General features: G+C 43.7%; 1 protein-coding gene and 1 long non-coding RNA gene across 8 annotated transcripts; one reads left to right on the top strand and one right to left on the bottom strand.

Moving 5' to 3' along the window:
• The first annotated feature begins 14658 nt into the window (after positions 1–14658).
• Positions 14659–46833, top strand: LOC114231697 (uncharacterized). 5 transcript variants are annotated; one of them, XR_008558292.1, is made up of 3 exons: positions 14659–14749; positions 34175–34288; positions 46621–46833. It is a non-coding gene; the product is annotated as an uncharacterized LOC114231697 (long non-coding RNA). The 5 variants fall into 5 exon arrangements; XR_008558290.1 differs by lacking the exon at positions 14659–14749 and adding an exon at positions 14765–14973; XR_008558291.1 differs by lacking the exon at positions 14659–14749 and adding an exon at positions 14765–14945.
• Positions 27884–34161, bottom strand: SPATA31F3 (SPATA31 subfamily F member 3). 3 transcript variants are annotated; one of them, XM_028146161.2, is made up of 5 exons: positions 34003–34161; positions 33230–33275; positions 33031–33091; positions 31551–32035; positions 27884–28412 (listed from the first exon to the last, which is right to left on the bottom strand). In XM_028146161.2, exons 1-5 carry the CDS (start codon positions 34144–34146, stop codon positions 28231–28233), a joined length of 918 nt encoding a protein of 305 aa, XP_028001962.2. In that variant the 5' UTR covers positions 34147–34161; the 3' UTR covers positions 27884–28230. The 3 variants fall into 3 exon arrangements, with proteins under 3 accessions (XP_028001962.2, XP_028001963.2, XP_028001964.2); XM_028146162.2 differs by lacking the exon at positions 34003–34161 and adding an exon at positions 33869–33973; XM_028146163.2 differs by having other exon boundaries at positions 28228–28308.
• Positions 46834–72089: the final 25256 nt, after the last annotated feature.

A 72089-nucleotide genomic window follows, 5' to 3' on the forward strand; every position in this document is an offset into this window, starting at 1 on the left:
AGCACAAGCGATGGGGCAGAAATGTCAAAGCAGCGTTTAGAGGAAAGACACACAGTCCTGGTCTGAGGTGGTGAGGAGGCTTTATGGAGGAGAGTGGCTTTGAGGGGTGGGTTTGCACTGCATTTGTGTATGTGGGTCTGCAACATGGGTGTATCTGTGTGCATGTGTGCAAGGCTGTCTTTGCGTCTGCACGTGTGCCTGTGCCCGTGCCTGTGCGAGCGTGTGGAACTCAGGCAGATCCCCAGTCTGGGTAGCTGTGTTTCCTGGACATGTCTCTTGTAACTCTGCACTAATTTCCGTGTGACATTGTTCAAGTGTGTCTTTCTGTTTTTGTGGCCGGTGTCTGTGTCTGTGTGTCTTTGGCTGTGTGTGTGCTTCTGCCTGGCCTCTCACTTTACCCTGGCCCTCTCCCCTGATGCACGCCAGCTGCTAGCACTATTCACACAGCAATGCTTCCCTTTCCTTCCCGCTGCCATCTGGATTCCCATGGGCCTAGCTGCCTGCCCCAGGGCCTTGCCCCTACTGCCCCTACTGCAGGCTTGACCTTGTCAGTGATACACTGTGGAAAGCCCCAATATGCTTCTTGTTTGGCCATGAACCCAGAGAAATTACAGTGCAGGAGAGGGGAAGGCGGGAAAGGGGGCCAATTGGCAATACCCACCCCTCCTTCTGGAAACTGAGATCTGGCCCCTTCCCAGGCCCCCTATTTTTCCCCCCATGCTCTTATCCAGACCAAGTATTTGGGGTCCTGGCCTCCTTGTCTCTGGAGATGAGAATGGACAGTCCTCCACAAGCCCAGCCAGACCTGTTAGGGCTCTGGCGCTCTCTGTTCCCCAGCATCTTACATGCCTGCAGTGGGCTCATTCCTCATATCCCCACCTGTACTCAGTGTTGTCCTCCCTTCTTTTCTCTCCCTGCAGTGAACACAGGAACCATTCTTGTCCTTTGTTCTCTGGCAGCCCTGGCCTATGCCATGGGCCCCTGAGCCCAGGTGGAACACTGGGCTTTGGGTGGTTGGTAAAGAGCAGAGGGCCTGTCCCCTCTCACATGGTGCAGGAAGCAGTGTCTCCAGGGGGTTTATGCCTGAGCTCATCCTGGGCTTGTTGTCCTCCCTGTGTGGGCTGCGGTGAACAGGTACAAAAATGGAGCAGACGTGGTCCCTATGTTCTAGGGCTCAGTGTTGAACAGAAGAAGTAAGTCAGTGGAGAAGGCACTATCCTCCATGGTACGTGGTCAGTTGCCTGAGATTCCCTCCCTAGAATTTTGTAGTGCCCTCTGCAGAGATCAAGGGAAGGGCTTCAGAAGGCCAGAGCCGCTCACCATGGCATGATGATACATACCTCAGAGGACCAGAGGTGAACTCTAGTGTTTCTAAACAAGCATTGATACATTTCTAGCACCTACCACCAATTCTGCAGTAGTAGATTCTTGAGTTTTTGCCCTACATCAGGTTTTTGTTCTCTTCTAAATTTCTCTCTCTTGAGCCTAGGGGGTGCTAGTGAATAGTGGTTGTGCTAGAGTTATGGGATGGGATGATCAAGGCTTCATCCCTCAAGACCCTATATGAGTCATTCTGATCCTGTCTTTTCTCAGCTCTTGACTTTAATGAGAATTAAGAATCCTGAAGGTCTTGATTCTAGCTCATCTTTCTGCTCCTATCCCCTTGTTACTGGATTTGGCAGCATTACCAGTGCTGGCATGTGGCAGGTAGGTTTCATGGGAAGGCTCTGTTCTACTCTAAAGCAGGATGTGTGCACATTAACCTCTGTCTCCCACCTGATGCTGCTGTGACTTTTCTGGGTCATTCCCTTCATTCTGGGCCTCATGTCTCCTTGCTCTGTGGCACTCTGCCCAATTCCCACCAGGCAGGGAGGATGTGCCTGTCACAAGACCCCTGATGTTCTTTGGGGATGCTTTAGGAAAACACCTGAGGGTGTTGGCTCAGCAGGCCTGGGTATTGTGCCTTCTTGTCCTAGAGGCCACATTAGGAGCGAGGCCTTATCCTTTAGGCACAGAATCACCATTCAGAGGAGGGACACATTTGTGCTTTTTCCCATCCTGGCTTCTCTGCTCGTAAGTGCTGGGTCTTACCAGAGGAAGGGAGTCCTGCCACCACCTTCTCTTCATTTGATGGAATGTTGAGTCGTCCTGGGTTTCCTTAGGAATCAGTGAGGCAGGGGCATCCCACAGCACCCCCTAACACATCATCATGAAGTGACGGCACTTCCTATGCTTCCTCCAGTTCTTGGCTGTTCTGCTGTAGGTCAGAAGGTGGGAATGCAGAGGTGCCACCTCCTGGGAGATAAGAGGTGTCCACATCAGAGGTCCATCCTATTCACTCAGGGCAGCCTCTTTGTCTTTCTTCTTTCTAGTTCTCTCCTCCCTACTCCCAGACTCTATTGCCCCTTGCTGAACACTAAATGCCACACCTGCCCTCTTTCTGGGCTCCATGCATCTAGAACTTCTCTGCAATCTCTCCTGCTGCTTCAGTCTTCTAAGAGCACCTGCTTCACACACATGATCAGCAACTTCAACCATAGTATTTTAATTTTATTAAAAAATATATATTTTTTATTGATTTCAGAGAGGAAGGGAGAGGGAGAGAGAGAGAGAGAACATCAATGATGAGAGAGAATCATTGATCAGTTGCCTCCTGCAGGCCCCACACTGGGGATTGAGCCAGCAACCCGGGCATGTGCCCTGACCAGGAATCAAATCATGACCCCCTGGTTCAAACCATCTTTTTATGCCCACCTGGACTCTCAATTTGACACACACTCCTTAAGCTCTAATAGTCACCATGGTAACTTCCAGAATCCATCTTTGCCTCTGGCTTTTGGGTTTTGTTCTTCCCTTCCTCCACCCACAGCCATGGTCCCTTCCAGCTCTTCTCTCACCCTTTTTGGTTTCTGTACAAACTCTCTTACAAGTGAGAGAAACCTTTATTCTAAGCTAAAAAAGTCTTTCCTCATTTGTGCTACCTTCTTTCTACTTAGAAGCAGCAAAGTGTCCATGCTTTTAGCTAAGGCCATCTCCTGGATTCGGCCTTCACTTCTATCACTTACCTTTACACCACATTGCTCTAGCAGTTCTTGCCTTGCTCTCCTGCATTATCAGTTTATTCCTCCCGACTGCATCAGTTCCAGCAACATTCAGCATACTATGTCTCTCACCTTAAGAAACAAACAAACACAAAACCCTCTCTGGTTCACACTTCCTCCTACAGCTGTTTCCTCATTTCTCTGTTCCTCTGTGGAACCAACCTCCTTGAAAGAATTGATTATATTGTCTATCACCAATCATTCTCTTTCCATTCTCTTTTGAATTTACTCCAGTCACATCTACACCTCACCTGAGCCAGTTCTTTTCAATGCCATGAATGATCTCTATGTTTCTAAACCTAATGGTCAAATCTGAGTCCTCATCTTATTTGGCCAATTCATAACTTTTCACGCATTCTCCTTGCAATACTTTCCTGTTTTGGCTTCCAGTATTACATAGTCTTCTAGTTTTTCTCCCTTCCTGGCTTCTCAGTCTCCTCTGCTTGCTTCCCTCTTCCAAATTTCTTAACTTTGGAATGTTTCAGAGCCCAGTCCTTAGATCTCTCCTTCGTTTACACTCATCCCCTAGCTGTTCTTATCTGGTCTCTTGGTTTTATATACATCGGTCAATCAATCAAACAATCAACTAATCATCTATAGTCTCAGGAAGAAGCAGGGAGATTAGTTATTGCAATAATTGCAGCAGTAGAGGAAGAAGTGGAAATGTTCTGAATTCATTTTGAAGGTAAGATGACAAGATTTTCTGATGAATTAGATGTGGACTGTTAAAAGATAATGCATTAAAGATGACGCCAATGTTTTTGGCCTTAACAACTGTCAAGAGACAGGTGCCATTAGCAGATGTGTGAAATACAATGGGAGCAGGTTTGGTGTTCGTGATTGGGTGGTGGTGGGGAGGTACAGGGAATCAGTAGTTCACTTTTGAGATAAATATTGGACATCCAAGTGTATATGTTAATTAGATAATGGGCATGTGAGACTATCTACCCTATAAATAATTATCTCCATGGAAGCAAGGCCTGTATTTTGGTGACTGTTGGGTCTGGCATCATCCATGGCACATAGTAAGAACTTAAATTTTTTTTTTTACTTAAATATTTTAATTATTGAATACAAGATGCCTCTAAAGGTCATTTTTACTGTTACCTTGTTATGTGACCCCTAGGGTTCTCTTCATCAGTTGAGTACTTCCTCCTATGGCAGGATCCCACACACCACAGCACTCACACACATGGATGTAATAATTTATCTACCTCCTCAGTCCAGACTTTGTACTCTATTACTAATAAGGTATTACTATATGCAACCCTATCCTAAACCCTGGGTATACAAGACACTATAGTAATTACTCAGAAAAGAAAGGATAAAAAAAATGAACTATAAGTAGAGGCAGTAAAAATAGAGGAAAGGGGACAACTTAAGAGACACCAAAATTGGAACCCAGTGACTGATTTGATGTATGGGGAAAAATGGATGTGTAGTGATACTATTCCCTGACATTGGAAAATAATTTGATGGGGTGGAAGGCATTTGGAAATTTTGAATTAATTTACATTGTCTTAGGAACAAGACGGGGCTCCTGCCCAGTTATTGACTCTATAGTTGGGACTCAGAGGACAGACTAGCATAGAGAAGTGGCTTTGGGAATCACCAGTACATTAATAGTAATTGAAGTTTGGGGTATGGATGTCCAGTTGTCCCTCTTTCCAAGATGAAGAAAGTGGAGCAGAATCCCAGGTGTAGGTGATGTAGAAATGAGACAGCAGGAGGGCCATAGGCAAGCAGATTGAAGCTCAGTAATGTTAAATAACTTATCAAATGTCAGAGTTAGGATTCTAACTCTTACGGTTTTTTTCCACATTCCATCTTGTAATTTTGACCTTAAAATCTGCATCCTCTCCAAGGGTCACACATTTGGGCTGAAAATCATGAAAACACATGCTCGAGAATTTGGTAATGTTTTCCTAGTGTTGTAGTTTTGCTGCCCTTTGTTCATGTTTATCATCTGTCTCTGAAATCATTCTCTGTCCACTTCAGCCAGAAGTCACCTTCTAAAGATGACCCAAATATTTTACTGAAACTTAAGCTTACATTGAGTAGAACAAGCACAGCCTTGAGCTATGCTGTTCTGCCAGAGCCTCCTTAAGGGTCCAGGGTCTCAGTATTCCTTCCAGGGAGACCAATACCTGCTCCATCCCAGTTAACAAGAGAAGGTAGGACAGGATCCACTTTGTCCACTTCACACCTCTTCAGGAGGTCTAGGGAACATGAGTATGATGGCCACTGCTAAGAGATCCATTCCACGGCAGGACTAGAGGCTACTGGTGGTGGTGGGTTACCTATTTGGTGATGGTTCTGGGGGTTAGAGGTGAAAGTGTAGATCAACTGAACAGAAAGCAGGAAAGAGCTCTATATGTCTCAGTGTGACAAGTTATTTGGGATGTCTCCTAAAACAGGTCTACATGAGGAACTTCACTGAGTCTCTGTGTGAGGGAGTGAGTGGACAAAATATAGTTTTTTTTTGTGGGGAGAGGGGGTGCGGGCTTACATTTCTTAAAAGCTGCTTACAGATCTCAGTGTGCCTCTCAGCCTTTCTCTTGGGTTTCACCATTTTATATCAAGGATTTCAGAGAATTTCACGTTATATTTCCATTAATGATAAAGTTATTTCTCTGAAATAGGAAATTTGGACAGTCTCAGAGAGGGCAGTTCCACTTTTGTTCTGAGCAGCTATTTTGTTGCCAGAGACTCATGTGTATACCATTAAATTATAGATTCTGGCCACTTTCTGTGTCTGGTTAATGGCACAGGTTACTTTCCAAAAGCCCTTAAAGCCTTTAAACTTTGACAGTCAAGGTGAATAGTTCTGGTGCTTTATGAAATGCGATGGGACATTAATATACGGGAAAGTTTGACAGGAATCAGGCTTGAGATATTAGATGAAATCGTTTCCACAGTATATAAACCTCAAGGCAAAAGGCAAAGAGCTGGCAGGCTTATATGATGCAGTCTTTCATTGGGGAAAGGACAGGAGTCATCATCTGGGAAAGTCACCAAAGGAGGCACGAGGTAGATCCTGAGAAGGGGATATAGCTAAGTTCAACACCATGTAATATACATGAAATACATTAAAGTCTATCTATCTATGGTTGACGTTTTCCCCCCAGGGAGGCAAGGCTGGTGAAAAAGAAGAAAGTGGGGCAGAATCCCAGGTGTAGGTGATGTAGAAATGAGACAGCGGTAGGGCCAAGTACAAGCTGCTGGTGGTAACTTGACAGGCCCAGACCGTTAGAAAACCCCTTCAGTTTGTGGTTCTTTTCCAGAACTCACTTCCCTCTATACCACCATAGGCAAACAGATGGAAGCTCAGATTTAATTAATTCCCGGCAAAGCACTTGGGCCTTGGTTGGCTTCCTGGCTCTAGGTTCCTGTGAGTACAAATCAAATTGGCTTTGTTCCCTTACATGGCCTGGTCCGAACATGTCAGTTTCTATCCCAAATACTCAGATCTCTGTTGTCTATATGCTCCCCTCCCTGCCTTCCCTGTACCTGCCCTTGAGGATGGGAAACAAGGCCCTCTCCATATCCTACTGGGATCTTCATTGCAGGACTCACTCCATGCAGATGACAGGCAGTGGAGGTGGGATATAGGCAAGAGAGCTACAGCAGCCTCCCAGATGAGTTCTCCAGAAAGATCTAACCAATAACCAAGAGGGACCAGAGAGGGGGAGTTTCTATCTTTGCTTTGAACAGTCCACCACATTACCTATGTGCTTTTGATAAACACAAAGCCCCTCCTCGAGGTTGGATCACTGTGACACTTCCCTACAAAGCTCCTCTCCAGATATGGCCATATATAGCAGTCATCAGTGAATTTTGCCTGTGGGATTCCTCGACACTTCTTCTTGTCAGTACTATCCTCATGTCCACATTGCTCCTCCGGGCCTAAGGAAACCATGGGAAGCCATGCTAGAATTTAAGTCTGACCTTTACCTTCAATGCACCTTAAATGAGTGTCTTCCTTTTCTGCTCAAGTCCCTTTACCCACTGTCCAGGGTGGGGCTTGGAGGAGTTGTATAGAATGCTGACCCCACATAAATGTGGATTAAATCCCTTTCCCTAGATAGAAAGGACATTTTAGCTTCCCTCATGCCTTCCCTTAACACGCCACAGTGGAGGGAAGGAACAGACAGACAACTCTTTGCTTAAAGATATAGACTGTATTTTGGGTGGTGCGGTGCCCCACCTACATATTAATGACAAAGAAAATAGCTATCCCTTCAAGGGATACAGACCTGGAGGAGCCTACAAAGTCCTTTGACTGTGTTGGATCTTCCTTGAGCAGGCCAACATTCCCCTCTGAGGAGAGAGTTGAGAACTGGGGTGGGATTCTGGTTGGGTGGCACAAGCCACTTGAGGACAGTGCCGAGGACAATGAAGGGGGTGGCCTAAGCCTGAGGCAGACTGGAGTTGATGGGAGCAGGAGCGGTGCCTGAGCTGACTGTTTGGGGAATGGGAGCCTTGCAAGGAGGCCAGGCCCACCTGCTTCTCAGTCAGGGGAGATTGGGCTGTGGGGTCCCCTCTTATCTTCTTCTCTGTCTTAGTTTGCTCCATGGGACTTTTGGCTGGAGCCAGCCTCTTTGCTCCATTTTCTTTTCTGGTGTTGGCCACTTTCACAGTTGTCACAAACATGGATTCCTTGTGCTCTTTGCCTTTTGCCTTGAGGTTTATATACTGCAGAAAGGATTTCATCTTATATCTCAAGCCTGATTCCGGAAGGCTGGGCCTCCTGTGAGTATGGGCTGGCATCACCTGCCCCTGCAATACCTGACCTTGCAAAGTTTGGCCCTGTAATGGCTTATGCTGAATGAGTTGGGCCAGGACAGGCTGGCCCTGTGATGCCTGGGGCCCAACAGGCTGGGCATTCTTAGGAATCCTTGCTCCCTTGAGGCTGACATTGAGCCTGGTTATATTGTCTTGCAGGTCATTCGTCTTAGATTCCTTCCGACCAGGGACTCCTGGAAGGAGGTCTGGGGGCTTAAGCTGAGGGCGATGCTGGAAACTGTGCTGACAGAGAGCATCAAGGTGAAAGCCATGTCTCTGTAGCCAAGGTCTTTGTGGTGCCCTGTTCAGAAGCATCCTTTCTAGCCAGTGGGCTCCAACAGGGTGGCTTTTTTCTCTTGTTGAGGAGAGTACAAACCCTGCATCTCCTTCTCCACGTTTTCTTAATGAATTGGGTTTCCTTGGGTCCTCTTTCTTTTCAGTCAGCATGGGGACTGGGGCTGAGTACTTGCTCTTGCCAGGGCTTTGGGACTCAGGGATCTGGGACTCCTCCAGGCTGGGCTGGTTCACACTGGCCTCCAGCTGCACACAAAGCACTGGGCTCTCTGTCATGTCTCTATAGGGGTGAGTCATCTTGGAGGGCCCATGGGCAGAACCATGGAGTGCTGCTCTGGAACTAGGTTGCTTCTGGTTCTGCTGCACTGCCTTTAACTCAGTGGACAACTGTTCCTTCAGGTAGAGCCGCTTTGGGTGTGGGGCACAGGGAATGTCTGGTGAGATGGGCAGCTCCTGGAGGCATGTTTTCCCTTGGTTGTTTAGACTCCTAAGAGACTCCTGTGTGGATGTGTTCTCTGGGATTTCTACAGTTTGCTCCCTGGACTCCCTTGCCTTTGTGGGAATTCCCCATTGTATCTCTAAAATCTTCCTTCTCAGGTGGAAATTTAGTTTGGCCAAGATGCGCTTCTTGAGTAAGTGGAGCTGAGCAGACTCTGTCTGCCTCTCTAGAGGCTCCATCTCAATCATTCCTTCCACTTGCACTTCAGACTGAAAATCACCTGCAATTTCTGCACAAGTCTCATTGGTACCTTGAAAAAATGGTTTACGACTTACACACTGCTCTTCAAGTGAGATCATCTGAGTCAGAGGTTCTGTTAAGATTTTGACAGCCTCAGGTACCACCTCTGTGCTGGCAGCATGAGGAGTGATTGCTGGGGCCGTGGCCTTGGAGGGAGCCACGTAATAAAGAGGATTCAGCCCTGACAAGAAGGCCAGATACTTGTGCCGTAAAATCACCTCCAGTTTCTCAAGGACTTCCTTGGACAGGGCTTGAGTTAGCTTACGAGGCTCAGTGACAGCATCTGGGGAGATCTGTTGCTGCTGATCAAGGACTGTTGGCATCCAGGACCTAACTTTCTGTTGTAGGTCAGGATCGGTTGCTGCCTGTAGTTCTAAGAGCTTGCTTTCTGGGATGCAAGTGAAGGGAGCCACTTTGAGGCCCCCAGGAATTAGGCCCTCACAAGACCTATACACATGGGCAGGGACCTTACCCTCATGAATCTGTCCACATTTGGAGTTGATGTGGCTCTGCAGTATTGCCTTGACCTGGTCAAATAAGTGTGGCATGAGGACTGACACTGGGTCCTTAAAGGGTGAGAAAGGGTCATCAGCACCAGTAGCCTCTAGGGCTGAATGTTGGGAAAAACTCCCCTTGGCTAGGGTTGTGCTGCTCCAGGATGGAGTCTGCTGGTGAGTGGGGGCCAGCAGCAACTGGAAGGACTGCTGGATCATCTGGGGCAGGCCCCAGCGATGGTGAATCAGCTGCCTCTGGAGGTGGAAGTCCAGCAGCCTCCGGGCATGCTCTGACCAGAACAGCTCCCTTGTGAGGACAGAAATGGGCTTTCCTGGCCAGGAAGTTTTCACAGTCCGAGGAGACTGGGCTCTGCCACAAGACTTATATTGCACGGGGTTCTGGGTGTGCTGAGCTCTCTGGAGAACAGCTGGCAAACCCCACTGACGCTGGAGCTGCCTCTGCAGCAGGTGCAACTCTAAGGCTTCACACTCAGCCAGAGTCAGAAACGGGATATTGATCCGAGCTTGTTGATGGCCAGATGGCATGACCCAATTTGAGGAACTTGGGGAAGAGGGTGGGGCTGAGTGAGGTGGAGTTTTAGGCAGCAGAGGGAGGAAGGAGAGTTCCTCAAAGAGAAAAGGATCATTCCAGGAGAGCTTGGACATGCTCCCATGTGTGGAGTGATCTTGAGAGCCTAAGGAGGTGTCAGCCAGAGACTCACTGTGCAGAGAAGGTAAGCCACAGAATAGTTGGATGTATTTCTGCTGTAAGTGGCCCACTGAGTCATTAGCCCGTTGCCCAGTAAGTGGGTAGAGGCTACTTACATCTCTAACAGCTGGAGACGGCAAGGCTAGAGTCACCACATGGTTTTGGTTTTGCTGGTAGTGGTGTCTTTGTATTGGGTTTATAATGGACCATTCAGAAACCCAGAATGCCTGGGTAGCCTGGCCAGCCATATATGAACCCCAGGTCTGATAAGAAATGGTCGCAAATTTCTCTACAGAGAACTTAGCAATATCATTTTGGATGAAAGAAACTGGTTGGTTGTTTACAAGTTGGTGAAACAAGGGCTGGTTTGGCATAAGCTGCCTCAGAGACTTCTCTACACGTCTGGGCAGCCCCCACCTCTGGAAATGCATCCATTTTTTTACATGTACCTCAAGAAGCCTCAGGACTTCCGGACTGGAGAATGGCAGGTAGGAAGGGAGGATAGTGACCATAGGCAAGGCCGTAGAATGTGTCAGGGTAGTGATTTCTTGGTTCAGGATCAGCAGAGGGACCTGGGGATGCAAGGGCAGGTGACCTTGGTTCCCATACACAAGGTTGCGATTGCTCTTCAATATATTCTGCTGGTTCACTGTATTCCTAGGTTCCTCAAACCTTGAAGAAACTATAGTCTCTGAATCCACTGGAATTTCTTGCACTTGAAATGCCTGCTGTAGCTGGGAGTGTTCAGACTCACAATCTTTGATGCTATCTGAACTAACTGACTGTGCAGCTGACAAGGTTAAGGATTTTTGATCCATAAATTGTGACACTGAAGGGGCTGCAGAAGGAAATGAAAGCTCTTCTGGGTACATGGAATGATGCTCTAGACTCTGCTCAAAAGACAAATTGGACTTGGACAAAATCTCTAGGCAAGAGGAACCCTCTGATGGTCCTGGTGAAGTGGCAGAGACTGGGCTGTTCTCACCCACAAGCAACCGCTGGATCTCCAGGGCCATGGCATTGCAGATTTGGCAGTAGGTATCGGCACAGAGGAGGCTCCGCACACTTCCCTCCTGAGGAAGCCAGCTGTGGCTGGAAGAGAAAACATGGTTACTGTTAATGATGGAGTGACATCTTCCACTTTGGAAGTTGTGGCCCGGAGATTGGTCCTATCCTTCCTAGTCCTGTACACCCTGGGGCCTCTCCCTGACTCTAGTGCGTACTCCTATACTTTTCTTTGTAGGAAAATGCCATTTGGCAGGTTATAGTGTGCTGGACTGAGCGTGTGGGGCCTGTAGGGCAAGGTCTCAGGCCATTCATGAGAACACAGGGCCATGAACAACTGGGAAGTGGGGTGAGTTCTTGGCTGACCCATATGGGGAAGTTGACCAGGAGAAGGAAATATGGCAGATGGGGGAGCCAATGCTTAGCTGATGGGGTATCACCTAGAACATCACCAAGTAGAACCTGGAGTCAGTCTCATTTGGGTTAAAAAGGCCACAGACTGGTATTCAATATTTCCAAACTCTGGAAAATAAGGTACTTGTGGAAACTCTGCATTCTAGGGACTCTGATGAGTTGCTGTATCTATAAATAACATCTCTTGGGAGCCAATCCCTTTCTCTAGGGGTTTTAAGAAGAATATGAGATAATTGGTTCCTGGCTGGGGGCTGTCTCAGAAACTGGGCTCCCTGAAGACAGAACCAGAGGAGATAATGTCAGCAGGGCCCAGGGGTCTACCCTTGAAAGGGTGGAGCTGTAAGAAGAATATGACAGTGATGACTTATGTATGCATTTATTTATACATTCTCTTAGCTGAAAAACTGTCTTTTTTTTTTTTTTTTTTTTGATTTTTTACAGAGAGGAAGGGAGAGGGATAGAGAGCTAGAAACATCGATGAGAGAGAATCATCGACCAGCTGCCTCCTGCACACCCCCCACCAGGGATGTGCCCGCAGCCAATGTACATGCCCTTGACCGGAATCGAACCCGGGACCTTTCAGTCCGCAGACCGACGCTCTATCCATTGAGCCAAACCGGTTTTGGCTGAAAAACTGTCTTGTACCTGAGTGCAGATCCAGGTAGAGCCTTTTATGAATTAAGTACAAATCAAATTCTGAATTCCAGGAGCACTGTGAGCTTAGCCCAGAGCAGAAGTAGGAGACTCCTCTCTCCTGAGATGTCTGAGCCTTCCTCGTCCTGGCAACCCCCTCAACCAATGCTCCAGCCTCCACTGTATCTGACTCTTTCCCAGTCATCAGCCCTCTTTTCATCCCTGTCCCAGGCCCAGTATAGAAATCATCACAGTTCAGGCTGGAGTTGGAAGACTACAAAGAGCAAGTGATCACCTTTTCATGACAGAGAGCAGCTCCCATGGCTTCTCATCTTCTTTGCAGGAATGTTTTCTAGCTGAGAAACCAGGAGACAAAAAATAAACAATAAAAATAAACCAGGAGACAGTGTTACATGGAATGGGAAAGGATTGAGAGGCATCCTTTAGGGGAGTGGTTGGCAAACTGTGGCTCTCAAGCCACAAGCGGCTCTTTGGCCCCTTGGAGTGTGGCTCTTCCACAAAATACCACGCATGGGCGCGCACGTACAGTGCGATTGAAACTTTGTGGCCCATGCGCAGAAGTCGGTTTTTGGCTCTCAAAAGAAATTTCAGTTGTACTGTTGATATTTGGCTCTGTTGACTAATGAGTTTGCAGACCACTGCTATAGGGCAGCCAAATGAAGGCCTGTAAATAAGGGAAGATTGGAAATCCCAACAGTTAATTCTCTAAGGTATGTCTGCATACAACTTAACAAATTACAATGGGTTGTCCAAGACCTAATCTCATTGGAGCTTCACAATCACACTGTAAGTGAGGCAGGATCTTCAAGTACCTATTTAATGAATAAAAGACTGAGAGATGAAGGGACTTCCATTGGTTCATAAAAGTAGTAAATTACTCAGGTAAACACTTCTGCCCCACTTCCTCGTTCTTCATTCCTTGGGGTAAGATGGAGGATTTTGGAACATTCCCAGGCTCTGATTTCCCACCCAAGAAGGTTATCTAGGAGAATTTGTTGACTCGGAGAATTGGAACCTTTAGTGGTTAGAGTACATGTCCCTGGTACCAGAGATCAAAGAAGGACAAAATCCATGAGAACCTTGCCCACAGTGGAGGGAAGTCAGAGAAGAGACTAGAACTTTACCTCTTGATGCTGCATCTCTAGCCCTTTGCCTGAGTTTTCGGTGACGCTTAAAGACAAAAAAGTTAAAGCGTGAAACTGGGACATTTTTATGTCCAAAATGAGACAAATCTGTTTACTATTCCCTTTCTATTTATATGTCTATATTTTTATTTACTTTCATTTCTGTCTCCATCCTTTTCACCCCAACATTTCCCTTCTCTGCTTGCTTTTGATTCATTTCAAGACTCTTCCATACTCAAAGCATGGGACAGTGTGTGGAATCTCAAAGAGAAGGCAGGTGAGGGTGGGTAGGCGGGGAGAGTGGGTAAGTGGGGGAGAGTAGGTGGGTGGGAGGTAATCAACCAAAGACCTTGTATGTATATATGCACAACCCATGGACACAGATAATAGGGTGCTGAAGGCTTGGGGGAGAGGAGGAAGGAGGAGAAGGCTGGCGGGGGTGAATGGGGGAAAAAGAGGACATATGTAATACTTTCAACAATAATTATTTTTTTAATGATATATGCATACAAGCTGGTGGCTTCACCAGGATTTCTGTGAAAACACATAGACTTTCATCTAATATTGCCTTTATGTGTTAGCATGAAAAAAAAAGACTCCATACTCTTTATCTCCCTTTCATTTTCAAGGGAAGTTCTATGTGAGGTTTATGATGGAATGAGAAAAAGTGGAACAAACTAAAGGGTGTGTAGATCTAATAGCCAAAGGACCTTTGCTAACAAGTACCTTAATGGACCACTAATGGAAAGAATCCTTCATATTGGGGAGTTTTCTAAGATCTAGTGATATAGATTTCATTTAATCTAGGTCTCCATCCAAGGTTAATAGAAAGGTTCTTGATTTTTCCATTAGAATACATTGCCGGGATAGTATGGTAAGGAATTACTCTAGTTTCTGAGAAGTACCATATTAAAGTAAATAAATGTATGGTATAAAAATGGGTGGGGAAGATAAAAGGAGAGACTCTGAGGTCTTAAAAGCTTCTTATCTGAGGCTTAATTAGTTTAATCATTATATTTCCCTACCTGACAGCAGCTCCTTCTAGGTTCTAACCTTAATCCATGGTAACTCCTTTTCACTTGCCAGATAATTAGTACAATAATAAAGATGGAGCCATAGGTATATAAGGGATACATTAAATCCCATAGGATAAAAGTAGGATTCAACATGGTCTAAAACTCATAAGTACGAGGAGATGACCCTTCCCTATATCTAGGTCATTAGTACCTAATGACCCCCAATGCCATGCCTTGTCATTTCCACCTCACAGAGGATAGAACCATGTCACCCGACTGCATCACAAAGTCTTTCTGTTTCACAAGACAGAAAGTGTCAAAGACTTTTATGCCTTAGGGAAGTTTGTGTGGTGATTCAGTCTGTCGATGAGTGTGTCTGGTTGTCTGTAAAGGTTACAGAGCCAGAGACTAAAGGTACCCACGCATAGGCAGTGTCTTTGTGCCCGCTTTGTCTTCACTTTCCACACTCTACACCAGCCTGATGACTTGGTTCTCTCAGTCATGACAGTTTTCTGGTCACCTGTCCCCAGAAAACTGAGTGTCTAGGGACACACGACACCTCTTGAGAAAGAGGTACAGAAGGATCTTCACCCCCATCTATACTGGAAATGTATGTAAGAAGCATACACAAACTTAGGGTGGGTAGAATCTGGTTATGGCTTGGAAATGGAGAGCTTTGATATTATAAGCAATGTGTGATGGGAAATCAGAGGTGCATAAAGGGGACCATGGCTAATATGGCAGGGCAAGTATCTCTGAAAACTCCTCAGTATGGCCAAGGTGGTAGTATCTCCAATTGCTGTGTGGCCTTAAGCTTGCAGACGACTGGGAAGAGATTGTAAACACTGTATTCCATGGAGATACTCTAATGAGACTCATGTATGGAATACTTTTAACAGTTGATTTTCTAGAGCTGGTTGTTTGTTCGTTACCATGTTATAGAACTCTATCTGCTCGTGGAGATGACTACCTGCAGAGATGGGTTAGTGGCCACTTCTAGTTTAAGGTCACAAACTAGTTGCTGACCTGGTTAAATGTACTCATCTACACTGGATGTCTGCTATTTGCTTGAAGAAATATATATATATATATATTTAATTTTTTTTACCTGGGTATTTAAAACCATCAAGGAGGCTTCTTGTTTCTTAATTCATCCTCAAGGTCCATCACTCCTATACTCTTTCCATTTATGTTACCTTCCCTACCTCAGTGGATACTGTCATATTTCTCTAACACTCCAGAATTTCTGAATTTCCTTGAGAGAGTCTTGCCCTAGATGACTTGGTCTCACAGCCAAAAATCCTTGAGCTCAAAATATATGCAGAGGCTAATTGGTCCTTTCCCCAGTATTCAATCCTCCACCCAACTGGTATTGTGAACCCCCAATCTGTATTCATCCCTAAGCTGGGTAGCGTCAAGTGTACAAAGACATTCCAGTGGAGTTGCTTTCCTGCTCTCAAGATATTTAATGTAGTTTCCAAGATAAGACTAAAGAAGAAAGAGCCAACAATCTAAACATAATTTTATATTCTTTTTTTTTGTTTGGGATCTTTTTTTTAAAAAAATTGAATTTATAGGGGTGACATTGGTTAATAAAATTATATAGGTTTTAGGAATACAATTCTACAATACATCACTGAGTAGTGTATTGTGTTTTTACCACCCCAAGTCAAGTCTCTTTCCCATCACCATTTTGCCCTCTCTCCCTTCTTCCTTCCCCACCCCGCTTCCCTGTGGCAATCACCACACTATTGTCTCTTCTCACCCATCCCCCAAACCCCTCCTCTCTGACAGCTGTCAGTCTGTTCTCTATATCCACGAGTCTGTCTCCACTTTGTTTGTTGGTTTATTTTGTTCATTAGATTCCACGTACAGTATTTGTCTTTCTCTGTCTGGCTTATTTCACTTAGCATAATACTCTTCAGGTCCATCTTTGCTGTCACAAAAGGTAAGATTCCCTTCTTTTTTTAACAGCTGAGTAGTATTCCATTGTGTAAATGTACCACAGTTTTTTTTATCCACTCATCTACTGATGGTCCACACTAAGACACATCATGATTAAAATGGTAAAAGTTAAAGACAAAGAAAGAATCTTTAAAATGACAAGAGAAAAGCAGTTAGTTACCTACAAGGGAGCTCCCATAAGACTGTCAGCTGATTTTTCAACAGAAAAAATTCAGGCCAGAAGGGATTGGCATAAAACATTCAAAGTGATGAAAAGCAAGGACCTAAAACCAAGACTACTTTACCCAGCAAGGCTATCACTTAAAATTGAAGGATGAATATAGAGTTCCCCAGACAAGAAAAATCTAAGTGAGTTTGTTACCCTTAAACCAGTATTACAAGAAATGTTAAAGGGCCTGCTTTAAGAAGTAGAAGAAAAAGAAAAACACGGAAGAGCATAGTTAAAAGAATAAAATGTCAATAAATACATACTTATCAATAATCACTTTATTTTTAATATGATTTTTAAATTGATTTTAAAAAGAGAGGAAGGGAGAGGGTGAGGAGAGAGAGGGTGAGGAGAGGGTGAGGAGAGGGTAAAAAGAGAGAAACACCGATTGGCTGCCTCCTGCACGCCACCTATCAGGGATCCAGCATGCAATCTGAGCATGTGCCCTGACTGGGAATTGAACCAACAACCTCTCAGTGCATGGAATGATCGATACTCAACTACAGAGCCACACGAGCAGGGCTGCATTGTTCCTCTTGGTGTGGTGTGCCTATGCCTATTCCTCTCACAGCATGTTGAGAACTTGCTTTCCCACCTAACCATAGAGTACAGCTGTGCTTGTGAGCCATGTGGGCAGTGTCCAGGGACTATAGGTTCACCTCTCACTTTTAGAAACTTCTAGACGAGCACTGGCTGGTGTTATCCAGTAGTTAGAGCATCGTCCCATATACTAAAGGTTTGTTGGCTTGATTCTCAGCCAGGGCACCTACACAGACTGTGGGTTCCATCCCCGGTTGGGGCACATGCATGAGGCAACCCATCAAATGTTTCTCTCTCACATAGAAGTTTCTCTCTCTCTCCCTCTCCTTTCCTTTCTCTATAAAATCAATGCAAAACATATCCTCAGGTTAGAATTAAAAAAAAAGAAAGAAAAGAAACTTCTAGGTGGATAGCCTTTAAAAAGTTTACACACACACACACACACACACACACACACACACACACACACAACTTCTCTGCCCCAATTAGGCCCATTAAAAGAATTTTTTTTAAAGCATGAGCATTCTAGATGTTTATGACAGAAAGGGAACTCTGACTCTCTAATGCTCACGGATAGAGAAAATGGAATTCAGAGCAGTAAATCTGTTTTCTGGGTCACAGAGTGTTATATATAAAACTTAAAAAAGCCACTATGTTGCCAACCCAGGTTATTTTGTTACCTAACAAAAAATTAAATTGCAATGTAAGAAAATTAAAAGTACAGATTAATGAAAAGATAAAAAATACAGTCATACATAGATTTTTTCTTTCAAGAATGAGATTATGAGAAAATATATATTGGGTCTAGTGATGACTCTTTAGATATATAACCAAAAGCACAATCCATGAAAAAAATTGTTATGTTTGACTTCATTAAAGTTAAAATCATCTGTTCTCCAAAAGACATTGTTAAGAGAAAATGAAAAGACAATCCACATTGAGAGAGAATCTTTGCAAAACACCTATTTAATAAAGGACTGGTACCCAAAATATACAACAAACTCTTAAAATTCGATAATAAGAAAATGAACAACCCAATTTAGAAATGGACAAAAGACCTGAACACCTTACCAAATATGTACAAATAGCAAGTAAGCATATCAAAAGATGTTCAACATCATATATCATTAGAGAATTGAAAATTAAAGCAACTATGAGATACCACTACACACTTATTAAAATGGCCAAAATCTAGAACACTGACACCACCAAATGCTGGTAAGGATGTGGAGCAACAAGAACTCTCATTCACTACTTGTGGGAATGCACAATAGTACTACTCCTTTGAAAACAGTTTGACAGTTTCTTACAAAACTAAAGTACTCTTACCATATGGATCCAGCAATTGTGTTCTTTCTTATTACCCAAATTTACTGAAAATGTATGTGCACACACAAAAAACCCCTGCACTTAAATGTTTATAACAGCGTTTTTCATATTTGCTAGACTTTAGAAGCAACCAATACATCCTTCAATAGGTGAATGAATAATCAAACCATAGTAAATCTATACAATGGAATATTATTCAACATTAAGAAGAAATGAGCTAGCAATCCATTTAAGACATGGAGGAAATATATTTCGCTAAGTGAAAGAAGTCAAACTGAAAAGACTACATACTATATGATTCCAACTCTGAACCATACTGGAAAAGGCAAATCTATAAAGACAATAAAAAAAAATTGGTGGTCAACAACCAAAACACACACAAAAACCCCCAAACCAATTTAAAAATGGACATTGGACTTAAACATTTCTCCAAATAAGATACACATAGCCAATAAACACATGAAAAGATGCTCAACATAATTAGTCATTAAAGAAATGCAAATAAGGGCAGGATTGAATTGGGAGAAACCAACTTGGCGCCATAGGTAAACACCTAAACTGCTGCCTTACACAACAATTTCAAAACTACAACTAAAAGACAAAACGAACATCATCCAGAACCACAGGAAGGCTGGCTGAGTGGAAATTCTACAACTAGAAGAAAAGAGAAAAGCACACTGAGACCCAGAGGAGCTGCAGGAGGCAGAGGTACTGAGATGTGCATGCGGAGAGGACTGGCAACTGGATGTGCAGCTGGCTTTCTCAAGCGGAAGGGAGACAAAAGCTCCCGACTGCGCTGAACTCCAGTTCCGGGGGAGACTCTGGGGACCCAGACTCATTTGGGGAGAAACTGAACTGTCTGGCAGTGGGCGGAACTCGAGGACGGCTTTTTCTCAGAGGTGCTTGCAGTGATTACCATGGGACACTGAGACCCAGGGGCCTCTTAGGGTAGGGCTGATGGAAAACCAATGCTATCTGCTCCACCCTGAGACTCCACCCCATCCAAGCTGAGCACAGAGGCTTTTGCAAGCCTTGTCTCATAAGGGTGTCTCCAGCACAAAAGTTCTCCCAGTGTAACACAGCTGATCCTCATAGCCAATTGGCCTGGAGGTCAATTCCTCCCAGTGATACCAACAACAATCAAGGCTTAGCTACAACAAGACTGTGCACACAGCCCACAAAGGGGTGCACCAAGAGTGTCCACCTCAGGTAACTGGGGAGGCTAAGACACTGGGCCCTATAGGACACCTCACACACAAAGCCACTCTACCAACTCAGGGAAGCAGCCAAAATGTGGAGACAAAGAAACAGGTCACAAATGAAAGAAATGGAGGAAAGTAAAAGACTGGATATAGATTTCAAAACCACGGTTATAAGGTTTTTTAAGAATTTCCTAGAAAAGGCCGATAAATTTAACGAGACCTTCGAGGACATGAAAAAGGATTAACTAGAAATTAAGCATACACTGACTGAAATAAAAAATATTATACAGAGACCTAAAAGCAGATTAGAGGATTGCAAGAACCAAGTCAAAGATTAGGAATACAAAGAAGCAAAAAACACTCAACCGGAAAAGCAAAAAGAAAAAAGAATCCAAAAAGTTGAAGATAGTGTAAGGAGCCTCTGGGACAACTTCAAGCTTACCAACATCCAAATTATGGGGGTGCCAGAAGAAGAGAGAGAGCAAGATACTGAAAACCTATTTGAAGAAATAATGACAGAAATCTTCCCCACCTGGTGAAAGAAATAGACTTACAAGTCCAGGAAGTGCACAGAACCCCAAACAAAAGGAATCCAAAGAGGACTACACCAAGACACATCATAATTAAAATGCCAATAGCAAAAGACAAAGAGAATATTAAAAGCAGCAAGAGAAAAACAGTTAGTTACCTACAAGGGAGCACCCAGGACTGTCAGCTGATTTCTCAACAGAAACTATACTGGCCAGATGGGAATGGCAAGAAATATTCAAAGTGATGAATAGCAAGAAACTACAACCAAGATTACTCTACCCAGCAAAGTTCTCATTCAGAATTGAAGGTCAGATAAAGAGCTGATAAGAAAAAGCTAAAGGAGTTCATCACCACCAAACCAGAATTATATGAAATGCTGAAAGGTATTCTTTAAGAAGAGGAAGAAGAAAAAGATAAAGATAAAAATTATGAACAACAAATACGTATCTATCAACAAATGAATCTAAAAACCAAGGAATAAAAAATCTGATGAACAGTATTAACTGGTGAATATAATAGAATCATGGGCATAGAAAGGGAGTGGACTGACAATTCTTGGGGGAAAAAGGGAGTGGGAGGTGCGGGAAGAGACTGGACAAAAAGCGTACACCTATGGATGAGGACAGTGGGGGGAAGGTAAGGGCAGAGGGTGGGGTGGGGACCTGGTGGAGGGGAGCTATGGGGGAAAAAAGAGGAACAATTATAATAATCTGAACAATAAAGATTTATTAAATTTAAAAAATAAATAAAATTACCATATGATCCAGCAATTCCACTCCTAGGTATATATCCAAAAGAACTGAAAGTAGGAACTCAAAAACATACTTGCACACCATGTTCATAGAAGCATTTTTCATGATTGTCAAATGATTGAAACAACCCAAATGTCCATCAACAGATGAATGGATAAATTAAAGGTGCTATCCTATATAATAAAAGCCTAATAAGCTAACTGTCCGGTCATCCAGGGACCAGTCAACTGTTCAATCAATCAAAGCGTAATATGATAATGATATGCTAAGGCTGCTCAACCGCTTGCTATGACATGCACTGGCCACCAGGGGCAGACACTCCGACTGGTAGGTTAGCTTGCTGATGGGGTTTGGAGGATCAGGACTGAGCGAGTTGGGCCAGACATACCCTGGAGCCCTCCTGCAGTCCCTCTCTGGCCCCAATCATGCACCAGTGGGGTCCCTTGGCCTGGTCTGCGCCCTCTCACAATCCAGGACCCCTCGGGGGATGTCAAAGAGCCGGTTTTGGCCAGATCCTGCAGGCCACTCCCCTCGGGAGGGTGCCAGACACAGGGTTCACAGCTGGTGAGCGCTGCTGAGGGCAGCATTAGCCTCTCCTGATTGGGACTGATTGGGTGTGAGCCCACAGCAGGTGCAGTGGGGTCAGGATGAGTGGGAGCAGCAGGTAGGAGCTGTAGGCAGCATTGGATTGCGGGTTTTGGCTCGATCCCCACAGGCCACCCAAAGGGACCCCACTTGTACATGAATTTGTGCACTGGGCCTCTAGTATACATATAATTGAAAATTATTTAGCCATAAAAAGAAATTAAATTTGCATACATGATGCTTCAACATGGATGAAACTTGAATACACTGTGCTATGCAAAATAAGCCAGACACAAAAGGACAAATATTGTATGATTCCACTTATATGAAGTACCTACAAGAGGGAAATTGATAGAGACAAAAAGTAGAGTAGAAGTTAACAGGTACTGGGGGTAGGGTGGGGGAAATGGGGAGTTGTTTAGTGGGTACAGAGTTTCTGTTTGGGTTGATGAAAAGTTTTGGAAGTCAGTAGTGGTGATGGTTACACAACATTGGTAATTTTATTAACCAATGTTAGCCCAATAAAATCAATAAAAATGGTGAAAATGTTATGTATATCTTACCACAATTTTTTAAAAAAGATCAATGGTTTCCAGGGGTTAAAAAAAAAAAGGAAAAAGGGATGAAGAGATGGAACACAGTATTTTTAGGGCAGTGAAATATTCTATATGACATTGTAATGGTGGATACATGTCACTATACATTGGCCAAAACCCAAAAGTGAACCCTACTGTAAACTATTAACTTTAGCAATAATATATTGGTATTGGCTCATCAATTGTAACAAATACCCCACAGTAAGTGCAAGATGTTACGGGAAACTGTATGTGACTAAGGGTGGGAAGTGGACATATGAGAACTCTGTACTTGCTGTTCAATATTTCTGCAAACCTAAAGCTCTAAAAATAGTTTCAATAATTAAAAAATTATACTATAATAGGCATATTTTTCTAACTTGCTTTTTTCACTGTTCATACATTATCAACATCTTCCTAGGGGTTCAGCCTACACAGGCAGAGGCAAATATAGGATGACAATGGGAAGGTTAGCCAAAATAAAGATGAAGCTGTGGAAGGAGGATGAGATTCAGAGGATGTGGGGATATAGGGGTGGGGGATGTTGTACTCAAAGTCCCACAGAGGAGAAGAACTAGAATTTGAGTGGACAGGTAGAGCTAACAGAGCCCTCGAGTCTGAGCGTTCCAACAGGCTGGGAATTCCCGCAGCACAGGGACTTTCAGTTTATACTTAGAGAACCTGGCCCCCTGCTGGCAAGAGGCTGGCATGACAGGATTGAGCTGTGCTCAGCATATTTCTGACTTCCCGGCAAGGGTGGAGTGAGCAGGTAAAAAGGCAATTGTGATGGTCAGGTGCCTGAAATTCCATAATAGAAATCTGCTGGGGCAGGTAAAAGCCTATGGGGGACCATGGGAAGGACCTGCTCCACCTAAAACAGGATGTGTGCACATTAACCTTGGCTTCCCATCTGATGCTGTTGCGACCCCTCTGAGTCACTTTCCATCTCCCAGGCATCCCTTCACATGACTCTCTGCCCAAATCCCACCAGGCAGGCAGGATGTGCCTGTCACAAGACCTCCTATTATCTCTGGGGATGCTTTAGGAAAACACCTGCAGGGTGTTGGCTCAGCAGGTCTGGGTCTTGTGCCTTCTTGTTCTAGAGGCCACACTAGGGGCCCCCATCCCTTAGGCACAAAATCACCATTCAGAGGAGGGACACATCCTTGCTTCTTCCCATCCTGGCTCTTCTGCATCCTGTTAGCAATGAACACATCATGCTAAGTGCTAGGGTCCCACCAGAGGTGGGGTATCCTGCCACCACCTCCTCCTCATTTGATAGAATGTTGTTGAGTCATCCTGGATTTCCTTAGAAATTAGAGAGGAAGGGACATCCCACAGTCCCCCTTACCACGTCATAAGGAAACAACAGCCCTTCTGATGCTTCTCTCCTTCATTTATACTTATTCCCTTTGTGACCACCTGGTCTCATGGTTTTATATACATCAGTCAGTCAGTCAATCAACCAACCAACCAATCATCTGTAGCCAGGACCTTCCCTGGGGACCATCAGGATTCTGTGTTGAGGATAGACCGTTGGAGGTATTGTGTCAAGAAGAAGCTGAGAGATTAGTTATGACACTATTTGCAGTAATCGTAGCAGCAGAGGAGGTGAGAAGTGGTCATGTTCTGCATTTGTTTTGAAGGTAGAGACAAAAGGATTTACTGATGGATTGGAAGCGGACTGTTAGAAACAAAAGTCAATGACAACACCAATGTTTTTGGCCTGAACAACTGGTAAGAGACAGGTGCCATTAACAGATGTGGGAATTACTGCGGTGCAAACAGATTTGGTATGTGTGATTGGGTGGTGGTGGTGGATACATGGAATCAGGAGTTCACTTTTGAGATGAATATTGGACATGCAAGTGTATATTTTGATTAGACAATTTGGGCATGTGAGACTGTCTACCCCATAAGATAATGACCTCCATGGAAGCAAGGCCTGTGTCTTGGTGAATGTTGTGTCTGGCATAGTTCCTGGAACACAGTTAGTTACTCAAATATTTTAATTGTTGAGTGCAATGTGCCTCTTTATAAAAATATATATTTTTTATATTTAAGAGAGGAAGGAGAGAGAGAGAGAGAGAGAGAGAGAGAGAGAGAGAGAGAAACACCAATGATGAGAGAGTATCATCGATTGGCCGCCTTCCGCATGCCCCACACTAGGGATTGAGCCTGCAACCTGGCATCGAACCGTGCCTCTTAAGGTCATTTTTATTGTGACCCCTTTATGTGACCCTAGGGTTCGTCTCATCAGCTGAGTACTTCCTCCTGTGGTAGGACCCCACACACCATAGCTCTCATCACATTGATGTAGTCATTGGTCTACTTCCCCGGCCTCTCTCATGGTTCATGTTTTTAAATTCATCTATCCAACTATGTATCTATCTGTTATCTATCATCATCATCTATGTATATCTATTTCTCTAGCTGTCTTCTTGCCTGCCTAAAGACTGGGCCCTTCCCTGAACTCTAGATTCATATGTCCAAAACATCTACTCAACGTATACACTTGAATGTCCAATATCCATCTCTAACTGTACAAAACTGAACTCCTAATTACCCAACCACACACACAACCAATCACACATATCACCCTACTCCAGTGATTTTCAACCTTTTTCATCTCATAGCACACATAATCTAATTATTAAAATTCTACAGCACACTAAACATATTTTTTTGCTGATCTGATAAAAAAATTGGTATAATTTAGATTCATTCAAATTGGATAGCTATCGTTGTGTCGGTTGTTGTCATTTTTTTATTTGACCATCTAAAGGAAAAGAGGTCAGTGCCCCTGACTAAATAGTCAGGTATTGCATGTTTTAAAAATTATTTTGACATACCGGTTGAAAATCGCTGCCCTACTCCAATCCTGATATTTCTCACATTAGTTAATGGCAACTCCATCTTGCCATTTATTTAGGCCAAAAACGTTGGTGTCATCCTTGACTTTTTCTTCTGTAACTGCCCACATCGAGTCTATCTATATATATCCTGTTGTCTTTACCTTCAAAAAGAATCCAGCATCTAAACATTCCAATCTCCTCTGCTACTACCATTACTGGAGTAACCTCATAACTAACCTCCCCGCTTCTACCCACGTCTATAGACCCAACCCTCTATTAGTACTGCAGCCTAAGTGATCCTTTTAAAATAGAAGTCAGACCCTAGCTGGTTTGACTCAGTGGTTAAAGCGGCGGCCCAAGGACACCCAGGGTCTTGGGTTTGATTCTTGGTCAGGGGTGGGTTCAATTCCTGGTCAAGGGCACGTACCTCAGTTGCAGGTTTCCCAATCCCAGTAGGGCCATGTGCAAGAGGCAACCAATCGATGTTTCTCTCTCTCTCCCTCTCCTTCCACCTTTCCATTTCTCTCCAGAAATCAATAGGAAAAATATCCTTAGGTGAGAATTTAAAAAATAAAAATAAAAATAAAAATAAAATGTATGCCTGTATTATTTTAAAATTAAGAATAAAATAAGTCAGATCTAAGCAGATCCTCTGATAGCTCCCCCATTTACTCAGAGTCCATGTCTTTGCAATGACCTTCTAGGCCTTACCTCATCTGCATCATTTACCGCTCTGACCTCATCCTCTAGTACTTTATCCCTTGACTAGAGGACCGGTGCATGAGATTTGTGCACTGGGCGGTGAGGGGGGGGGCACGGGGGGGGAGGGGCCTCAGCCTGGCCTGCACCCTCTCGCAGTCCGGGACCCTTGGGGGATGTCCATCCACCTGCAGCAGAGGCAGGAGGGGCTCCTGCCACCACCGCTGGGCTCACGTGAGCCCGGCTTCTGGCCAAGCGGTGCTCCCTGTGTTGAGGGTCTGCCCCCTGGTGGTCAGTGCACATCATAGCAACAGGTCATTCTGCCATTTGGTCAATTTGCATATTACTCTTTCATTATATAGGGTTATTCTGCTTCAGGCTCACTACCCTTGCTCCTTAGAACAGGTTAGGCATGCTCCAGCCTCCAGGCATGTGCATTAGCTATATTTAACTGAGTCCTCTTCCTCAGTTATCCATGTGGTTTACTTTCTCCCTCTAGCCATGTTCACATGTTAATGCCTTAGTGACACCTGCCCTGAATCCCCTATTTAAACTGTATCCCACCTATGTCTTCCCCAAGACTCTTACCCTAATTTTTTGCATACATTTTGTCATCTTCTACATACTCTATTTTACTTATGCTTCTTTTGTCTCCCTCTCTAATGCACCACCAATGAAAGCTCACTGGGGACATAGTTTCCCCCTCTTTTGTTCACTGCTGTATTCCCAGTGCCCACAAGTGCTTGGCACAGAATAGGCTCTCATATTAGTTAAGGAAATGAAAAAATAGATGATTGAATGTCATTCATTCTCCCACTAGCCAACCTCATTCTGAACCTTCAACCATTTTAATATACTCTTGACTATTGCAGGTACTTCTGGAGCAAGTCACTGTTTTCCGACATGGCATACCCATTAGTTTGACACCATGCCTTTGCTTATGCTGCACTCAGCCTGGGGAACCTCTCTACCCCCACCTCCTTGCTGGGTAACTTCTGCTCATCCTTTGAAACTCAGTCTATGTGTCATGTCTTCCGGGAAAATTTCCAAGCCTAGGTTAAGTGTCCTCTGTGTCTGTCACATTTCTTTTTCAAAATATAATTTTAATTTTTCAATTACAGTTGACATGCAATATTACATTAATTTCAGGTGTATAACCCAGTGATTGGACATTATATAACTTATGAAGTGATCACTCTGATAAATCTAGTACCCATCTGACACTATACATATTTATTACAATATTATTGACTGTATTCCTTATGCTGTACTTTATATCTCCCTGTCACTTATTTCTCTAACCAGCTTTTAGTGACTTTTTAGAAATATATATTTTTATTGATTACAGATAGGAAGGGAGAGGAAGAGAGAGATAGAAGCATCAATGATGAGAGATAATCATTGATTGGCTGCCTCCTACAAGCCTCACACTGGGGATTGAGCCCGCAACCTGGGCATATGCCCTGACCAGGAATCAAACTGTGACCTCCTGACTCAACCACTGAGCTATGCTGGCTGGGCCTTTAGTGACTTTTAACTGTCTACTCCATGATTCCATGAGCTCCATCGGAGGAGGGCCTGTGGGCTGTTCACTGTTATGTCCCTAGGGTCTGGCATAGTACCTAGCATATAAAGTACTCAGATATTTGAATTGTTAAATGCAAAATTCAGCTAAAAGTCATTTTTATTGTGACCCTTTTGAGGAACTTCTCATCAACTGTTCTTCATTTTAGGAGCCATTCATTCATGCAACTGAAAGGCAATGAGGATCAAACAGGCAACAGGCTACAGCAGGTTCCCAGATGGCTTACCCTTAAAGAGTTAATCAATAACAACAGGGCACAGAGAGGGAAGGTGCTATCATTTACTTTTGACATCTGTCATACTGGCTTTGTGCTTTTGATAAACACAAAGCACCTCCCCAAGGATGGTGCACACTCCTCTAAAAACCTTCTACAGGTTCTGGATATAGGGAGGTTATCCATAAATTGTCTATGGGCCAAAAATGCACTGGATTCCTGGCCACTACTTCTTGTGCTGTCTTCATGTTCACATTGCTCCTCTGGGGCCCAAAGACACTATCAGAAGAATTCAAGCCTGATCTTTGGCTTCAATGCACCTTAGAGAAGGGTCTTCCTTTTCTGCTCAGGTCCCATTATCTGTAGTTCAGGGTGGAGCTGAGTTACATGGAATGCTAATCCAACTGAAATATGAATTTAAGCTCTTATACCATATTGGAAGTACTATCTACCTCCTCTACTCTCTTCATTACATATCACATTGAAAATAAGGAGGCAAAAACAGGTGGTTCTTTGCATAGAGTTATAGCGTATATTTGGAGAAGGTACTGCCTCACCTGTACATAAATGGAAATGATGACAGCCTTTTTCAGGCATATGCAGAGGTTTTAGAAACCCTGAGCTCCTTTTTTTCTGGAATGGATTTTCTCCCTGTATAGACCAGTGCCTCCTGCTGAGGTGAGAGTTGAGATCTGGCATGGATTTTCGGTTGAGTGGCACAAGTCAGCTGAGGACAGTGCTTAGATCTGTTGTGGGAAAGGCACTGGAACCAGGAGTGGCCAGGCTCAAAGGGGTGTTGCTGGAGTTCGTTGTCTAGGCACTGGTGGGCATCAAAGAAGGTGATATTCTTGTCCTCTATTGCTTCACATGGCCTCTGGTGGAGGGTGGACTCTTCTCAACCTTTTTGGTCGTGGTTTTGGCCACTGGCTCATCCTTAGAAAGGAGAATGGATTCCTTATGCCCTTGATCTTTCACCTTGGGTTTAATCCAGTGTGGAAAATGCTTCATCTTATTTCCCAAGCCAGCTTCTGCAGCTTCTGGAAGGGTAGGGCTCTTGTGAATATGAGCTGCCTTTACCAAACCCTAAAGTTCCTGACCCTAGAAAGTGTGACCCTACAAATTTTATTTCTGAAAAGTTTGGATATGAAATATGTGGGCCCCTTCGAATGCTGGATTTGTAAAATTTGACCTAGTGAATGGTGGTCCAGTAAGTTGATCCTGTAAGGTCAGGCCATTTCAGCTCTGGACATTCCAGATTTGGCATTCTCAGGAATCCTTATTTGGATGAGGTCATTCAGCTTGCTCTATCAGCCCTGCAGACAATTCTTATCTGGACATTCTGCCCCAAGAAATCCTGGAGGATGGTCTAAGAACTCAAGGAGAGGGAGAAGCTGGTGAATGTGCTAACAGGAGCAGTAAGCTGAAATGATGGAGATGGTGACCCTATAGATCCAGACTTGTCATTGCTAGTCCCTACTCACTCAAGGCAACCATCTTGGCCAAACTAAAATTCTATTTGAGAAAGATCCTGGAGATACATTTGGGAAGTCAGGGGCTCTGGTGGTCCGACTTAGAAGTGTCCCTACTTAACCTTGAATTTTGGCACAGTAGATGTCCTTTCTGGTTGGGGAGAGCATCAGTGTTGCACTCCCTTCTCTGTAATTCTCTGCTGTTTTGAGTTTCCCTGGGTCCTCTATTTTATCTGTTGGAGTAGGGAGTTGTCTTTATCTTGTAGAGACCTGGGGCTAAGGAGCCTAGGGCTCCTCCTGGCTGGGGTTGTTCACACTGGCCTCCAGCTGAACACAAAGCACCTGAATCTCTGTCATGTTCCCACTGGGTTGTGAGATCTTGAAGGCCTAGTGAGCAGAACCATAAGGACTGCTCTGGAATTAGCTTGCTTTTGGTTCTGTGCACCACCTTAGTTTATTTGCAAGCTCTTCTTTAAAGTGGACCCTTCTGGGGCACATGGGATGCCTGGTGGGATGGGGAGCTCCTGGGGCAATGTTTTCCGTTGGTTGTTTAGACTCCTAAAGGACTTCTTGGCACAGCTCTTCCTTGAGATAGCCACAGTTCCTTCCCTGGACTCCTTTGTCATTATGAGATGTCCCAAATGTATCTCCAGGAATTTCTTTTTCAGGTAAAAATTTAGTTTGGCCAAGATGGGTGTACTGAGTGAACAGGGTACTAGGATCTGTCTGGCTATCTAGAGGCACCATATCCCTTCACCTGTACTTTAATCTGGAATGCTCGAGCACTGTCTGCACAAGTTTCATTGGCATCCTGAAAGCATGGCCCAGGACTTACACATTGCTGTTCACATGAGATTGAGTCAGAGGCTCTATTGGATTCCCAACAAACCCAGGCTCCATCTCTGTGCTTGCTGATTGGCTACTGATTGCTGAGGCCATGACCTTGGATAAAGCCATATAGTAAAGAGACAGCACCCCTGACAGAAAGGCCAAAACTTGTTTCACTGACTCAGTTTCTCAGTGACTCCCTGCAAAGATACCCATGCAGGTGCTAATGAGGGTGATCAGTGACAGCATCTGGTGAGGTTTGTTGCTGCTGGTCAAGACCTGTCAGTGTTCAGGGTGTTACTTCCTCATCCATCTAAGGGTTGATTGCTGCCTCCATACAGGAGTTTATTTTCTGGGGTGTAAGGGAACAAAGTTGCTTCCAGGGCCCCTGAAATGCTGCAGACAGTGATTTACAGTCCCCCCCAGGGCAGACATGGGTAGGGACAATACCCTAGTAGATCTCCATTATTTGGAGTCTGGCTCTGCAACAATGCCTTGGCCAGGGCAAGCAACTGTGAACTGGTCCTGTTGCCACAATGTACCAGAACAGGTCCCTATCCCCACTGGCCTCTAGGTCTGCAGACTAGGGGACACTCACACTGGTTAGTGTGCTGCTCCAGGGAAAGGGCTGCTGGTCATCAGGGGACAGAAGAAACTGGATGGACTGCTGGATCTTCTGGAGCAGGCCCTAGCAATGGTGAATTGACCTGCTAAACTGACCCCTTCTGAAGGTGGAACTCCAGCAGCTCTGGGCCTGCTCCAGGAAAACACTGCCTGCCTCTTCCTGACTGAAATAGGCTTCCCCAACAGGTAGGCCCCTGAGTCTCAGGAGACAGGTTGCTTCACATGTCTCAGGGCTTACATTGCATGGTTCTGTGCATCTACAGAGATCTCTGGGCAATAGCTGGCAAGTCCCACCGAAGCTGGAACTTCCTTTGCAGCAGGGCCACTCCAAGGCTTCACAATTGGTCAGAGTTGGAAATGGGACATGGATATGGGCTTGTTGATAGTCAGACGGAGAAGCCCAAATTCAGAAATGTGGGAAGAAGGTAGAGCTAACTGACAGTAGAGATTAAGGAGACATCATTGAAGAAAAAGGGACTGGGGACTCCCCTTTTGTGGAGAGATCTCCAGGAGTAGACCAGGGACTGTGCAGAAAAGAGGAACCACAGAAAAACAGCTGTGTTTATGCTGCAGATAACACACTGAATCCTCAGTGTGTTGCTGAGGTAATGGACAGAGACCACTTAGTAACCAAAGGGTGAATCATGGAGTTTGGGATTTGCTTGCAGTGATATTTGCTCCGGATCCATAGTGGATCCTCCCCAAACCCAGAAAGTCTGGGTGGACTGGCTGACCTTCCATGACCCCAGGGGCCCTGGAAGCAACTTGGTTCCTTTACGCCCCAAAAAGTAAGCCCCTATGTGGAGGCAGCAATAAGCCCTTAGATAGATCAGGAACTGACACCCTGAATACTGACAGGTCTTGACCAGCAGCAACAAACCTCACCAGATGCTATCACTGATCACCTTGATCAGCACCTGCATGAGTACCCTGGCAGGGAGTCACTGAGAAACTGAGTCAGTGAGACAACCAAGGCCTTAGAGGCAGCATTCTGATGAAAGAAAAGGTTGTTTTTTCCCTCCAGGCTTGGAAACTATTCATGGTAGTGTGATATCAGCTGCCATGGGGCCTCTTCCACACATCTTGGAAGCCCTCAGCTACAGAAATGCATGAATTTATCTATCTGTATTTAAAGACACCTCACACCTTTTGTGACACAGGAACAACAGGTGAAGGGAATGCAAGGCCATGGGGGTATTTTAGGTTTGTGAGCTTTGGGTTCAGGGAAGGAAAAGGTATTCAAGGGCTGCTGACCTTGTTTCTCTGAGACACATTCGGTGTTGCTCTTCTTGTTCTGTTGGCTCACAGGAATCCTGCACTCCTCAAGGCTTGAAGAAGACGGATCTCTTGCGTCCCAGAACACATCCGGTGCTTGAAATTCCTGCCTTAGTTGGTGGTCAGCCCAGTAATCTTGGATGCTGATTGCACCAGTTGACTGGGGAGCTGACGGGGTTAAGGATTTGTGGTCCTTTAGTTGTGTCATTGAGGGGGTTACAGGTGGAACTGAAAGCTCTCGGGAGTGCTGGGAACTCTGACTTTGGCCAAAAGACAAATTAGACATGGACAAAACATCTAGGCAAGAGGAGCCCTGCGATCGCCTCGATGAAGTGGGAGAGATCGGGGTTTTCTCACTCGCCAGCAACTGCTTAATCTCCAGAGCCATAGCATTGCAGACAGGGCAGGAGGGATCTGCACACAGGAGCCTCCGCACACTTCCCTCCTGAGGAAACCAGCTCTGGCTGGAAGAGGAAACATGGCAACTGTTATTGATGGGCTGACAGCTGCCTCTTTGGAAGCTGTGGCCTGAAGATTGGCCCTGCCCTCCGAGTCCTTTACACCCTGGGGCATACGCCCCACCCAGTGTTTACTCCCCTACTTTTCTTCCTAAGAAATTGCCACTTGGCAAGTTATTGTGTGCTGGGCTGAGGGTCTGGGGCTTGTTGGGCAAGGTTTCAGACAACCCATGAGAGCACAGAGCCATGAGTGACTGAGAGGTGGGTGAGCTCTTTGTTGACCTGGGCTGAGAAGCTTAACCAGAGAGGGGAACAAAGGATGGGGGAGCCAATGGTTAACTGATGGGGCGTCACCAGGGCCATGAGTCTCATTTGTGGCTAAGAAAGACACAGCCTGGTACTTAGCATTTCCAAGCTGTGGAAAATGAGGTACTTGTGAGAACTCTGCATTCTAGGGACTCTGATAAGTTGCTGTATCTATAAATAACACCTCTTGGGAGCCAATCCCTTTCTCGAGGGGATGAAAGGATGAGATGACAAGCTCCTGGCTGGGGGCTGTCTCAGGAACTGGGCTTCCTGAAGACACAACCAGAGGTGGTAATGTCAGCAAGGTCTAGGGTTCTGCCCTTGAAAGGGTGGAGCTGTAAGAGGAATGTGACAGTGATGACTTATGTATACACTTATTTACCCATTCTCTTAGCTGGATAACTGGTCTTTTGGCTGAGTATCAACCCCTTTAGGGTCTTTTGTGAATTAAGCACTAGTCAAATTCTGGATTCCAGGAGCACTGTGAGCTTAGCACAGAGCAGAACTAGGACTCCTCCTCCTGAGATATGTGAGGCCTCCCTTGCCCTGGCAACCCCCTCAACCAATGCTCCAGCCTCTGCTGTGTCTGACTCCCTCCTAGTCATCAGTCCTCTTTTCATCCCTGTCCCAGGCCAAGTAGAGAAACCGTCACAGTTCAGGCTGGAGTTGGAAGACTACAAAGAGCAAGTGATCACCTTTTCATGACAGAGAGCAGCTCCCATGGCTTCTCATCTTCTTTGCGGGAATGTTTTCTAGCTGAGAAACCAGGAGACAGTGTTACACGGAATAGGAGAGGAGTCAGGGACATACTATAGGAAGCTGAAGGTCAGAGAAACGTTCCATGGGAACCTTGCCCACCGTGGAGGGGAGTCAGAGAAGAGACTGGGACTTTACCTCTTGATGTTCTATCTTTAGTCCTTTGTTTGATTCTCCGTTGATGCTAAAAACAAAACAACAAAAAAGTTTGAGTATGAAGTTGGAGCATGCTTTTTTTTCATATCAAAATGAGACAAAACCTGTGAACATTTCCAAACTTTTTTCTGTATACCAATTTTATACATTCTTCTACCTTTCTTTTCCCTACTCTGCCTTTTTCACCCCATCATTTCCTTTCTCTTATTTCTGATTCATTTTGAGGCATTTCCATACTTCATACTTCAACCCCCATTCCCTGAACAAGTTCTGTGGAGAAATCAGAATGAGACAGGAGAAAAAAGTGGAACAGATTAAAGAATGGATGGTCTAGTAGCCAAGGGACTTTAGCCATCCAAGTCTCTAAATGCTTACCCACCAGCCCGGCTGGCAGGACTCAGTGGTTGAGCATTGACCTATGAGTCAGGAGGTCGAAATTCATTTCCCAGTCAGGGCACATGCCTGGATTTCGGGCTCAATCCCCAGTGTGGGGTGTGCAGGAGGTAGCCAATCAATGATTCTCTCTTATTGTTGATGTTTCTATCTCCCTCTCCCTTCCTCTTTGAAATCAACAAAAAATATATGTTTTTAAAATGCCTACCAACCAGAAGAATCACTCACATTTAGAGCAGTTCTGTGATCCAATAAGGATACCCCCATTCAAAAAGCAGGGAGTAAGAATAACGAGAAAATAAGGAAATAAAAATCTCATTTGAGGCTTAATTGGTTCAGTCATGGATATAATTGTTCCCTACCCGGCAACCGCTCTTGTTAGGTCCCAACTTCAATCTTTGATGGTTCTTTTTCGCTTGCCAAATAATTAATGCAATAATGATGATGGAGCCATAAGTGTATAAGGGATATCCTATTTCCCACAGAACAAATGTAGGGTTCAACATGATCTAAACCTAGCCATCCTCTTCCTAGGCTTTCAAGATCTTGAAACCTAATGAGTCCATATTCTAGGCCTTGTCATCTCCGCCTCACAGAGGATGCAACCAGACCAACAGACTACATCACAAAGCCCTCCTGTTTCACAAGGTATGTGGATCATTACAGACCTTTATCTGTCTAGACAGTGATTTTCAACCTTTTTCATCTCATGGTACATATAAGCAAGTTGCTAAAATTCTGCAGCACACCAAAAAGTATATATTTTTGCCGATCTGACAACAACAACAACAAAAGCTATAATCTTGATTCATTCACACCAGATGGTTATTGTTGTGTTGCCTGTTGTCATTTTTAAAAATTTGACAATTTAAGGGAAAAGAGGTCAGTGTCCCTGACTAAATAGTCAGGTATTGCATGCTTTAAAACTCTCGTGGCACACCAGTTGAAAATCGCTGGTCTAGGAGGAGCTCATGTGATTCAGTATTCAGATGAGAGTATCTGGTTGTCTGCATGGAGTGCAGGGTGTAGGCCTAAAGATGCCAAGGTCATGGGAAGCATATATTCTTTCATGCTCTTTCTATTTCTTATATCCTGATGGCTCACCTCGCTCCTTTAAGACAGTAGTTGGACATCTATCCCCAGGTAACTGAGTCTTTATGTATGCTGCATTGCCCTGAGTGAGAGAGTGGCTAGGTCAGAGGAACTCCATAAACAACATCACCTGTAGTGAGAAGATAACTAAAAAAACACACAAGAGGATAGGACACCCAATGTCTTGTTAAGTCTTGGAAAGTGAGGGTTTTGATGTCACAGGCAATAAATAGGTGGTCAGTATGGAAAAGTTCAGGAAGAGCGCCGTGTCTGATGTGGCAAGGAAAGGAAATAACTGCTGTCCTTTTAAATAACTTTCTAAGTTACTACAAAAGGCACTTTCCACTCTGGTAAAGCTTGAGATGGACAAGGGAGACTGTAAAATGCCTTTGAGGGAGGCACATGAATGAGGCTTACCTCTGGAGCTTGATTTTCCAGAATGGCCTAAACAGATCTTATAGCATCCTGTCTATTCATGGAGATGAATTTATTGGCAAGATTTTTTTTTATTAAGGACCATAAACTTGTGGCTCTTTGGTTGATTCCATCATGGTTGGAATGTTTGGCTGAATGTGTTATGAAAATATGAATTTGAACACATTTAGGCAGAGCAAGTTTATTCCTGTTCAACTTCAATACCCACCACCCTTCTATGCACTGAGTCACATATTAATGTTAACCTTCATGGCCCTTGTTGACATTGTGATATGCCTCCAACACTCCTGGATTTCTGAATTTCCTTAAGAAGTTCTTGCCCAGCCCTAGCTGGTTTGGCTCAGTGGATAGAATGTCGGCCTGCGGACTGAAGGGTCCCTGGTTTGATTCCAGTCAAGAGCACATGCCCGGGTTGCAGGATTGATTCCCAGTAGGGGGCATGCAGGAGGCACCCTATCAGTGATTCTCTCTCATCATTGATATTTCTCTCTCTCCCTCTCCCTTCCTCTCTGAAATCAATAAAAATATTTTTTTAAAAAGAAGTTCTTGCCGAGACCGGTTTGGCTCAGTGGATAGAGCGTCGGCCTGCGGACTGAAGGGTCCCAGGTTCGATTCCGGTCAAGGGCATGTACCTTGGTTGCGGGCACATCCTCAGTGGGAGGTGTGCAGGAGGCAGCTGATCGATGTCTCTCTCTCATCGATGTTTCTAACTCTCTATCCCTCTTCCTTCCTCTCTGTAAAAAATCAATAAAATATATTTTAAAAAAAAGAAGTTCTTGCCCTGATGAGACTGGTCCTACAGCCCGAATATTCTTAAGCCCCAAATCTCTGAAGAGGCTTTTGGTCCTGCCTCCAACATCCAGTCTCCCGCCTAACAAGTGTGGTGAGTATGTCAAAGCACAAAGACATTGAGTTGTATTACCTGCCTGCTCACAAGACACTTAAAAAATCTAATTTTAAAGACAAGACTAATTCACATGAATCAAGAACTAACCTTACCAGGGGTTTGGAAAGAGGGGAGTAGGAGGTTATTATTTAACTAGAGGCCCGGTACACGAAAGTTCGTGTGCTAGGGGGCAGGATCCCTCAGCCTGGCCTGCCCCCTCTCACAGTCTGGGCTAAGCCGCAGTCTGGCCTCCCTCGCCGGAGGCTACCTACCGGCACATCATGGAAAGGCACCGCCCCCATCACCCGCCTCACTGCTGCTGCCTTTGGCCTCCCTCTGCAGGAGGCAACTGCTGATCAGGCGAAGGCGACACCCCCATCACACTGCTGCTGCTGCTGTCACTGCCAGTGGGTCGCTGAGGCTGCCTGAGCCTTGGCCCGGCCTTCACAGCAGCAGCTGCTGCAGCTTTGTCCGGAAGGACGTCCATAAGACGTCTGGTCTAATTAGCATATTACCCTTTTATTAGTATAGATGGGTACAGAGTTTCTGTTTGAAATTATGAAAAAGTTCTGAAAAGGGTAGTGGTGATGGTTGCACAGTATGTAAATGTACTTAATGACATTGAACTATACACATAAAATGATTAAAATAGTCCCTTTTATGTTAAGTATATTTAACCACAGTTTAAAAAACAAATGCCAAAAAAAAAAAAAAATCCTTAGCATAAGGGACTTTTTGCTAGCTATAAGGAAGAATATTCTGAAAATGATTGGATAAAATATTGGATAAGAGAGTATTTTTCTTGAATATTATTTTTATATAGAACAAAATTTTAAAAATAGATCCTTACATTTCATCCTTGAAGATAGGATGAATTTGAGCCATTTCGACATCTTTTCTGAACTTGCAAATTCCATAGTACAGGAAAGAGAAGACTTTTTTTAAACCAAAGAGCACTAAATGACAGGTTAACAAAAAATCAATTTAAAAGCAGCTTGCATCAGCTTTTCAGTAGCAGGTCAGGAACCTACAAAGTAGCTTGACTCTTTTTTAAAAACATATTTTTATTGATTTCAGAGAGGGAGGAAGTGGAAGAGAGAGAGATAGAAACATCAATGATAAGAGAGGGCTGCCTCCTGCATGCTCTGCACTGGGGATCGAGCCTGCAACCGGACATGGGTACTAACCGGGAATGGAACCGTGACCTCCTGGCTCAACCATATCGAAGCCATGCTGGCCGGGCTAGTTTGACTCTGACGTTACTTTTATTATTACCACCCAACCTGGCCCTGCTTCCTGCAGCTATTACTTCTCTCTATGGTGCTGCAATAGTCCTATCTCCCATTAACCTGATCCAGTGTGGTGCTGTGTGGTATTTGGTGTCCTCCTCCTCTGGTCTCTGAATATATGTGCTTAATAAGCTACTATCAATCTCATAGGTCCAGTGTCAGTGTCATGCATTCAGCCGGCCCCAGGACTCTAGAGTGGGACGCTCTCCCGCACCAATGGGCTGTAGAGGAGGTAAACAGAACACCATGTATCCTACCAATCAGCTCTTGCTTCCTGCAACTGCTGCCACCTTTTAATTGCAATTGCATTTGCTACATTAGCCTGACCCCTTGCTCCAGGCAAAATCATCAAATTCTGCAAACGTCACACCTGCTACAACCAGTGCGCTTACCCACAGGTACTTTCTTTTTTTTTTTTTTTAATATATTTTATTGATTTTTTACAGAGAGGAAGAGAGAGGGATAGAGAGTTAGAAACATCGATGAGAGAGAAACATTGATCAGCTGCCTCCTGCACACCTCCTACTGGGGATGTGCCCGCAACCAAGGTACATGCCCTTGACCGGAATCGAACCTGGGACCTTTCAGTTCGAAGGCTGACACTCTATCCACTGAACCAAACCGGTCAGGGCTACCCACAGGTACTTTCAACCCACTAAGCCATTAAAACCATCTGCTGAAATCTCCTCTCCAGCAACTCACCCAGCCCTTGCTCCTCTGTCCCAGAGCTGTGGAGCTAGAATCAAAGATAACCTTATGCCTTTTTCAGAATTGGCCTTTAGTGCAAGTTTACTTATTGATTTGGTTCTTGTTGACGAAGGGTGCTTGCGTGGATAGGACAGTGGAACCACTGCCTTCCTAAACAAGGCACATTCGTGTAATGAAAACACGGTCTGTCATTTTTAATGATGTGGGTATGGATCTTCACTTTTGCTCTTCCTGACTCATGGTTTATAGTGAACAGCAAACACGGGAGATGAAGTACAGGAAAAGTCTCTGAACTCTGGAGGACTACACAACTTTAAAGGATTCATATTCATTTATTTCTAGAAAACCTGTAAAGCCAGACCCTGCTTCCATTATAATGTTACAGCACCACAATTATTGTAATAGAATTTCCTCAGTAAACTGTTTACAGTTTCTGATTCATATGAACCATGGGTCATACAGACATGCCACTGATGTTAGTTTGTTCCTCCAAGACAAGCCTTATGAAGTTTTGCTGTGTCTCCTTCTCAGAATATATTATGGAACACCTTGGATATCCCAACGTGCTCGGTTAGAGAAGCATAGTTGCTGTTATTGAACAGCAACAACTTTTACATGAGTGTCTTTATTAACACCCAAGATCTAAGACTTACAGAGTGTTGGACTGGAAGCCCCAGAGTAGTGTCAGGCAGCAAGCTCACCAGCGCTCATGCAGCGGGTTCTCTACCATGCAGAAGTGTAGCAAGCAGCCAGGGGCACTAGAGGGCAGCACATGCCCACTCAATACTCCTCATCTGGAGGGCTAAGTGACAGGAACAGGTTATCTGCTCCAGTGTCTTTCAAACTGGCCTTGCATCAGAATCACTGGGAGGCTTGTGAAAGTATAGATTTCCTGGCCTCAACCCAGATCCAGCAATCTATATATTAAGAATAAAAAATAATCCACATACAATAAAACACTGGGCTCTGGATGTGTATTTGGAAGCAATTGGCCTCCAAAGAGCAACAGTCTCCCCCACCCCACCCAGTTTTATTGAGATATAATTGACATAAAACATTGTGTTAGTTTAAGGTGTACAACATTATTATTTGATATATATACCTATTGGGAAATGATTATCACAATAAGTTTAGTTAATATCCATCATCTCACATGTTACATTTTTTTTTTCTTGTGTGGAGAACTACTCTCTTAGCAACTTTCAAATATACAATATAGTATGTATTCTTTTCAAGTGCATATGGAATATTTTCTAGGATAGACCACATATTAGGCCACAAGACAAGTCTCAGTAAATTTAAGAAGATTGAAATCATATCAAGTTATCATTTCTGACCACAATGGTATGAAACTAGAAATCAATTATAAGAAAAAACAGAAAAGCATACAAACAAATGGAAGATAAATAACATGTTACTAAATGATAAATGCGTTAACAATGAGATCAAGTAAGAAATCTTGAAACAAATGAAAATGAAAACACAACTCCAAATGTATGGGGACACAGTGAAAATAGTCCTAAAGGGAAAGTCATAGCAATACAGGCCTACCCTCCAAAATAAGACAGATCTTAAAAAAAAAAATCTTGCCTAACATCTAAAGGAACTAGAAAAAGAACAACAAACAAATCCCAAAGTGAGTAGAAGGAAGGAAATAATAAAGATCAGAGAAGAAATAAAATAGAATCTAAAAACACAATACAAAACATCAATGAAACCAAGAGCTGGTTCTTTAAAAAGATAAACAAGATTGATAAACATCTTACCAGACTCATCAAGAAAAAAAGAAAGAGGACCAAAATAAATAAAATTTGAAATTAAAGAGAAGTAACAACTGACACCACAGAAATACAAAGTATTATAAGAAAATATTATGAACAACGATTACATATGCTAACAAATTGGACAATGTGGAAGAAATAGACAAATTTCTAGAAGTAAACAATCTTCCAAGACAAAATCAAGAAGAAACAGAAAATCTGAACAGACCAATTACAACCAACAAAATCAAAGCAGTAATAAAAAAATTCCCAACAAAATTCCAGACCAGATAACTTCACAGTGAATTTTACCAAACATTCAAAGAACTAACACCTATCATTCTCAAACTATTCCCAAAAAATTCAAGAGGGAAGACTCCCAAGCTCATTTTATCAGGCCAACATTATCCTAATTCTGAAACCAGATAAAGATACTACAAGAAAATGATAAGAACTAGAAAAAGAAAACAACAAATCCCAAAGTGAGTAGAAGGAAGGAAATAATAAAGATCAGAGCAGAAATAAAATAGAATCTAAAAAAAAATACAAAGATCAATGAAACCAAGAGCTGACAAACATCGGTGTAAAAACCCTCTCTTTTAGAGAGCGTGGAAGAGAGAAAGACAGAGAAACATCGATGTGAGAGAAACACATTGATTGGTTGCCTGCTGCATGCGCCTTGACCAGGACCGGGTCAGGGAGGAGTCTGCAACCAAGTACGTGCCCTTGACCAGAACTGAACCCAGGACCCTTGGTCCACAGGCTAATGCTCTATCCACTGAGCCAAACCAACTAGGGCTATATTCCCATATTTCTACTGTTATAATAACAATACTATTTTGGTACTTCTCTTTTGCAAGTGAAATTAGCATTTCCAAGAAAAATAGAAAAATTGCTGGTAGTCTCCTAAATATGCTTAAAGCAGCGATTTTCAACTGGTGTGCTGCAAAAAATTTTAAAACATGCAATAAATACCTATTTAGTCAAGGGCACTGATCTCTTTTCCCTTAGAATGTCATGTTAAAAAATGACAAGTGCCAACACAATAGATATCCAGTGTGAATGAATCAAAATTATACCTATTTTTTGTCAGGCTGGGAAAAAGTGTACTTTTTGGTGTGCTCCAGAATTTTAGTAATTAGTTTATGTGTGCTGTGAAATGAAAACGGTTAAAAATTGCTGGTCTAGAGACTTCATCCAAACCCTAAGTCTAAGTTCTCAGTACCTGAGATGAGTCATTTGTTTATGCAGGTTTCTCAGTGTACTTAAGCGCTGCTGTTGACTTAGGTCTGGGTCTCTTCATGTTAGAGGATGGCCTGGTGACTTTTCCTTTGATAAAACAGAAGGAATCTGAGAGTTTTCTCTGCAATCATTTAGCATCTCTTGTTCCTTATTCTTCCAGGATTTTCCAGCAGAAAGGCAGAGTGTGGAGGCCTTCCTGTTAAAAGTGCCAGGAAGCCTGTGGACCTAATGTCCAGAATAAAGAACGCTTGAGGGTTTTGTGACTAGTGCTCACCTGTAGAGCAGAACCAAGGGGATATCTCGGGAAAGGGGCTAGAAGGAAGCAGGAGAGACTCAAACACATTTCCATACGATCAAGTACATTTACTCCTGGTGTTTATGAAGATTTCTAGTGATTGAGTACTGTTATTATTTTATGAAATCTTGCCATCGGGGTACTGACATTGTAAGCAGGACAAACTCTTCAGACAGAATCAGGACATGGAAAGGAACTTCTCAGGTGACGTTTTTGACATCTTTTGCAATTGTATAAACCTTAAAAATCTAAAAAACTGCCCTGGCTGGCATTGTTCAGTGGTTAGAGCATCAGCCTGCGCACCAAAGGGTCATGGATTCGATTCCTGGTCGAGGGCATATACCTGGGTTGCGGGTTCACTCCCCACCCCACAGTGGGGGTGAGTGCGGGAGACAACCAATCCATGTGTCTCTCTCACATCGATGTTCTCTCTCTCTCTCTCTCTCTCTCCCTCTCCCTCTCCCTTCTCTCTCTCTCTCTCTCCTCTCCCTCTCCCTTTCTCTCTCTCCCTCTATCTCTATCTCTCTCTCCCCCCCTTCCTCCTTCCGTTCCTTCCTTCCCCGCTTTCTGAAAAAGCAATGGAAAATATCCTCAGGTGAGGATTAACAAAAATATATATATTAAAAGTGTTTGTAAACTCATTTCAGTGTCTGAAGAGTGAGGAATAAATTAGGAAACTGCATCCCAAGTTAGATGCATCTAGGTAAGAACCCAGCCTGAGAAGACACTGGTAGTAGCTGGAAAAGACAGCAAAAGGCCACATCCACTGGCTGTGGAACTCAAAATTAACTTGTATAAGGGTTATCTTGGAAGGGACTCTCGCTTGCATCTCAATCCATAGCCCCAATAATATCCTAAACAGAAAGAAAAGTGTGGGTCTTTATGTTGGGATGGTAGGGACAGCTATTTCCCCAGAGATCACCTGAGGTTAGGAAGGCAGTGGTGAGAACCTGGTCTCCTCTCTGCCTCTGGAACCTTCTCTTCAGGCTCCTGACATGTCCCAGGGATTTTATCCTGCTTCAGTCTACTATTCTTTACCTGCTCTTTTCAGCATGGCTAATCATCCTCTCCCTTTAGCGCATCCCTTCCAAGCAGGCCCTGGGCTAAGGGAGTTCAGGATGTCTTTATGTGATATTGTCTCCCACTACTGCCATCCCACTGAACTGTCTGCGACTCCAAGCCATGTCCAAATATGAGGAAACTGAGCCTGTGCAACACAGGGTCGTGGGTTCGATTCCTGAAGCAGCATGGGAAAATGCTCGGTAAATGGGTGCTGAACAAACTATGTGCAAATATATGCTAAGGCAATTTAAAAGAAATGCTATTGTAATGAAGTTATGAGTAATTTTTCTATTTTTAAAATTTTCAGTGTAGTGGCATTCTAACTTTTTATATTAATAAATATTATTTTCTTTTAAATATTTTATAAATTCTTAAGTATATTTTAAATAAAATATGTAAGTATGTATTTAAATACTTTTATAAAAAGTGAATAGCTTTTCATATATACTTAACCTATTTCTAGAGAAAAATGCTGTTTTATACGAAAGTTCAGAAAAAATATTCCCCACACATTTTCTAAATATACCCTAATCATGCTTCTGTCCCCTCTATCTCAGCCTAACTCCCACTTAAGTATAAGGCCCTCCACCATGATAATGTGAATCCTCCCCCTGCTGCCAGAATATAAGATTCATGAGAGCAGGACCTCCCTGATTGTTCACCAGTGTATCCCTAACTCCAGGAACAACACCTGATAAATGGTAGTCACTCAGTAAATACTGCTGAATAAGTGGATGTATATCTGCCTCTTTATCCAAAGACAGGAAGACTTAAAGCAGTGAAGTGGATGCATATGTTACATGGGTCTTATTACAGTATAAATAATGGATAACATTTATAAAGCATTTATTAAATAAATATGCTAGGAGAGGATTTTACAGTTTTGCAAGTCTAGTCGAATAAGGCTGTCTCCTGGCATAGACACAGCTGATCCTCACAGCCAGTTGGCCTGGAGGTCAACTCCTCCCACTGATACCAACAACAATCAAGACTTAACTACAACAAGGCTGCACACACAGTCCATAAAGGGGTGCACTAAGAGTGTCCACATCAGGTAACTGGGGAGGCTGAGCCACTGGCCCATACAGAACAACTAGCACACAAAGCTACCCTACCAACTCAGGGAAGCAGCGAAAATGGGGAGACAAAGAAACAGATCAAAAACCAAAGAAATAGAGGAAAACAAACGACTGGAGATAGAGTTCAAAACCACGGTTATAAGGTTTTTCAAGAATTTCCTACAAAAGGCCGATAAATTTAGCGAGACCCTTGAGGATACGAGAGAGACCCTCGAGGATATGGAAAAGGACCAACTAGAAATTAAACATACACTGACTGAAATAAAAAATATTATACAGACACCCAACAGCAAACTAGAGGAATACAAGAATCAAGTCAAAGATTTGAAATACAAAGAAGCAAAAATCACTCAACTGGAAAAGCTAAAAGAAAAAAGAATCCAAAAATTTGAAGATAGTGTAAGAAGCCTCTGGGACAACTTCAAGCGTACCAACATCAGAATTATAGGGGTGCCAGAAGAAGAGAGTGAGCAAGATACTGAAAACCTATTTGAAGAAATAATGACTGAAAACTTCCCCTACCTGGTGAAAGAAATAGACTTACAAGTCCAGGAAGCGCACAGAACCCCAAACAAAAGGAATCCAAAGAGGACCACACCAAGACACATCATAATTAAAATGCCAAGAGCAAAAGACAAAGAGAGAATATTAAAAGCAGCAAGAGAAAAACAGTTAATTATCTACAAGGGAACACCCATACGATTTCCAGCTGATTTCTCAACAGAAACTATGCAGGCCAGACGGGAGTGGCAAGAAATAGTCAAAGTGATGAATAGCAAGAACCTACAACCAAGGGTACTCTACCCAGCCAAGCTGACATTCAGAATTGAAGGTCAGCTAAAGAGCTTCACAGATAAGAAAAAGCTAAAGGAGTTCATCAACACCAAACCAGTATTATATGAAATGCTAAAAGGTATTCTTTAAGAAGAGGAAGAAGAAGAAAAAGGTAAAGATAAAAATTATGAACAAAAATACATATCTATCAACAAATGAATCTGAAAATCAAGTGAATTAAAAATTTGATGTACAGAATAAACTGGTGAATATAATAGAATCATGGGCATAGAAAGGGAGTGGACTGACAACTCTCAGGGGGAAAGGGGTGTGGGGGGTGCGGGAAGAGACTGGACAAAAATCATACACCTATGGATGAGGACAGTGTGGGGGGGGAGGTAAGGGAAGAGGGTGGGATGGGAACCAGGTGGAGGGGAGCTATGGGAGGGGGGGAGAGGAACAACTGTAATAATCTGAACAATAAAGATTTATTAAATTTAAAAAAAAAGAAAGAAAGAAAAGGCCACTGACCTTTCACTCAGATAAAACAAAAGTATATAAAATTATCTCCTCCTCCCAATCCATTATGTCTCTGGCTTCTCTTTAAACTTTATGATCCTTCTTATCGCATAAATCCCTCGATCAAAGCTAGCACTGAGAAAAAGTTCTATTATTGAGAAGTTCTCAATCCAGTATTACTAGGCACTAGAAAATAAACTGCTTTACAGATCTGTAATAAGTTAACTTAAAAAAAAATAACACGTGTACTTGTTTAGATTTCTGTCATAACTCAGCTTAAGCAAGTGCAGATAAAGCTAAAACTGTTAATAAAAAATATGAACAGCACCAATTTTTTAGAAACACTACTGAAAAACTAAGGAGAAAAATAAATAAATAAATAAATAAATAAATAAATAAATAAATAAATATGCTAGGCACTATGCTAAGCATTTGATATGTAAAAATATGATATATTTTTATTTTTAAAAAACCTGTAGGAAACTGTATTGTAGAGGGGTTAGTCATTGCATACCCACATATGATATCTTTTATTATTTTGCAGAGCACTGAACTATCTTCATGAGTTATTCATCATAATAAAATTATAGAGTAAGACAATGTTCCAGTTCTCATTATTTGGCTCCTTGAAGCCACACAGTGAGTAAAAAGAGCTGCAATAAAGATTTTGATTCCTTAATTCTAGTATGCATCCAAAGCAGCTCAGATTTCTTCCCAGAAGACAAATACAAACATCTGTAGTAATGCTGCCCATGTCAGAAGGTTCTGGTGGGAGAGAGTTAATAAGTGATTACAGAATTCTCTGTAAATACAAAGTGCTGTAGAAATGCAAAACATCTACAACAGTAATTAATTCTAATCACCGTCTCTTTTTCTGTGTGCAGCTGTCTCTCAAAATTCACTTTGGGAGTTTAATCACCCCATCTCAACAAATAAAATAACCTCCCTCTGTCTCAGACCCTGCTACGAAGCTGTCCCTCATTCCCCACCAGCTGTTGAAGCTCTTCCTTTCCTCCGCCTACCCCCACTCCCAGTTGATGAACAAAGGCTAAATGCTAACATTAATAAGAATAAAGTTCAGACTGAGCCTTTCGCCTTTCAAAATTCCCGAATTTCAAATAAAATGGGGCAAAAGGGAGAAATGTACAGACAATTCAAAATAGAATTCCCTTCACTCCACTACACAGAAGGAAACCTTTCCTCCCTCTGAGCTCCAGTCATGCTCATATAATTATGCAGAAATACCAGGTTGACAAATTATTGTTTATTTAGCAATTGAGGCACATAATAAGCTCTGATGACAACGATCAAGTCAACATTCATTTATGTCTATGACTTCTTGAATAATTGCAACAGAAACCATATGGCCCCCAAACTGGAAATATTTACTATCTGGCCCTTTATAGAAGTAGTTTGCCAAGCCCTGATAGGCTGAGTCCTGAGTCCTGGGGCACTCCAATATAATAAGAAATATGAGATAATAAGAACTTTGAAAAGGAGCCATTCATGATATGGGTACAAAACCAAGGGAATGTGGTGTCTCCAAAATCGAGTGAAAATTGTTCTTAAGGTAGGAGGGAGTGGCCAACAAGCAAGATGGGGCCGAGAACTGAATGTGAGATTTCATTACCTGTGGGTCATTGGGGCCCTTCACAAGTGCATTCTTAGTGGGATGGTAGGAGTGAAAGTCTAATCGATGTGGTGGGTTCAAGAAAGAATGGGAAGAGAGGCCATGGAGACAAGTAAGAGTTTTGCTAGAAAGAAGAACAGAGGAAAAAGCTATAAACTGAAAAGTGTCACAGAACACAGTGTGTTGGATTTGTGGTTTTTGTTTTTCAGATGGTGTATCACAGCATGCCTGTACGCTGATGGGAATATGGGAATGATCCAGGAGAGATGAGAATGATGACACAGGTGGAAGAGGAGAAGAGGTTGAATTACGGTACAGCTACACGACAGAAGCTGCGTCCCTAATCGTAAGGGAGAGGGTTCCAGCAGCATGTGAAGTGGTTCCTTATGTCAAACATCTGGGGTAAATAAAATCAAAACAGTTTTAAGGCCCTGAGGCAGAAAGCTTGCTCCTAGGAAAGGTAGTGATCGTCACCTAATCGAGGCCCACCAAGGGCCAGGAAGGTTAGAGCCTGGGTGAGCTACCCACGCAAGGAATGCATCCTGCAGACTCTGGAAATTTCATGGCGCTCTCTAGGTTAGTTTCCCTTTCGTTATCCTTTACTAATGTCTCATTCAGATAGCTCAGCTTTTTATAGAGAATCTCACAAAAGCCCTATGTCCACATGAGAATCAGAATGTTAAGAGGGGTGTTCTCTCCTGGAGGCCAGTGTGTTGAAGGAAACTGTAATCAGGAAAAGGTGAATGAACTCCACAGGCAGTGCCTGCATTGGAAAGCCCAGACAGCCCTTGATTTTCATTCCAGTGCCAACCTTAGAAAGTGTGTGTTTTGTCTAATGAAGAGGAACCTGCCCTGGCTTAGGTGACTCAGTTGGTTGAAGCATCACCCCGCATACCAAAAGGTTGCGAGTTCGATCCCCAGTTGGGGTGCGTACAGGAGGCAACTGATCAATATTTCTTTCTCACATTGATGTTTTTCTATCTCCCTTCCTCTCTCTCTCTAAAATTCAATAAATAAAAAAAATCCTCGGGTGAGGATTAGAAAAGAAGAGGAAAGCTTACAAAATTAAGGAAGCGTCTGTATGAAGGAGGGATATGTTCTAAGATAATGGGTAGAATGGCATATGATTTCTCTTATAGAACAAACTGTGAACTTTCACGGTGTAACTCTCCAGGAAGACTCCTTGGGGAGGAAGGGGAAGCTCAGTAAAGCTGTCCCAACATTATCCCCTGAGTTTCTCCTTTCCCAAGGGAACGCTTACCTCAAGAACTATTACAGGCCTCAGGAGTGCAATGTTCTTCCTTTTATATTATGTTATAAGTGTAGTGAAAAACTCCTCCTGCTTTTGCAGGGTAGACACGAGACTAGAATATTCAGACGCCTTTCCAGGAGACTAAGAGGAGAATGAAGTGAACAGAAACTGCAGAAGCAGAGAAACAGGAATATGAAATCTAGGCACACGGGCTTTGAAACCAGATAATCCTGCTTTAAATTCTGGCTCTGCCACTTACTGGCTGTATAACCTTGTGCAAGTTAATCAACCTCTCTGAAGAACCGCTTCTTCATCTGTAAAATGGGTGTATTTATAACTTTCTATGTTAGTTCAGGTCCTCTGAGAAGGAGACGCCAAGATCAGATTTGCAAGAAACTGGGGGAAATGCCTGTGAAAGAAAATGGGGAGGGAGCCAGAGAGGGCTGAGACCTGTCAGACAGTGATGCACATTGACCCATGAGAAGGGGAGAGGGAAAGAAGGAAGGTCTGATGGGAAGAGCCTTAGACTGTCAGAAAGTTTTCAGAAAGTTTCTGCAAAGCCCATGTAGAATCCTCAAGCCAAAACAGCAGTCAGAGGAGTCCTCCGTCTCACAGGAACGGGCCTCCCGTTGTGTACTATCACTGGCTGGAAACAGACCCCCGGGAAACATGGTCTTGGAGCAAATGTAGTGCTGTATTTAGAACACAGCAGCTGGGGGCATCAGCCAATTCTGCTCTTCACAGTAGGGTCTCTGAGAGGCACATTCTCATGGTTACACACATCTTCTCCACAGGGGTTTGGAGAGCAGCTCCTCCGGGGTTCCCAGGGGCCTCCCTTCCTAAGGAGAAGGAATGAACTTCGTGGAATGAACTACAGTCCTCATGACTGCTGTTGATCTACAACTGGTACTCATACTCGGCCTTCTCCATTCTAAATTCCCCTCACTGTCATCTATCATCTTGGCTGGTTTGGGTGGTTTACTGGTAGCGTGACCCACTGAGTCTTCATTCCTGAAGAGTCTGGTAATCATACTGTTAGTAATCACACCTTCTCAGACTGGAGTTGTTGCATGTGTCTGTTCAAGGGGGAAAGGGAGATGCTCAACTGCATCACAAAGATCCCACACTTATTTCCTCCTTCCCTGTTCCCCTTGTGTAAAAGTGGCCTTATCTTCTCCTGCTGATCAAGGTCAATTACCTTTGCCAATAGGGTGAATCCTGTTCTCTAGGCCGGTGCTTGGACACAAGGAGTCCAAACTGTCCTGTTGGCAGCCATAGCTTACAGTTCAGTGGGATCATTGCTATGTCCCCGGGCAAGAGTACACCTTCTTTGGAGATCAGGACCTCCAACTCTGCAAAGCTTAGTGTTGCAGGGACAGGAAGTACACAATCCCCCATTGGGTCATTGTAAGTAACAGTAAGTGGGGTTACCTCTGCTTGCACCCCTTGGTTTCCAGATCCATGTATTCTTCCCATTGGGGATCTAGCACCATATAAAGTTCTCTCTATATACAGGGTGAGCAAAAGTTAAGTTTACAGGAATCCAATGGTAAGGATTGTATGGGAAATAATACAATAATGAATACATAATAATATAAGAATAAACCCTGTGTTTCATGTACTCACAAATAATGGTAAAACTACTTTTGCCCACCCCTGTGTACTGCACTCTGAAGTACGGTGCCCATCCTTTCACAGTGTTGCCACCAAGATGGCATTTTACTTGTGCCTTTAAAAAAATGCTATTTCAACATTTTCTGAGGCCAGCTGCCCTTGATGGTGCAGTATGTGATATGTCCAGTGGACCTATGCTCATGAGCCCACTTCACATATCCTTTACTGTAAAGTGGGTCCCATGTTTTGATGCTATGGTGTGTGAGAATCCCTGCCTACAGATCAGGCATTCCACAAGCTCCTAATAAATAGTGATCCTGGCTGAGGTACAATGGGCAGGAATTGCAAACCCATGCCCAGAAGAAGTAATCTATTCATGTGAGGATGAGCACTGCCCTTCCATTGTGGGACAGGCCCAATGTAGTTGACTTGCCACCAAATAGCTGGTTGGTCTCCTCAAGGAAGAGGAGTCCCCATCAAGGGATCAGCATTGATCTTTATTGCTGACGAGCTGAATATTCAGGGGCAGTCGTAGCCAGAATTTCAAGTGCCTGCATTGTGATTCCCCCACTGGAGCTTAGCATAAGCTCTATACTCCATCTTTCCTACCAACACTTCCTATTAACACTTCCAACACTCTAGGGTCCTCTAGATCCTATTGGCAGAGCCCTTTTCTTTTCCAGGTCTCATTCAAAGCAGGCCTCTCCTTCCATGTCACCTGGTATTTGAGCCAGAGCAATGGTCCTAGGTGGAGAATATATTGCTTCCAGAACCCAAATAAGACTACTGGAGCTGTGCTTCCATCTTTGTGATAGGGTATCAACGTCGGCTCAGACTGTGTGTCTAATAGTCTTCAAAATGTCTGAGTTGAACAGCGACCTATGAACCAGGAGGTTACACTTCAATTCCCACTTAGGGCACATGCCTGGATTGTGGTCTTGACCCTAGTAGGGGATGTACAGGAGGCAGCCAACCAATGATTCTCTCTTGTCATTGATATTTCTATCTCTCCCTCTTGCTTCCTCTCTGAAATCAATTATATATATATATATGCCTGGGTATTTTCTCTTCCCCAGTATACAATCACTTAAGTAAACTTCTACTTATGGTGCCTTGGAGAAAGGAACTAGAGGAATCATCATAGTATTTACTTGCCATGGTGATACTAGCTATACTTTACCTAGAGACATCACACCCATCTAATGGCCTTGGTGAATAGCATGGCTTCTGAGCTCTCCCATGGAATATAATCAACTGGGATGTTTTGTGTCCTCACATAATATAGCCATTCCTGCTTGCCCATTTCCTTAGCATCTTTATTCCTTCTTCTATCTACCCAGCTAGGGTCATTCAAGCATTTCTACTTCACTCAACATTGGCCATCACTTTCTTAAAGACTCTAGAAGAACCACCCCATCTCCTGGGTTTTTTTTTTTTTTTTTGCCAGGATGTTAAATCCCATGTCCCCACAAATTGTCCATAAGTCCATTAATTATTGCTATCCATTATTATATTCTATCCCACCTGATAAAGCACCTTCAAAATACAATGCCACATATACTACCTTGCTTCTGCTAGTATATGCTAACTAATTCTTGCAGTTCCTTCAGTGTACCACATCTTTCCTCCCTTATCAGGTCCAGCACTCCCTCAGCCAGGTTGTGTTGGTATGTGACCATACGTTATAGGCACAGCAGCCAGGAGAGGAGGTAGGGCTCCTGATGAGGGCACCTGTTGCCTAATGGCAGGAGGGATTCTATAACTTATATTATATTACAATGTCTATCAAAACAGAGCTATCAAAATAGCTCTTACTATGGAAAAGTAGGCCACTTCTGCAAGTTTTGAGGATGCATAGGGGTCTTCAGAGCCAAAATCCTCTGAAGCATCTATCCAGTTGTCCCTATCCCATATCCCAGGTATTCCTAGCCAGGACCCTGACTTTAGCATAACAAACCTACTTTGACTGAGCTCTGCCATTCTATCAGATCATCTGTTTGCTGCTCAATTATGGCCTCTCTTCCACTTCAAAGTGTAAGTGCTGTCATACTTAGACTGTTTATTAATAACGCTCTGATTCTCACATTCAGCTCAACCCCTGACATCCCAATTACATAAGCCTTTGCTCAAATTTGTTTGAATTGGGTTTCTGTCATTTGTAAGTAAAAGAGAACTTGGATATCTGAAGAGAGAATTGATTTGATGAATAAAGTCTGAGGTAATGGGAGAAAGATTTTAAAAGGAGTGAGTCAATGGCAGAATAAGAAAGCTTATACTGTATTTCCAAACTAACATATAGATAATCACATAAAGTGCATAATAGTATATACCACCCCTACTATGCCCATGTGGTAATAGGTTTAAGAAAATATTATATAAAATACATAGCAATGTTTGTGAAATTTGTTCCAGCACTGAACAATTTTATAATCATGGGCAATATAATAACTGACATTTATTAAATGCATACTGTATGCCAAACATTATACTAAGAGCTTTATATGCATTATTTTATTTAACCACCATTTCACAGAAGACTAAGATTCAGCGATATTAAGAAACCACTGCCAAGGGTATATATCAACTAGATGCAATTTAGCATTCTGAATACAGATCACTCTGACTCCAGACCCAATGCCCTCTACCAATGTATTTATATGACCTTTCTTGAGGTCAATTTGTGTCTATTACACAAGGCTAAATGCTCTAAAATTCACATATGTCATTTTACTAACTTTCATAATTCCTCTAGTCACTGGAGTTCTGGAAAACTATTGAGTAAGTATGATTTTTTTCTGATAAAATTTCTGGCTATACTTAATACCTTTGAGGGCTAGCATATGGAGGGAGCTTCCACTTCCTCTGAAGTCTAATAATAATGATTTTACATTAACAGTGAAAATTGATTTGATATAAACGGTAACTCTGATATAGAGGCACCAGGAACACAAAAATTTTTGTAGTTATCCTTTGGGGAGTTATCCCTCTTTTTCATCAGATTTCCCCACCCTCCCACCAGGAGCCTGGAAAGTAGACAGCCCCCTTTCCCTGCTCTTTGCAATTATTTTTCCAAGGTATCTAAAAGAAACTTAACAAAATTTAAAAACCCAGAAACTCAATAAGTTCCTCAATAGGCAGAATAGGATAAGGAAAACACTCTTTACTTTCATCTCTGTCTCCAAGACACTTAGTATAAGTCCTCATTGTCATTTATTGTCTCCGTGACAGGCATCTTCCATAGGAGAATACATGAGGCATGTGGGAAACCTTGGCTGGGTGTGATGTGCTCACCAACTTTGTCTAACATGGACATTTATCATGCTGTTAAATATTGGCAGGATACTTCTCAGAATTCCCCATTACCTCCTAGAACTGTCCAGTCTGGTTCCTGCCACCAATCTCTCTACTGAAACTGCTCTTGCCAAGTCCCCACCAACACCCATGACCCCTAATCCAGTGAGTACTTTTTAATGCTTACCATTCTAGAACTCAGCAAGAGTTCTGAAGTTGGTCACTTCTTGCTCGATTCTCCTTCTGCCTTTCTCTGGCTCCTTGCTCTGTCTTCCCTCTGGTTTCATTCTCTTCCAGTACTTCCTTCTTTCTGTCCAGTCACTCCTTCAGTCTCTCCCAAGACTTTTCGTTTTCTAGCCCCTTAAAAGAATGTGCCCTTGGTTTCTGCCAATGTTCTGTCCATGCACTCAGCCTGGATGATTTCAACACTACCTGATGACTCCCAAATCTATATATCTCCAGTCCTGACCTCTTTTGAGAACTCCCAACCCACGTTTCCTTTGTCTCCATCTGGATGTCCCACAGGTATCTCAAACCTGAGACAGCATAACTGAACGCATCTTCTCACCAGTACCTCAACCTTCTGTCTATGTCTTCATGGTCCACAGTCATTCAACTCTATCCTTAAAAATGCATTCCACAGCCTTTCTTCTCCTTCCCCAACCGCACCCATATTTCTTCACTTGTCTAACTTTTACTCATTCTTCTTGTTTTGCCTTGGACATAGTTTTCTTTAGGAACTTTTTGCCAACCCCACAAATTTGTGTAAGCTACTCCTTCTATATGTTTCTACAACACTTTATTTTTTAAAATATATTTTTTACTTATTTCAGAGAAGAAGGGTGAGGGAGAGATAGAAACATCAGTGATGAGAGTGAATCATTGATCAGCTGCCTCCTGCCGCCCCCTCCTAGGGATTGAGCCTGCAACCCAGGCATGTGCCCTTGACCGGAATAGAACCCAGGACCCTTCATTCCACAGGCTGACACTCTATCCACTGAGCCAAACCAGCTAAGGCTATTTCTACACTTTAAACTTCCCCTCTCATAACACTTATCACAATAGAGTATTGTAATTGCCAGGTTATTTATCTGTTTTTTCCCCACACTCCAAGCAGGGACCTTATCTAAATTGTTCATTGTTTTATTTCTAATGTCTAACACTAGCACTGACACATAGTAGGCACTCATTAAATATTTGTTGAAGTGAATGAATGAATAACTAAATCTGGATTCAGCAGTTCAAGAATGTTCACAGTTCAGCCGAAACCGGTTTGGCTCAGTGGATAGAGCGTCGGTATGCGGACTGAAAGGTCCCAGGTTCGATTCCAGTCAAGGGCATGTACATTGGTTGCGGGCACATCCCCAGTGATGGGTGTGCAGGAGGCAGCTGGTCGATGTTTCTAGCTCTCTATCCCTCTCCCTTCCTCTCTGTAAAAAATCAATAAAATATATTTAAAAAAAAAGAATGTTCACAGTTCAATATGCACTGTGCCTATCTTGTGCCATTTTACTTCCTAAATTGTTGATTGGATGTGTTCCCTTATCTATAATGCTATTGTCTTAGCTCAGGTTCTAATCATTTCTTGATTGGACTCCTGTAACAATTTCCTAACTCAAACCTCAATCCCCTCTGCTCTCTTCTCCACACAGCTTCCAGAATAATCTTTCTAAAATCAAATTAGAAAAAAAATCAAATTAGATCATACCACTCCCAAGGTTAAAGACTTCAGTGAGTCCAAAACCTAAGCCTAGTATAACAGAAATCCCCATGCTCTGTCTCCTGCTTACCTATTCTCCAGCCACATCACCCACCACTCCCCCACAGGTACCCACCTCACCAGGATGCTAGACTCTTCACACATACACTATCTCCAACTATCTACTCTCACTCACTCCTATTTTTTTAATAAAATGTTTATTGACCACTTGCCCTGTGCCTAGCAATGTTCTAGGTACTGGCGATGGCATGATGAATAAAAAGACAAAAATACCTGCTCTCCTAGTGAATGAATTCTCTCCCTACTCGAATGGCACCTTCAGCAGGATGCCTTTCTTTAGTGCCTCCACAGAACTATAATAATATCTTTATGATGCTTTATCACAACAGGCTATAGCTGTTGATGTACTTGAATACAAGAGTAGATCTAGGTTTTATGAGACATCTAGGCTCGTGTCTGTTATTTTGTGTGTGTGTGTGTGTACATCTTTAAGAAAAATTATTACTAATATAATATTTCTAAGCCCTTTCCAAGGTCTTGGAATGAGCCTGTGCAAGCCACTTCATGGCACATCCACTCCTATTTACTTATCTCCCTCTAGACGGTGAATTTTTCATTTCTATACCCCCACTCTACTTACACTCATGCCAGCTCAGAGAGGCCTTTATCCCAAATGTATTGTCATTGTTTACTGCTTTCCCAGAGAGGCCGCTAAATAACAAGAACCTTGCCTAGAAGCTACATCGACCTGTCTTCTCTTAGGGGTGACAATGCCCTGGAGCTTGCTTTTGAGCTAGTGGATCACTAATTCTAACATTTCAATCTAATTCTTGCATGCTTTACTGGAAGTAGGAGTCCTCTCAAAGGACCACTCACTGCCTCTCCAGGGTTTTCCAGACACTTCAATTAGTTTTCAGACAATCCCATAAGGCATAGGACCTCAGAAAGCAAATTAAAAACACGTATAAGAGTCTCCCCAACCATCACCAAAGGATTTCACAACTGTTTACAATAGGGGCTGTCACATGTACAGAGAACAGACCCAGAGTCCAAACTTAGATAAAGTTTTTCTGGCTTCTTCACTCAGTTTACATAAGACTTTAAGGCTATCTAAGTCTGCAATCTTCCTGGTCCAAAATAATTTTGTCTGCTTCTTCTAGAAATATATATTCTATTGGTCCAAATATTTTCTGAACTTTCCAAAATCAGAGAATCAAAAAAAATTAGAATAATAAGGAACTTAGAGTAAAATTAATAAAAAGATACATATATGTATGTGTATATCTATTATGTTCAAGCTATTGTGAGAAATCAAAGAAGAATAACATGATCCCAGTTCTCAAAGAGCTTATAAACAAGTCTTTCCATGGCCAGATTTATATTACCTGTATTGTTATTTGCCCCCTCTTTTCTATAGCTCTGAACATTTTATTTTTCTAGGGTTTTACTGAACATGAACCAAGTCTCATTAATAACTCACATGCTTCTGGCACAAATTAGAAGTAACTGCAGAAAAAATAGCACACTTACCAACTATTCTCCTAAATGGGGAAGACATACTCCAACAGAGAAAATTGACTTTGTAATGTCTTAGAACCAGGCAACATATCCTAGAAATTAACTAAATTTCATTTGCTGGAAACTAAGCAACTGTGTTCCAAGGAATGACTAAGGGTTTCCATGGGCTACTATGGCCTCCGTTTAGAGGCAATAAATAAATAAATAAATAAGGACATAAAAAGTAATAACCACCAAACATTTATGTTAGTACCTTTGAGTACTCACTAAATCTCAGACAGTGAGAGTAAAACATGGTCCTTGCCTTGAGAAATCCATAGTCTAGTAAGAGAGACAGAAATCCAGATAGTGATACTACAAAATGGTAGAAATGACAATAGGGACAAGCACGGGGGGTGGGGGGGTGGGTACTAACCTACCTGGTGTGAAGGAAATAATATCTGGCCTGACTTTTAAAAGAACATAAGGTTTAGAGAGCAAAACTGTGAGGCAAGGTAAGGCAGGGTACATACACCAGTGAGGTTACCAACCAATAAACAGAAAACAACTTGGACTGATTTAATTAGAAAAGGAGTTTATTGGAAAAGTACTGTGTAGGTCAGAGAATCCCTAGAAAGACTGAAGATCCAAGATAAAAAAAAACGGAAAGAAAAGGATACTTCTCAGAGTAAAAAGTCAAAATCACACGAGAGAACCAAACAAAGGAAGATGCTGCGATGCAGTCACTGAACCCTGGTTTCTCCAGCTGAACTTACCAGGCTATTGCACTGGACACGGAAATGCAGGTACTAGTCAGTGAGTACTGGGGCTGGACACTGGATGCCCAGTGCAAGACAGCGGTTGCCCACTGGCACCCTTCAACACCCATAAAACTGGTGATTCCGAAACCATAGAAAGGAGGTTCCGATGCTGACAGTTTAAAGAGGAGCACTATGGCAACATTCCAGGGAGATGAGAAGGCAAGAAAGAGAAAATGTACAAGTGCAAGCCTTTATTGAGAAAGAATGATCCCAAGTCAATCACTTAAGCTTTAAACTTAAAGTAGGAAAAAGAGGAGCAAACCAAACCTAAAGCTAGCAGAAGAAAATAAATAACAAAGAACAGAAAGTAGAAATAAACTAAATAGAAAATAGGAAACAAGGAAGCAAATCAATGAAACCAAGAGTTGGTTCTTAGAAAAGAACAAAATGGACTAAAAGAGAGAGAGAAGACATAAACTATTAAAATATAAATGAAAGAGGAGACTTCACTAGCAATCTTACAGAAATTAACAGGGTTTTAAAGAAATGATATAAACTTTATGGCAACTTATATAACATAATTAGGAAGATTTATATAACATAATTCTATAGAATTCCTAGGAAGACAAAATTACCAAAATTAATACAAGAATAAATGGAAATAGACCCATAACCAGTAAAGAAGTTAAATCAGTCATTTAAAAGCCCTCTACAGATAAAAGCCCAGGTTCAGATAACTTAAATGGTGAATTTTATCAAAAATTAAAGAATAAATAACATCAATCTTTCACAAACTTTCCAGAAAATAGCAGAGGAAAAATCACTTCCCAACTCATTCTATTAAGTCAGTATTGTTGGAATACAGACAAAGGTAGCAAAAGAAAAAAACCATAAACCAATATCCCTCACAAATATAAACACAAAAATCCTCAACAAGATAATAGGAAACTGAATCCAACAAAATATAAAAAGAATTAAACAACAAAATCAAGTGCTGGCAATGATGTGGAAAAAAAGGGAACCCTTGTGCACTGATGCTGGGAATGTATATTGGTGAAGCCACTATGGAAAACAGTATGGAGGGTCCTCAAAAAATTAAAAATTAAACTACAACATGACCCAATAATTGCACTTCTGGGTATTTATGTGAAGAAAATAAAAGTACTAACTCAAAAAGATATATTCACCCCCATCCTCATTGCAGCATTATTTACAATAGTCAAATGTGGAAATAACCTTAGAGTCCATTGGCAGATTAATAGATAAAGAAAATATATAAATTAAGCCATAAAAAAATGAAATTGTGCCACTGGCAACAACATGGGTAGACCTTAAGGTCATTATGCTAAGTGAAATAAGTCACTTCTATGCAAACTTCTAGTTAAAAAATAATCATGAGGACATAATGTACAGCATAGTGACTATAGTTGATAATACTGTGTTGCACATTTGCAAGTTGCTAGAGAGTTAATCTTAAAAGTTCTCATCACAAGAAAAAAAAACTATGTAACTATGTATGGTAATGAATGTTAACTAAATTTATTGTGGTGATCATTTTGGGATATATACAAATATCAAATTATTATGTTTTCTACCTGAAACTTAACATGATGTTGTTTCTCAATTATACCTGAATAAAATTTTAAAAAATAAGGATCTTAAAATGGGGAGATTATTCTGGGTTATCTGAGTGGTCCCAATGTAATCACAAGGGTCCTTATAAGAGACAAAAGCAGATAGGTGAGTCAGAGAAGGAGATGTGACAATGGAAGAAAAAGTTAGAGTTATCTGCTGTAAGGAAGATTTGATTAGCCGTTGCTAGCTTTGAGGACAGAGGAAGGGGCCACAAGCCAAGAACATGGTGGCTTCTAGAAGCTAGGCAAAGAAATGATTCTTCCCCAGAACCTCAGGAAGGAATACAGCCCAGCTGATACCTTGATATTAGCCCTGTAAGGCTCATTTTGGACTTCTGATCTTCAGAATTGTGAGATAAATTTGTGTTGTTTTAAACCACTATGTTGGTGTAAATTTGTTACAGCAGCAATAGGAAACTAATCATCGCTGAGGAAGAACACACTTACAAGCTCACTCAGATTATTGGCAGAACTCATTTCCTATGGCTGCAAGGCTGAAGCCCTGGATTCTTGCTAGCTATTGGCCAGAGGCCATATTCAGCTACTAGAGGCTCCCTTAAACAGATAAAAAAACGTCTCTGAAAAACCTATAGCTAACATACTTAATGTTAAAAAACTGAATGCTTATCCTGACTGGCATGCTCAATGGTTAGAGCAAAGGCCTGAGCACCAGAGGGTCGAGTTAGATTCCCAGTCAAGAGCATGTAACTGGGTTGCAGGTTTGATCCCTGGCCCTGGTCAGGGTGCATGTAGAGGGAGGTAACCAATCTATGTGTCTCTCACATAATTCATTCTCTCTCTCTCTCTCTCTCTCTCTCTCTCTCTCTCTCTCTCTTCTTCTTCCCTCCCTTCCATTCTTCCTAAAAATCAATGGAAAAAATATCCTCAAGTGAGGATTAACAACAACAAAAATTAGTGCTTATTAACCTTTCCATACTCTGAACAATCCTTATAGTAAAAAGCTGTCTTTTCTGAACATGAAAACTTTGCATGGAATCTTTTAAAAAAGGAATTTAATAAATTTTATACTGTTTGTAATACTGTAATATAAACAAAAATTAAATAATAATTATGCATTTTCCTTAACCCACACACCTCCCTTCTGTCTCTCTCCTCCTTGGAACTTCCATTGCATTTCATTCCTCTGGTGAACACAACTCATTTTCTGTTTTGCATTAGATTCTCTGTCAATGCTTGTTTCCTCTGTGAGATTACAGTTCCTTGAGGGAAAGTGCTGTGTCTGACTCTTATTTGCATCCCTTCTAGTTCTCAGCACAATGCCTGGCATACTATAGGTGTACAATATACATTATTTTTTTGAATGAAGAAAGAAATTAACCGACAGAGATTTCTATGGTGATATTATTACACCCTTGTCTTCCATGTAAGCCTAACACACAGCCTAGAAATAAAACACTCATTGAAAACAGTCCAGAGAATCTTATCTGTGAAAACTGTTGGTGTGATATAATTCTAAAGAATGTCAGGGTCTGCCAGGCTATATGGAAAGCTGCTCTTCTGTGTTACCTTCACAAGCAAAAAAAAAAAAAAAAAGAGGGGGGAGTGTAGTGGTTCCTGAGAAATATGTTCTAATTTTAGAATCCATATATTAATGGTTAGCAGCCTTTCCTTTCACAGTGGTAGTACAGTAAAATGGTTGGGAACTTGTAGTCTGAAGTCAGAATACCTGTATTTCAATCTCACCTCCACCACATAGTAGCTATGTAACCTCAGGCGAGTTGTTTAACCCACCTGTGTCTCATTTTCATGACCAGCAAAATGTAGAAACTAACAGTACATACCCTCCAAAATATGGTGTGAAAATTAATGGCTAATATATTTAAAGGGTCTAGACTAGTACCCGGCACTTTGTTTAAAAATGATAGCAAACACTGGCCGGTGTGGCTCAGTTGTAGAAGTGTCCCGGGTACCTAAGGGTCATGGCTTTGATTCCTGGTCCGGGCACATACCCAGGTTGCAGGTTCAGTCCCAATTTGGGTGCATGCGGGAGGCAACCAATTGACGTTTCTCTCTCACATGGATGTTTTTTTTTCTCTCTCTCACTCCCTCTCCCTTCCTCTCTTTGTAAAAATGAATAAAAAACATCCTATATAATAAAAGGCTAATATGCAAATTATCCCCTTGACAGGGAGTTCGACCAGGGGCGCGGCCAAGACGGCCAACTGCCCAAAGGGGCCCCCCCCACCACCACCAATTCATGCAAGGGGCCTCTAGTATTTAATAAAGAAGGAAAGAGCCCTAGCTGGTTTGGCTCAGTGGATGGAGCGTCAGCCTGAGAACTGAAGGGTCCTGGGTTCAATTTCAATCAAGGACACATGCCCACACTGTGGGCTCCATCCCCAGTAGGGGGAGTGTAGGAGGCAACCAATCAATGATTCTCTCTCATCATTGATGTTTCTCTCTCTCTCTCTCCCTCTCCCTTCCTCTCTGAAATCAATAAAAATATATTTTGAAAAAAAAAAGTGATAGCAGTATGCAGTACCATATTTACCTTATATCCCTTATTGGTTAGTTCCATGTTGTTAAGGACAAAGCGGGCTCTTTTTGTATTCTCTAGAACCGTGTGTAACAAATACTAGATGTTCAAAAAAAAATGATGACATGAATTGCATTTGAGCTATAGAAGCTGAATGCACAAGAAAATGGAAGTATGCATAACATGTAAATGCAATCCATTTAAATAAAAGGGTTCTTGCCATATCATTTACATATCTCCGGTCATTTCTTTGCGACTAGTTGCTGGGTGCTCTGTGACCTGACCTTTTTCTCGCCCTCTTCAGAGCATGCAGTTTGGTGTAGGGCACGTTACATGCATTGCAGAACTGCTGGCCTCCTGACGAGCTGGCTGTTCAGAGAGTCTGAGGGCAGAGGTTGCTGCAGCAAAAAAGTGGGTTCCATTACAGACAGGACCGCTCTGCTGCCGGAAACGAAAGGCCCCCAATCTAAGAAACCGCCCCAGGAAGAGCTGGGCCAGCCACGCATTTTGTGACCGCTCGTGTGGACCTTCCGTGGGGGAGTGCTGCGAAGGTGAGCGCCCAGGCCGGGGTCGCAGGCCGGGATGCCCGAGTGAGCAACTCGGTAGGGGAGGCAGCGCCCAGACAGAGGGTGCGGGGTGAGTCCCCCTCCCTTCCCCAGCCAGGTGCGGGCCCCACGAGCGCGGGCGGGCGCGGACCGCGGCCTCGGCCCCTGGCCGTGACCCTCCCGGGCGCCTCCTCCCCGAGGCCACTGACCTTGCCGCGGGCGGCCGCGCTGGCGCAGTCCCCGCGCCGCAGAGCCGGGCGCCGGTCGGGGGCGCCCTTCCACGGCCCCCCAGCGCCTCGCTCCGGTGCCGGGTCGCCGCTGAGCCGCTGAGGGCCCAGCCCGGAGGCACAGGGGGCGGGGCGGGCGCACCCCCGGCCCCGCGGTGGTCTCGCGCGGGCGCACGCGCCGCAGTCCCGCAGTCGCGCGGGGCGGAGGGCGGGGAGGGTGGGTGTGCGCCCAGCGCGCGCCGCCGCCGCCTCAGCCTGCGCTCCGCCCGCGCCGCCTGCTCCCGGCTGGGCCCCAGCACCCAGCACCCAGCACCCAGCGCCCAGCACCCAGCGCGCCGGCTTCCCCGCGGCCATGGGTGACGCGGGGCCAGCGGTGTAGTCCGCCCCCCCGGAGCGCGTCCCGCACCCTGACAGTCCGGGTAAGCGGGGTCGGGGGCGGCGGGGACCCTCGGGGGTCGCCGAGGTGTTGTGTGGAAGCCGCCCCGAAGGGGTCCCTGTGTAGATGGAGGAACCTGCCTGTCTGCTGCCTCCGCCCTTTGGGAGAGCCCCGCGGCGCTGGGTGGGAGCTGTCCCCGGTGGGAGCGGAGACTCCCAGGGCTCGCTCTGCGCTGGCTGCCCTGGGGAGGCCCGTGGCATGGTCCCCTGAGAGCGTCTGTGTAACTACGGGAGGGAGGGCAGGGGTAGGCTCTGGAGTTCCTCCGGGAGATGGTTTGGGAGCAGGGGAGACCCCGAAGGGAGCCTCAGAAGCCTGCGTGGCGGCGGATGGGCCCCACAGAGGACCAGCACTTCAAGGAGGACCTTAGGCTGAGCCCTGGAACTGTCTGGAAGGAACCTCTGCCTGGGAGGAGAGGGTCCTGCTATGGGATCCAGGCCAGGAGTAACTTCCCATAGGCCCAGAGGACTTTGGCCTTGAGCTCCCTTCGGACTGAATGTGCCCTCACCTGTGTCCCTCCAGTGTGGTCCGGAGGTGGGCACCTGGTGGGGCTGCTGCCTTTGTCCATTGCCCCTCCTTAGGATTTTTGTTCTTGGTGGTAGCCCAGTTGGCTGCAAGCTGGATTTCAGTGGAGGCAGGAACTTCTGTAAGAGCGCAAGGCTCAAGGAAGGGAAGGACCAGTGAGTGAGGCCTCTGAAGCCAAGAAAGGAGGTTTGAATCCCTGGCTTTGAGCATGAGGAAGAAGTAAACTCAGGTGCAACAGCTGAATGTGGCAGGTCCTGTCAGGAAAGTCCTTTGAAGGAGGGAAGGAAGGATGTGTAGGATTCTTGAGCACCTGGGTGCCAATTCTACACCAGGGATGTTTAGCATCTTATATAATCCTTACAGCAGCCTTGAAATTATCTCCTTTTAAACATTAGGCACTTTAGACTCAGAGAGGTTTAGCAATTTGCCCAAAGCTTGGAATCATGAAATCTGTGTGCTGTTTTTTGTTCTGGTGTGTGTGTGTGTGTGTGTGTGTGTGTGTGTGTTAGTTTATTTGGGAAAAAGTATCAAGGAGAGGCAGAAACAAGAATGCATGTTTTTAAACAAGTTGCATTAAGGCACCAAGCATGGGGCTTTGCCATTGTATATGCTCAGTAAGTGTGATGATTAAATAAGAGGATGAGGAGATTTTCATTGAGGATGAGATTGCTGCGGGACTGATTTCCACTGAATCTCCAGATTTCAGGGTGTGGCTTCCTTCACTGGCGACCTCACTGTGAAGATGCCTCTGGCTGGCTCTGGACTTGATTGGGTTTGGAAGAGGCCTCTGGGTGTGGTCTTTGACAGGACTTGCTCCTTGGAACTAGGGGAACCCTTCAGAGGACGGAGTGTCCTGAGACAACCCTCCCGGCTACAGAATCCTTGAGGGAGAGGCAGGGGAGACAGGGTCATTTTTAGGAAGCATGACCCCCTGTCCGGGGGCCATCTAACTACATGCACCAGCAGACATTGGCCCACAAGTATCACTCAGGACACTGGTGCCCCACAGTGCCTCAGCATGAGGAGGAGGGTGGGAAAGGTGCAGAACCGAGGAAAGCTTAACGCTGTCTGGGGGACTGCAAAGGGTCTGCATCTGACAGTAATGCACCCTCATCTTGCCCCCTCCGCTGTGGTCGTGCTTTCATTCCACCTGAATCCTAAGGGTGTGAATTTGGGAATCAAGGATAGACTAGTTTCTTGTCCAAAAAAAAAATGGAGTTGTGCGGAAGCTAAGCAATGGAATTCTCCACAGAGCCATTCCGAGAGAGCTTTTCTGTTCCCCTTCCTCGCCTCTTCCACTCACCCAACCCTAGTGACATCTTCCTGTAATGGAAGTGGCTTCCTCGGGCTGGGGTTACACATAGTGAGAAGAGAGAGCAGGCCTGTGAGAAGACAGGACAACCTGTTTGCCCATTGTTAGCTTTTCTTTTTTCACTTGATGGCCGCCTGAAGCCTGGGTGTGGCACCTCCTGCACAGATCCATGGAGTAAACGGACAAAGGTTTATCTTAGCACCTCCCCATTACAGAGCTGTTTATTATCCCCTTTCAGTTCATACCCCTCTCATCAGTTTAAGACATCAAAATAAACAGGGATATATATATATTTTTAAAGGAAATCAGAAGAAGCAAACCTGCAAATATGATCTTTGCTCCAATTCGGAGATTTGTCGTTAGAGTTTGATTCCTAAACTGGCCTTTTCATTGAGGGCTTTTGGCATCGCACCCACTCATAACCCTGGAAAATTTGCTGGATGGCTCCAGATGCTCCCCAAATACTGGACCTTGGATATCACCTCCTAAGAATACTGTCTAACTGTCCCCTAATCACAACATGAGCTTGCAAATCAAATCATTCCAGATGGGTGTGAAGGATGTAACCAGGGCCCTTAATCTTCTCAGAGCAAAACAAAACAGAAAATGATCTTTACAAAGGGAAAGACAAGGGGAGAGAATGGCTCAACCGATCTCACTTGAGTGTATACCCAGGTCCTGGACAGTCTTCAATCTTCCAAATCCTCTCTGACCACATTCTTATGGTTTTCTTCCTCCCACATTTGCCATCTTTTTGACAGTGCTTCCTTTTCCTCAAACATGAATAGTAGGACCTTCCCAGTCCATTTCCCCCTGCTCCCTGTACTTCCCCCCACCCAGTATGCTGGTTCCTAAGTGAATCATATTTATGCAAATAGTTTCCTTTCTTATAGCTACAGAATCTATGGTCTCCCAGTCCCACATGCTTTTCTCCAGTGGTGATTTATTCATTGCTGATGGGACATCATTATCCACTCCACCCCTCAATCTTCATGACCAGTTCTGACAGGAATTATTTACCAGCTTTGGACCAAGAAACCAAGACCATCAGTGTCCAGCTGGAGACATGATTATTTTTTTCCATTATAACCTCTCCCTCCCCCCTCCTCCCCTTCCAGCAATCCCCTCAGAGAACCACATATATTTACTAAGTGCTACCTACTTACCAGGCGCTATGCTAGATAATCATGAGAGTTCCTTGCCCTTGAGGAGTGCTCATAGAATCAGTCTGCATTTCTTTAATCATTTACTATAAAGAGTAAGAAAAGTAAGGGGGAAATTACAGCTTTACAGAGTATCCCCAGGAATCGGTGTGGAGTATGCCTTTTCCCAAGGATCACTGAAATGCAGCTCTTCTATGCCTCCTCTGGCAGCACATTCTTAGCCCCCCTGCCATTGCCCTACCCACGTTACTTTTGCTCATATGCCTTGAGTAAACTGGCCACACTCTTGACTTCTTACGATAATATGACAGTACCTTGTATTTGAATAACATGTTACAACTTACAAAGCCCTTTTATGTACGTAACCTCTGGTGTGAGAAATGTTTCATCTTCCTGGGGTTTTCTCACTAAAATAAGTGTGTGTAGGTTGACTGGCTTTGCTTGCTTTTCCTTTTCTTTCTCTTTTTTCTTCTACTTTTTTTTTTAGACTTCTAATCAGGCTTATGGGTCTCCCAGAGGGAAAAGGAAAAGCCCCCATGATTCACTACCGTCACCTCTTACCACCTCTTAGGCTATCAAGAGGAGTTTCCTGCTGGGTGGTCAGCCCTGGGGCTTATCAGAGCTATCCTGCTTCCTGACCTCAGAAAATCCAATTCTCTGGGGTTTCTTTTCTCCCTGAAAATCGACATTTATATACTCTTTTAAACAAACACTTTTAAGCCTACTATCTCAAACCATTTCTTTAGGCTGTTCCTTATGTGAACGCAGGTTTCCTTGCCTATTACGATTCAGCACCCAGCTGGCTTCATACCATCTGAGCCGTGATGGAGTCCCCATATAGCTCCATGCCTTGGCATGTGCTTTTACCTCTTCCTGGAATGCTTCTCTCCCCCCCGCCCCTTATCCACTGGGGTAACTCCCACTCATATTTCAAAATTTAGCTCCAGCAACACCTTTTTTTTTTTAATCCCATACTTATGCCCCCTACACACACACACACACACACACACACACACACACACACACACACACTGCACTCTCAGGCTGAGTGAGGTTCCATTTGTCACTCTACCGACAGTTCAGTGCTTGATTTGTGCCTGGCACATAGTAGGCTGCATTCATCAAATATTTGTAGACTCTACAAACAAGCAAGTTGTGATAATTACGGTGCAATAAGTGCATTCAATGGGGCTGAATAGGTGTTCCAAGGGCCCCAGTGCAAACAACGAGGAGTGCCTCTCCATCTTACTGAAAAGCTCTGCCGGCCGAGTGCAGTCACACCAGCCAATCACTGGTGGGGTGCTGTTCCTTAACTGCTGCTCTGCTTCTGTGGGAAGCTAGCACTGTAGCTTTTCATGAAGACTCATCCCTGGCCCCCCTGAGGCTAAAGATCATGCCACAATTTTGTCCTCATGCATATTAGAGCCGTGTGGGCTTTCAGAAAACATTAGACAACAGGACCTCCCTCCCATCTCATTCCCTTGAGCTGAGTGCAAGGAGACAGTTTTGCTCATTCTTCAGCCCTTCTCCTGGAAACCCCCAAAGAGCCTGTGCCGTTGGAATGACGATGCCTTCCTGGGCTGACTGAAGCCGGTGCTGCTGTGCTGGATAAACATCGGCGAGTAGAGGAGGACAGGGAGGTTCCCGGTAGACCCCTTTAGGGTCTGTAAAACGTGGAAACTAAAAGTCTGTAGGCTACTGCCAAGCAACAACATGGCTGAGTAGGAGCAAGGGCACTGGGTGAGGCACTGGATTCCTGAGGCAACACCTAGTCACTGGAGGACAGCCAGACCATTTGGGGCTTGAATTTCCCCAACAACCATCCAAAGGTAAGGGGACTCTTTCTTGGTGGTTTTTGTTTAAGGTCTCAAGGGAGGTGTTAGTGTCCACAGTGAGTTTAAAGTCTGTCCTGTGCATTCTGCATGTGTAGGCCCTGGTTCTGCTTGTATTTCAATATCCTTGTGGCTGGTCATCGTCTGTGTTAGGTATGTGGCTTTCTCTGACGCTGTGTTGCAGGCACGTGCTTCCTGGAGCCCGTTGTCAAACACCTTGAAGTTTTCACCTCATGTGCAGATGCTGCTGGTGCTAAACGTGGCCAGCCCAAACCCAGCCCACACCAAGCCTGAGGGCTTCCGGCACATGCTCCTAGGCAGCTGCCCTCTGTGGGCCAGGCCATAGTGCCGGGGACCATTACGTGTGGTGATCTGAGTCTCTCTTTCCTTAGCATTGTGGTTGTAGACACGGACTGAATTTCAAAATTCTGTAGCTCTCTCCTATGGTCAAAGAAGTTACCCATAGCCGAAACCGGTTTGGCTCAGTGGATAGAGCGTCAGCCTGCGGACTCAAGGGTCCCAGGTTCGATTCCGGTCGGGGGCATGTACCTTGGTTGCGGGCACATCCCCAGTAGGGGGTGTGCAAGAGGCAGCTGATCGATGTTTCTCTCTCTCATTGATGTTTCTAACTCTCTATCCCTCTCTCTTCCTCTCTGTAAATAATCAATAAAATATATATTTTAAAAAAAATAAAAATAATAAAAATAAATAAACAAACAAATAAATAAATAAGAGAAAGAAGTTACCCATAACTATTGTATGGGTACCTGTTCTCATCCCCAGTAGCCCTGACTCGCTAGTTAGGGTGGTTCACCTCTGGGGAAACAGAGTAGATGAGATGAGCTGGTGACTGTGCAGTTTCTGGAACTGAGTTTTGAAATTTTTTGCCAGATCGGTCTCTCTGGCCAACTTTGAGGAAGAAAAAGGCGGCTAATACCATGATCTCAAATAAACTTACGTTGCCCAGTCATCTCTGCAACATTACTTCAACAAAGATTTCTAGAACACCCACTCCCTGAAGAGCAGGGGAACCATATAGACTTTTCTCCCTCTTGGTGTCAGTGAGAAACGAGGATTCCTTTTCCCACCTGCTCAACCCGCTCTGGTTGGTTTTCCTGTCCCTCAACTCAAGAGATTTTCTTTGTCTTGTTCCTGCCTAGGGAAGCCCTCATAACCATCCAAGCAATCGCTTTTAGTTGCTTTTGAGCCTTTTCCAAACAGCTGCCATTCCCATATCAAGAATCAGCTGAAGGCGAATAGAGTAAGTCGCATGCCAAGTGTGGAGACTCCTGCCCAGTAGGAAGGTTATGCCCCAGGCTCATCACAGCTATAAATCTTTATGGCCTTCCTATTTCTCTACCAGCTCCACTTTGCCCTTATAAATAATCCCACTGCCGGTGTAAGCACGGGCTCTGCGGAGAATGGGTGTGTCTTGTGCACACATTCCAAGCTGCACACATATGTCTCACTGCCTGACAAATACATCTAGACAGACTTCTCTTACCTGAAGGAAGATTCTGGTTGTCATCTATTTTCATTTCCTCCAGATCATATAGTCAGACAGCCCTATTCTGCCTTCTGCCTTCTTATCCTTCTGCCATTCATACCACCTGCTCCTGCCCCCTGAGGGTTTTTCCAAGCTTTCCCTAGATACCACAAATTCTCTGACAGTCATAGCATTCTTAGGACAATGTCTTTTTATCCCTTTCATCCTTGTTAGGGAGGCAGAAAACCCCAATTATACCAACCAGCCAAACAAGTAATCATTAGGTATAATTTATGGACTCTTTGTAACTTGATTTCCTTTTAACTCTCTCCTCTTCCTAGGATTTCTTCCAGCACAGGAGAGGCCAGGGTTTTCTCACCAGGCATTTGTTTTCGCCATCGCTAATCACTACCACTTGTTTCTCTGGAAATTAGACCTGACGTTGTTAATTTCTCAAACACTGATGGTACACATCGTGAATATTTCAGCACATTTTTGCTTTTAGTCAAGGTGTCTTTTGTATGTAGGTTTGAGCCTCTCCATTAAGCACTAAGGATTATAGCCTCAGTTTTGAAGCCTAATTTTGTTGTGCCCTCACAATTTATATCAAAATTAAAGCCATGTCAATTCAAATGACTTGGTATCTTGTTTGGATTTTGATGGCTTCTTTTTAATGGTTCTGCTCTGTATTATCTGCATTACGGGCCCAGAAAATTGAACCGTCTCAGGTAAAATGAAGAGCAGTACACCAAGATTCTGTGGTCAGGACTGGAAAGTCCTTTTTTATTTGTTTTTATGTTTGTTAGTTTTGCTGGTGGATGTCATCTTCAGTCTTCATTGAAATTACTTTAAGGACAAACCCAACATCATTGCAGTATCATGATAAACAACTGAGATGGCTTAATAGTGATTTGTGTTATCTTGACAGAAAATAATGCTTGTAGCAAGATTACATTGTGTTGGGGGATATCTGTGGTTAGTTTGCTGATACTAGTACACTATTAATGAGTCAGTTCGTTCAGAGTAACCCTTCTAATTGGCTAGTTTTGTTCAGAACTCTTATTACACATTATCTGAAAAAGCCAGTAAGAACCAAAAGCATAACATTGATTTTCCTCCAATAAATCAGTTTTGGAAAAGCGAATTGTATATGGTTATTCCAGGTCTCCAAATAAGTGTTTTTGAACTTTTTTTTCCAACCCATGTCTTCTTGCTGATAAATATAAATGTGATGACTGCTCCCTAAATTTCTGATACAACTTCTGGCAGGGGCTTCCCAAACTATTTAGGGAGCTAGTACCTTCTATGTATCCCAACAACCAAGGAGATACTGTAAATATCTGCTGTGTTATAGAGCATGTTTCAAAAGAAGGGGGATAATGGCTTTTAATATTAGTTTTCCAAACAAATATTATAATTGATGTGCTTTTCCAATTCACTCATTTATCCCCCTCCTCTGGGAGTTTCTTTTTTATTTAAATGTTTTTATTGATTTTAGAGAGAGACAAAGGGGAAAGAGAGAGACACAGAGAGAGAGAGACTTTTTCCATTATTTTTAGAGAGAGTGGAAGGGAGGAGAGAGAGAGAGAGAGAGAGAGAGGAGAGGAGAGAGAGAGAGGAGAGGAGAGGAGAGGAGAGGAGAGGAGAGGAGAGGAGAGGAGAGGAGAGGAGAGGAGAGGAGAGGAGAGGAGAGGGAAACATCGCCTCCCACAACCAGGGACTGAACCTGCAACCTGGCATGTGCCCTGACCAGGAATAGAACCAGCAACCTTTCAGTTCACAGGAGGACGCTCAGCCAGCTGAGTCACACTGGCCAGGGCACCGGGAGTTTCTTACAGACACCTCCCACCTGCCCAGTTCGCCACTTAAGAATCATTGCTCTAGACTGCATTCCTGTTGAGGCTGTTTCCACCTTTAAATAACTGTAAACCATGCCCTAATAAACATTATTTTAAATATGTCTAAAGGGCAGAAGATCAGCCTTTCATAGAGTAGGGTTTTCTTCAGTCAAAGAGTAATATTAGTAGCTGTCCACCTCTGCTAGACCTTCCAACCACATAGATTCTTAAGACAAGCTTGAGAATTCTGTTCTTATATCACTTTAGCCAAGGGGAAAGTTACCTTATACCCCACAATGTTGTCCTTGTCTTTTATAGGTAACCATCTTTAAATCAAAAGACAAAAGTGTAGCCCTGGCTGGTGTTTCTCAGTAGCTGGAGCATTGGCCCGCAGACCACAGGGCTGAGGGTTCAATTCCTGGTCAAGGGCATGTACCTGGGTTGCAAGTTTGATCCCTGACCCCAGCTGGGGCGCATGTGGGAGGCAACCAATCAGTGTATCTCCCTCACATTCTCATTCTCTCTCTCTCTCTCTCTCTCTCTCTCTCTCTCTCTCTCTCTCTCTCCTTCCTCCCTTCCACTCTCTCTAAAAAACAATGGAAAAAGTATCCTTGGATGAGGATTAACAACAACAAAAAGTGTAGTCCTCTATAATAAAAAATGTAAAATGATCCTAAGGCTGTGTTTTTTTCAAATTGCAGGTCCAGACCCATTAGCAAGTCGTGAAATCATTTTAGAGAGACACTATCAGGGTTATTTTAATGGACTAGGATAGAGGAGATGGAAAATCTCAGAGAACATCACATGTAGTAAAAGGAGGATTGTTTCACAAAAGTTTGGGTTCCGTTTCAGATCTATGAACATGTGTTTGTAACTATGTGTGTACAGGGTCATATCATAAACTATATTTCTTACTATGGGTCACAGTTAAAAATTAGGAAAAACATACCACAAAAGGTTCCTGAGGAAAATATTGTGCCCTTGGAAATAGTAGTGGATCACGAGGAAGGTCTACAGTGAAGGTTGCGTGTCATTTTGCACTGTCCCTCTTGGTGTGGCATGCCTGTTCCTGCTCTTCTCGCTGCCCGTTGGGCCTTGCCTTCCCACCTAACTACAGAGCACAGCTGTGCTTGTGAGGGGAACATAGGCCCTTCCTCTTCAAGAATCCCCTGGGCCCTTAGCCTCCTCAAAAGCTCTAACACATACACATGTGCCTTCCTCTCCACCCCAACCCCCAACCCCACCCTGGCTGGATACCCTCACAGGTCACATTTTTAAAGAATTGTACACTTGAAACCTATATAATTTCATTAACCAATGTCACCCCAATAAATTCAATAAAAATTATTTTTAAAAATAAGTCAGACAGAGAAAGGCTGAATGAAATACTGTATAGTCTCACTTATATGTGGACTCTAAAGACATTGAACTCATAGAAACAGGGGCTGGGGGATAGGGGAAATGGGGAGATGCTGGCCAAAGGGTAGAAACATTCAGTTACAAGATGAGTAGGTTCCAGGATCTAAGGTACAGCATGATGACTTTCGTTAACAATGTTGTATTATACACTTGAAAGTTGCAATAAGAGTTCAACTTCAATGTTCTCACCATAACAACAATATAATAATTATGCGAGGTGAAAGATGTAAGTAACATTATTATGGTAAAACTTCACAATCCTATATAATAAAAGGCTAATGTGCAAATAGACCGAACGGCGGAACAACCAACTGGTCACTATGACGTGCACTGACCACCAGGGTGTATGTGCAAAACATGGCAGACGTCAGCCATGGCGGGATGGTGGAGCAGGTGAGCGGGGGCGCCAGACCAAGGCGAGCCTCTGGTAGTTACTGAAAATTCTTTGCTCCAACGCGCCATGGTCCCGCCTGGCACTTTCACCTGCTGCCGGCGCTAGCCCTGCTTGCACCCGCTGCTGGCGCCCGGCACCAGCCCCAATCACTCGGCGCCGTCAGCGGGTGTGAGCTGCGTCTGCCAGTCCCAATCGCCCCTCAGGGCTTCTCCACCTCCCCCTGCTCCTGAGGGGCGAT

The sequence above is a fragment of the Eptesicus fuscus genome, chromosome 15, assembly GCF_027574615.1.
Source record: "Eptesicus fuscus isolate TK198812 chromosome 15, DD_ASM_mEF_20220401, whole genome shotgun sequence".
In the NCBI taxonomy this organism is placed as follows: domain Eukaryota; kingdom Metazoa; phylum Chordata; class Mammalia; order Chiroptera; family Vespertilionidae; genus Eptesicus; species Eptesicus fuscus.

Excerpts from the sequence above, each read along its gene's own strand:
- SPATA31F3 (XM_028146161.2), bottom strand. The coding sequence starts at position 34,146 with ATGTTGAACCCTACATTTGTTCTGTGGGAAATAGGATATCCCTTATAC. Across the intron at positions 32,036-33,030 it reads CTGCTCTCTGTCATGAAAAG|CCAGAGCTGGTTTCCTCAGG; the intron begins GTGATCACTTGC and ends TTCCTCTTCCAG. Across the intron at positions 28,413-31,550 it reads ATGTGTCTCAGAGAAACAAG|AAGCTGCAGAAGCTGGCTTG; the intron begins GTCAGCAGCCCT and ends CTACCCTTCCAG.